The sequence below is a fragment of the Lactuca saligna genome, chromosome 9 (genome assembly GCF_052625555.1).
Source record: "Lactuca saligna cultivar CGN05327 chromosome 9, ASM5262555v1, whole genome shotgun sequence".
Classification (NCBI taxonomy): domain Eukaryota; kingdom Viridiplantae; phylum Streptophyta; class Magnoliopsida; order Asterales; family Asteraceae; genus Lactuca; species Lactuca saligna.
This window is the reverse complement of record NC_136425.1, coordinates 21,498,438-21,570,526: the sequence shown is the minus strand read 5'-3', so window position 1 is coordinate 21,570,526 and position 72,089 is coordinate 21,498,438. Positions and strand designations below refer to the sequence as shown.

The 72,089-nt window shown below is 36.0% G+C and overlaps 1 protein-coding gene, 1 long non-coding RNA gene and 3 pseudogenes across 2 annotated transcripts; 2 read left to right on the top strand and 3 right to left on the bottom strand.

Moving 5' to 3' along the window:
* Positions 1 to 10,107: 10,107 nt before the first annotated feature.
* On the bottom strand, positions 10,108 to 11,742 carry LOC145014196 (alkane hydroxylase MAH1 pseudogene; annotated as a pseudogene).
* Positions 11,743 to 44,583: 32,841 nt separating this feature from the next.
* On the top strand, positions 44,584 to 44,701 carry LOC145018965 (5S ribosomal RNA; annotated as a pseudogene).
* Positions 44,702 to 44,889: 188 nt separating this feature from the next.
* On the top strand, positions 44,890 to 45,008 carry LOC145018939 (5S ribosomal RNA; annotated as a pseudogene).
* An 8,338-nt stretch (positions 45,009 to 53,346) lies between these two features.
* Positions 53,347 to 53,962, bottom strand: LOC145017848 (11 kDa late embryogenesis abundant protein-like). Its single transcript, XM_078975804.1, has 2 exons — positions 53,817 to 53,962; positions 53,347 to 53,719 (listed from the first exon to the last, which is right to left on the bottom strand). Exons 1-2 carry the CDS (start codon positions 53,922 to 53,924, stop codon positions 53,534 to 53,536), a joined length of 294 nt encoding a protein of 97 aa, XP_078831930.1. The 5' UTR covers positions 53,925 to 53,962; the 3' UTR covers positions 53,347 to 53,533.
* Positions 53,963 to 61,551: 7,589 nt separating this feature from the next.
* Positions 61,552 to 63,908, bottom strand: LOC145018088 (uncharacterized). The gene is made up of 4 exons (XR_013666823.1): positions 63,711 to 63,908; positions 62,984 to 63,172; positions 61,995 to 62,914; positions 61,552 to 61,920 (listed from the first exon to the last, which is right to left on the bottom strand). It is a non-coding gene; the product is annotated as an uncharacterized LOC145018088 (long non-coding RNA).
* Between the last annotated feature and the right edge of the window lie 8,181 nt (positions 63,909 to 72,089).

Genomic DNA, 72,089 nt, shown 5'->3' with positions numbered 1-72,089 from the left:
AATCGTGGTGGCCCCACAACTCGTGCCAGGTGGAACTCGTCGAGTTGAGGGAATGCTCGACGTGTCAAGGGAGGATTCCAGGGAAATTGGTGTACACGCCCAGACTCGCCGAGTCGCCTTGGAACTCGCCGAGTCTGGTCAAAGTTGACCGTTGACCAGCGTTGACCTAGATTGACTTGTTATAGTGTGGTCAACCCTAGTTGGGAAAGTGTTAATTAGAGGTGTATTGTGCTATAGGGGGGGACGACAGCTCGACAGGTCGAGTGATTAGCGATTTCAGGTTTACGATTTACCGAGACACGCGAGGTGAGTCTTCTCACTATACCTTACCTTGAGTAGGTAACCAGAGTTATGTGATAGAGTATTTGTATGCTATGTATGTTATGTGTTGTACTGCATTACTTCTATGTGTTTGATGCTGTGCATGTTTACAGAGTTAGAACCGGAAGGTTCACAGAGTTAGAACCTGAGGGTTCACAGAGTTTGGGTGCACGGACCCACAGAGTTATAGCCTCGAGTGGCTAATATGTGTTATATGTAGTATTTTGGGGAACTCACTAAGCCTTGTGCTTACAGTGTTGATGTTATTGTTTCAGGTACTAGTGACGACCGCGGGAAGGCGCCGGCTTGATCCGTACACACACACATCCGGAGCTTGATATCATGATCTTGGGATTTTGTATTGTCTTGTTTGGATAATTAAAATGGTTGTTTAATGAATATCAATGGAATTATGTTTTATAAAAATTGAAAATTTTGTTTTGAAATTTTCGGTGTTACAAATTGGTATCAGAGCCAGGGCATGGGTCGATGTGTTCGATAGGGACGTCGAACCCTATAATGGGGGGTGAAGGTGGGTTGCACCTAATCCTACACCGGCTTGGAAGGAGAACAAAACATCTCCTTATAAGGGGTGTGGATACCTTCTTTGTCACAACACGTTTTAAAGCCGTGAGGGCAGCAGATCCCATAAGAACTCTGCAGTTAAGTGTGCTCGGATGGGAGTAGTACCGGGATGGGTGACCCCCTGGGAAGTCCTCGTGCCGAGTGGCCCAAAGCGGACAATATTGTGATACGTGCCAGAGGGGGGGGGTATTACAAATTGGTATCAGAGCCTTGGTTTGAGGGATTCGGGTACACCTTCGGGGGTATTTGAACTCAAACTGAGGAATTGAAGAGATATTTCAAAATAAAACCAAAGTTTTCTAAGAGTAAAAGATTTTCCAGGAAGAAACGTGTGTACGATCAGCCAGCGCCCGAACGGTGAATTCCCAAAATACCTTTATATTATGTGATAATTATTATTAATGTGATGTATTTGCATGCTAGAGTAGGCTAGGTATTGCTAATAGGACTAGAGTGGCCTGTTTTGTGATGCCTTAGCCTAGGGAGGGGTGAGCTGCTATGAGATGCTGAGAGTAACTAGGTAGCAGCTAGGACCTTGTGTGAGGCCTGTTACAGAGTGATTTAAGTATAATAGAGTACTTGGGGATTGGGATCCGAAGAGGAAGATTTGGGGTGTGTACTGAGACGGTGCGGACAGTAGTATTGGGCCCGTACTACTGAAAGCACCGGTACGGTACACAGTCCAAATAAGAATCTTGGGATACCGAGAATCAAGGAGGGGTGGATTGTCGAATGTAAGAGTGTTCGAGTAAATTCTAATTATCGCATGTTGTATTTCAGAGGTTGATCATGGTGAGGACACGTCACATGCCGGAGGATGCCGGAACTAGCGATGAGGAGATTCGACAGATCATTCATGAGGAGGTGGCTGCGGTCATCAGAGCTGAGTTACCAGAGATGTTCGGGTCCATTAAGACCGCGTTGATTGAGACATTTGACGAGCGCTATGCCGCTCTTTCTGAGGCTGCGGTTGCAGCAGCTACCGCAGCGATTGCTGCGGCAAGACCCCAGGGAGGTGATGCGACATTGTTTAGGGAGTTCAGCAACACCAAGCCACCAGAGTTTGATGGTACGCAGGATCCGGTGGCAGCTATGAGGTGGATATCTGATATGGAGGGATGCTTCTTCACTTGCTCATCCCATGAGCATTTGAAGGTTCGGTTCGCGCTGAACCAGCTTCGCTTGGGAGCGAAGGACTGGTGGAAGTTTGTGACGGCACACTTCACACCGACTGAGCTTTCGGCAGTGACCTGGGAGAGGTTCACTACCATGTTCCGAGATGAGTACGTTCCTCAGGTGGAGAGGGAACGTCTGACACAGGAGTTTCTGACCCTCAAGCAGGGTACCGAGTCAGTCACAGCTATTACGAGGATGTTTCATGAGAGGGCGATGTTCTGCCCTGAGCACGTGTCCACCGAGCAGGCACGTATGAGCCGTTACCTGAGCATTCTGAGACGGGATATTCGGGAGTTCGCTGCGAACTCCTCGTATCGGACATTTGCCGAGCTCCATGCAAATGCTCGGAAGAGGGAGATTGAGCTTGAGACTCAGGCCAGGGAGGAGGCGGAGTCTCTGGGGAGGGATCGGCGGCCGGCACAGTCCCAGCCGGCAGCCAAGCGGGCCAAGCCCGCTGATCCCCGACCCGGGAGCCAGAAGGGCCGCACTTGTGGAAAGTGCGGCAAGGGTCACGATGGAGTCTGTCGAGCGGGGTCTTGCTACAAATGTGGCAAGGAGGGGCATATGGCCAAGGACTGCCCCAAGGGGTTTACAGTGTGCTTCCACTGTAACCAGACCGGACACCAGAAGGCAGAGTGTCCGCTGCTGCGCGGAGCATCTCAGGGGTCTGCTCCCGCCGCCATCAGAGCTACTGCTACAGAGAGTCGGCCCGTGAAGGCCGAGGCACCAAGGGCTCGGGGGAGAGCCTTTCAGCTGACTGCGGAAGAGGTCCGCGCTGCACCCGACGTTGTGGCTGGTACGCTTTCTTTTATTTATTTATTTATGGTGTCGAGATATTATGCTTATATTATGCTATGCATAGGTACCTTCCTTGTGAATTCTGTACCTGCTTTAGTGTTATTTGACTCGGGTGCGAGTCGATCTTTTGTATCTTTGACATTTAGTCAGCATATCAGTGTTAGCCGTGGGGCACTGAGTCGGCCCCTGCGGGTTTCCATAGCCGCCGACAGAGTGATTTGTGCCACGGAGGTCCTCCGGGGATGTGTATTGGAGATTTTTGGGGTTGAGTTCCCGATCGACCTGATTCCTATTGCGATGGGTGATGTCTGTGTTATAGTGGGCATGGACTGGTTGAGCCGATTCGGCGCGGTTATCGATTGCGAGCGTCAGCTGGTGACTATACGAGATCCTAGTGGGGGAGTTCTTTCGGTTTACGGCGAGGGTACACGTTCTGGATCAGCCTTTTGTTCGGCTGCTAGGGCGAGGCAGTGTTTACAGCAGGGCTGTAAGGGTTTTGTGGCGTATGTGATGGATACGCGAGTGATCTCCGAGAGACCGAGTTCGGTGGATGAAGTTCCGGTGGTGCGTGAGTTTCCAGATGTCTTTCCCGAAGAATTACCAGGTGTGCCTCCCGTGAGGCAAGTGGAGTTTGGTATCGATTTGGTTCCAGGAGCCGCGCCTATCGCTAAGGTGCCGTATCGCCTCGCGCCTCCAGAAATGCAAGAGTTATCCTCGCAACTTCAGGAGTTGCTGGGGAAGGGGTTTATTCGGCCGAGTAGCTCGCCGTGGGGAGCACCCATCCTGTTTGTGAAGAAGAAAGATGGCTCGCATCGCATATGTATTGATTATCGGGAACTGAATAAGTTGACGGTCAAGAACCGTTACCCGTTGCCGAGGATCAACGATTTATTCGATCAGTTACAGGGAGCATCTTCGTTCTCCAAGATTGATTTGAGGTCGGGCTATCATCAGGTGAGGGTACGGGACGAGGACGTCCAGAAGACAGCATTCAGGACGCGTTATGGGCATTATGAGTTTGTGGTGATGCCTTTTGGGCTCACCAATGCCCCGGCTGTGTTCATGGACCTCATGAACAGGGTATGTCGGCCGATGTTGGATCGGTCGGTGATTGTGTTCATTGATGATATTCTGGTATATTCGAGATCTAGAGAGCAGCACGAGGAGCATTTGAGGGAGGTTCTTGGAGTTTTGAGATCGGAGAAACTTTATGCAAAGTTTTCCAAGTGCGATTTTTGGTTGCGGGAGGTCCAGTTTCTGGGACATCTCGTTAACCAGAAGGGGATATTGGTCGATCCGGCCAAGGTTGACGCAGTGATGAGGTGGGAAGTGCCAAGGTCACCTTCTGAGATCCGGAGTTTCCTTGGGTTGGTAGGGTATTATCGGAGGTTTATTAAGGATTTCTCCAAGATTGCGGTTCCACTCACCAGATTGACCCGGAAGGGTGTTACATTTCTATGGGGTCCCGAGCAGTAGACCTCCTTTGAGACGCTTCGCCAGAGGTTGTGTGAAGCTCCGGTATTAGCTCTTCCGGAAGGGATGGAGGGTTTTGTGGTATTCTGTGATGCATCGATTTTAGGACTGGGAGCGGTACTGATGCAGAAGGGACATGTGATAGCATATGCATCGAGGCAGTTGAAGCCTCACGAGACGAGGTACCCCACACATGATCTGGAGTTGGGGGCAGTGGTGTTCGCCCTCAAGATTTGGCGGCACTACTTGTATGGGGTTCGTTGTACGATTTACACGGACCATAAGAGCTTGAAGTACCTGATGGATCAGCCTAACCTAAACATGCGGCAAAGAAGGTGGTTAGATGTGGTCAAGGATTATGATTGCGAGATTTTGTACCACCCGGGCAAGGCTAATGTGGTAGCCGACGCATTGAGTCGCAGGGCGGAGAGTGCTCCACTTCGAAATGTATGTTTGCGACTGACTGTGATAGCTCCAGTTCTGGACGCCATTCGTGGGGCTCAGGCCGAGGCTGTGCGTCCGGAGATGCAGAAGAGAGAGCGGGTCGTTGGGTTGGTTTCGGAGTTCGTATCGGATAGTCGAGGCCTTATGACTTATCAGGGCTGGATCTGGGTACCGTTTGTAGGCGGTACACATACTACATTGATGGAGGAGGCTCATAGATCGAAATTTTCGATCCATCCCGGGCCTGCAAAGATGTATTTGGACCTAAGGAAGGAGTATTGGTGGCCTTGTATGAAGAGGGATGTCGCATGGTTTGTCGAGAGGTGTTTGACCTGTCGAAGGGTAAAGGCCGAACACCAGAGACCGCATGGCAAGTTGCAGCCATTGGAGGTTCCCGAATGGAAGTGGGAACAGATCACTATGGATTTCATCACCAAATTGCCGAGGACTGCCAGAGGAGTCGATGAAATTTGGGTGATTGTGGATAGGTTGACGAAGAGCGCTCACTTTCTTGCCATCAGTGAGAGTTCTTCGGCGGAGAAGTTGGCAGAGATTTATGTGAGGGAGGTTGTATCTCGGCATGGGGTGCCGATCTCGATCGTTTCAGACCGCGATGTGCGTTTCACTTCCCGCTTCTGGAAGAAATTTCATGAGGAGTTGGGTACTAAGCTGCATTTTAGTACCGCATACCACCCCCAGACCGACGGCCAGAGTGAGCGAACGATTCAGACACTTGAGGACATGCTTCGGGCATGTGTATTGGACTTTGGGGGTAGTTGGGATACGTATTTGCCTTTGGCGGAATTTTCCTACAATAACAGCCATCATTCGAGCATCGGTATGCCGCCCTTTGAGCTGTTGTATGGTAGGAGGTGTCGGACTCCCATATGTTGGGGAGAGGTTGGGCAAAGGGTAATGGGCAGTACAGAGATCGTGAATCAGACGACAGAGCAGATACAGTTGGTCAGACAGAGGTTATTGACCGCTCAGAGCCGACAAAAGAGTTACGCGGATAGACGCCGGTCCGAGCTGGAATTTCAGGTCGGCGACTTTGTTCTCCTGAAGGTTTCTCCTTGGAAAGGAGTGATCCGGTTCAGGAAGAGGGGCAAATTGGGGCCCCGGTTTATAGGTCCGTTTCGTGTGATCGAAAGGGTAGGCTGGGTAGCCTATCGGCTGGAGTTACCAGCAGAGTTGGGGCAGATTCACAACACTTTTCATGTATCGCAGTTGAGGAAATGTATAGCCGACGAGTCGGCAGTGGTTCCATTAGAGGATATTCAGGTAGATGCAAGCCTGAATTATGCTGAGAGACCAGTGGCTATTAGGGATCGGAAGATCAAGATTTTGAGGAACAAGGAGGTACCTCTGGTATTGGTACAGTGGCAACATCGGAAGGGATCAGAAATGACCTGGGAGCCGGAGGGTATGATGCGGGAGCAGCATCTGGAGCTATTTTAGAGCGAGACTTCGAGGGCGAAGTCTAGTTCTAGTGGGGGAGACTTGTAACATCCGGATTTTACCAGGTATCTTGTAAATCTAATTTTGTCATTTTGTGAGAGGGACTCGGCGAGTTGGAGCTCAGACTCGCCGAGTAGAGACGCGGAATTGAACATTGGTGCGCGCCTGGACTCGGCGAGTCCAGGATATGGACTCGGCGAGTCTGCGCTGTGTAATGAAACCCTAAATCTCCGGGTTTGAGGCCTATTTAAAGTGCCTTATGGCCGTCATTTGTGCTCACCCAACCCTCAGTGAGTGACCCTTGTGTTCTTGAGCTATTTGTGAAGAGAAAGGAGCCATTCTTGATCTTGTGTGTGTTATTTAGCAAGAAGAAGGAGACCCTAGGCAAGAGGAAGCAAAGGAGGTTGCTATTTCGTGGATTTGGAGCTTAGATCATCACTCTAGAGGTATTATCTCGGACCATTTTCTGTTTAGTGAAGCATGATGCAATTTAGGGCTTGTGGTGGTCATTTATGGGATGATTTGATGCCCATTGGTTCCCTCTTTGAGTTGAGGCCATGGATCTGGATCCATAGAGGTCCAGAGAGCCTCACTCATCAAGCTTTATGAGTGACAATAGAGTCTTTGACCTTGTGTTGTAGTATTTGAGTCATAAACATCATATATGGTCATATAGAGGTTGTATGTGCATCAAGATTGTAACTTTACGTGCTAAATGAGCTTGGAGGGACTGGATCTATGGATTAATGAACTGGATCTGACCTTTAGAGCAAGATTGAGTCAGTGCATGGCATGGACTCGCCGAGTCCGAAGAACAGACTCGGCGAGTAGCATGAATGTTGCTCGACCACACTGTGAGTGGCCTCGCCGAGTTGGGAAAGGTTGACTCGGTGAGTCAAGGGGGAGTTAGAATGGACAGGTGGACTGAGTCTAACTGGACTCGCCGAGTTGTTCTTGAGACTCGGCGAGTTGAGTCGTGGTGGCCCCACAACTCGTGCCAGGTGGAACTCGTCGAGTTGAGGGAATGCTCGACGTGTCAAGGGAGGATTTCAGGGAAATTGGTGTACACGCCCAGACTCGCCGAGTCGCCTGGGTACTCGCTGAGTCCGGTCAAAGTTGACCGTTGACCGTTGACCTAGATTGACTTGTTATAGTGTGGTCAACCCTAGTTGGGAAAGTGTTAATTAGAGGTGTATTGTGCTATAGGGGGGGGGGGACGACAGCTCGACAGGTCGAGTGATTAGCGATTTCAGGTTTACGATTTACCGAGACACGCTAGGTGAGTCTTCTCACTATACCTTACCTTGAGTAGGTAACCAGAGTTATGTGATAGAGTATTTGTATGCTATGTATGTTATGTGTTGTACTGCATTACTTCTATGTGTTTGATGCTGTGCATGTTTACAGAGTTAGAATCGGAAGGTTCACAGAGTTAGAACCTGAGGGTTCATAGAGTTTGGGTGCACGGACCCACAGAGTTATAGCCTCGAGTGGCTAATATGTGTTATATGTAGTATTTTGGGGAACTCACTAAGCCTTGTGCTTACAGTGTTGATGTTATTGTTTCAGGTACTAGTGACGACCGCGGGAAGGCGCCGGCTTGATCCGTACACACACACATCCGGAGCTTGATATCATGATCTTGGGATTTTGTATTGTCTTGTTTGGATAATTAAAATGGTTGTTTAATGAATATCAATGGAATTATGTTTTATAAAAATTGAAAAATTTGTTTTGAAATTTTCGGTGTTACAATGATGCTATAATGGAAAAAGGATAATGACTTTAATTTTTAAAGTACTATGCTATAATGGAAAATATGAAAAAAATAGGATGCTACAATGCTTAATTTGTAAAACAGAATGCTATAATGAAAAAAAAAAAAAAAAACAAAGTTGGATGCTATAATTCACAAAAAAAACTATATAATATGAATATATATATATATATATATATATATATATATATATATATATATATATATATATATATATATAACTAAAAAAATATATGCAAAAATACAATGTTCAAATAGAAAAATAATATAATATTTAAAGTATTATAGAAAACTTAAAATAAAATCAAATGTTAATTTAGTTATAGTTTAATATGTAATTTTTAGTTTGGTATTTGTTTTTATGGTTATATGTTGGTAATTAATGGTTTGATAATTATTATAATTTTATATGTTGGTAGTGTATTTTTTTTACTTTTCTTATATTTTGGTAAGTTGGTTTAACTTATAAGATTATATTGTTTTTTTGTAGTTGGATGTACTTCAAAAAATGCTAACATATGTTGCATTATGTTTGGATTAATATTTTGGACCAGATTATTAAATTTTTATATTTTGAACTATTTTCTGCAATTAATATTTAGTAATAGTTTATATATTTTTATAATGTTTGTTTTATATATGGAAGAAACGGTTTAAAAAATCTAAAAAAAAAAACTATAATTTGTAGCGATGGATAGTATCAGTGGCGACGCAGAGCATTAGCAACGACGATAAGAATTAGCGGTGCATTAGCGATAAGCCAATCACGGCGACCATTTAACAACGACGTATCGCCACTAAAAATAATGTAAAGCGACATTCGTGACTTTTAGCTGCCACGCCCGTCGCCACCAACCGTGGATTAATAAATCTATGACCATGTAAAATCGGGAAAGATATAGAAAAGTCCTAAATTTTTTTAAAAAGTTTCATTAAGTCCTAAACAAAAATTTTGAATAGAAAGTCCCAATTATTTAACATTTTATCTAAATTAACGAAAAAACTTTTTTTAATAGCAAATGATAGATTTGTATGATTCTCTCAAAAAATAAGATTTTTTTTTAAAAATTAAGATTTTTTTGATATTTCAATATAAAATCCCCATCCAACATCTGGATAGTAGATGTTCACACCAATAAGATAATAAGATAGAATAAACCCATGGACAATTTCTTTGGTATTACACATATCTCCCAATTTTTTTTACAATTTTCCACGTTTTTTTCTTTTTGCTTCTTTTTCCATACAAATTTATCGACCAGCGGGCTGTGCGCAATCCCCTAGGGGCAACGACCATAAATTTTCAAGTGACTGCCACCCACAATGGAAATTGTATGGAGGTTTAATAGAAAAATTATGAATATAATATAAGACGTGAAAAAGTGTTGGTTAAATGGCCCTTTCAATAGAATTGTAATTCTCTTTTTTTACTTAAATTTCACACAATCCTTCATGAGTTTAATCTATTGAAGATGGCTAAAGTTCTATAGTTAATCCGTCATAAATTTTGTTAGCCCTGTATTTATTATTAGGCGATATTGCGTTGTATTGTATTTTTTTGTATATTGAATGAAAAGGGTGATGCCACGTTAGAGGGAAAATATTTGTTTGTAACAATTTTTTTATTTAATAAATTACAGTTTTTTGTATTTGTGGGAAATCTTTGGAATTCTTTATAGCGGATTAAGTCCATAGGAATTCTTTATCTCAAAAACCGTAATAAAATTCAGAAGTGAAGAGCCGTCCAAAATTATTTTACTAGTAGAATATCACAATTTGTTATACACGTACGACCTTTGAAAATCTAACGGCACACATACATGAGTTATACATAATATTAATTGGATCGCAGGAAGGCACAACAAGTGAAATAATCCGTGCAACATATATAAAAGACTTCTTTATAGATTTGAAGCTACTACTCTAGAGATCAAGATGAATTTCCCAACTGATCGATATGCATCGATCATTTAAGCACCATATATATATATATATATATATATATATATATATATATATATATATATATATATATATATATATATATATATATATATATATATATATATATATATATATATAGCATATTAGCATGTAGCTAATAAAGGTTTCACTTCATTTCTTTTAGTTACTTTGACCATCAAACCGTACTTCATTTGGAGAACTACCGATGCATTTTGCGTAAATGATTGTCCTTCCACCACCTTGACATGGTAATTATATATAATTGTAGCAGCCACAGTTTTCATATGAATTAATGACATTTTCTTACCTAGGCAAGTTCTTGGTCCTGCATGGAATGCTGTAAACTTGTACGATGGTACCTGTTTAATCCCTCCTTGCTCCGAGAGCCATCTCTCTGGCTTGAAATCCAAAACATCTTGTCCCCATATTGTCTCCATTCGTCCCATTGCATATGAGTGTAGTATTATTATGCTGTTTTTACGGACATGGTGACTGCTTGGCAGTGTGTCGGCTTCCTGTGAAACTTTGTGGTTGACAGGAACAGGAGGGAATAACCTTAGTGCTTCGCATAATGATGCATGTAAATACGCCAACTTTCCCAACTCTTTTGCACCAAAACTTCTCCATTTCTGACCCTCTTTCAACCCTAACTGTGCATGAAGTTCTCTGTAGATCTTAGCTTCTGCTGTTGGATTTTTTGCAAGGAGATAAAAAAACCAGGTGAGAACTGTGCTTGTGGTATCTCTCCCGGCAATCAGAAGATTGAGCAAGGTGTCTTTGATAATTTTGTCATGGTTGTTACCAAAGCTACCAATCTTGTCCTCGTATTCCCTCATAAATCCTGTTAGCAACGTATAATCTTGTACTTGCTCACTCTTTACGACGTCACAGATGTTACTTCTTCTTTTGTGTCGTTTTTCATTTATAAACTTGTAAAATAATTCGTCGCTTAGCTTGGAAGCTTCAGTCATATGTTTCTCACTGCCTATTTGAAGTCGCTTTTGCAACTTCCAATAGTATTTTGGGAGAAGATGTCGACTGAAGATTGCCTCTTCTGTCTTGGTGATGGCTCTCTCGAGTTGATTGTAAGGAAGATCAACAGACAAGGTCTTGGGATCATAATCCATAAGTAGATTGCAAATACCATCAAAAGTGAGCCTCTGGAAGATGTCTTGCAAATCCCACGTGGATCCTTGTTCTGACATGAATTCAAGAACCGGTATAAGTTCTTCCTCCACGTTCTTCCAAATCGTTTTCTCCAACAGCATCAAGAATCCCGCATCATTGAAGAGCGACATGGTTGTTTTATGTTGTAATTCCCATAACTTGGAATCACAGTTGAAAATGCCATCTCCAAGGATATCGAAAATCTCTCTAAAATCTGGACCTTTAGGGTAATTATGAAAGTTGGTGGACGATATATAATGAAAGTTGGCTGGATCACTGGTGAAGATCATGTCCATGTTGGTAAACCAAGGGCCTTTGTACATGATTGTACCACCGTTATTTCTCAAAACATCGGTCATGTAATCATGAACATGGTTGAAGTTCCACAAAAGGCTAGGGGTCATACCTAATAAAGGCCAGTTGATGGGCATCGAGGATTTCGGTGTTCTAAGTTTATAAAAAATACAAATGGAAATGAAGCAGGCAAGGAAAAAAATTATATCTAGGGTTTCCAGGATTAGTTCCATGGTGATCGATCGATCGATGTGCAGATTGTGTTTGATTAACGCGCGGTGTACGTACTAATTTATAGCCAACCTTCATGCACAATTATTATGTTTGGTAAAGAGCTGATTTATACAGCTTTAATGCAAAATAACCTTTGCTGCCGCCCAAAATGTACATCATACGTCCCGTCAACTTCTAGGCTGGCGTTGCCGTCCATAGTGAGGTTAAATTCCGGTGAAGGCGAGGGTACGTATAGTAGAAAACCAGATAAAACCCTAAAAGCACGTCATTGTTGAAGTTTATTTACACGTACCCGGAAAAAATTCCACTATCCGACATACTTGACAGCAGCATGTGCCAAGAAAAATCCGATATCCGGACATGCATGTTCAAATGCAAATAGATCAAAGCGGCCCAAGTGTGGTATTTGATATATAACAGGCATTCAGCATATGCTAAGTACATAAAATTATACCTATATTTAGGGCTGTTACTCGGGTTAACCCGATCGGGTTTCGGGTAAAACGGGTCGGGTTAATCGGGTTTTTTTTGAAAAAATATTCACCCGAAACCCGACCTTAATAAGGTACGGGTTAGTCGGGTTCGGGTTTGTAGGGTCAGATTAATCGGGTTAGTCGGGTTGAAATTGAAATGTAAGATGAATTTGATATATAACAGGCATTCAGCATATGCTAAGTACATAAAATTATACCTATATTTAGGGCTGTTACTCGGGTTAACCCGATCGGGTTTCGGGTAAAACGGGTCGGGTTAATCGGGTTTTTTTTGAAAAAATATTCACCCGAAACCCGACCTTAATAAGGTACGGGTTAGTCGGGTTCGGGTTTGTAGGGTCAGATTAATCGGGTTAGTCGGGTTGAAATTGAAATGTAAGATGAATTTATGTTGTGTTATTTTAATACATAATCCACATGTATAGGGACTTAAAATGTAAAGTTGGTATACGATATGATTTTTTGGAGTTTCTTTTACCATATTAGTAATGTAGACAGTAAATAAAATTCGTAAAACTGTTACAACACAACCTTACTGCACTAAGAAGAGAAGAAAGTTATATCATTTTATACATCTCTATACATAGTAATTTTACAATCTGGTTTGTTTAAATAAGAAATATGTATTAGTTGTAAAATCTCATTGGATCTTGAATTCATATCATTCAAGGCAGTAAAAAAAGTTTTGGTAATAATTTCTTAATCGGGTTATTCGGGTTGACCCGAAACCCGAATTTTTTTGAAAAAATCAATCCTAAACCCGACCCTAATAATAATTCGGGTTAGTCGGGTTAACCCGAATAACCCGATTAAGAGTTCTGATCCTATTAAACTCGAACCTAATTACCTTATTCGGGTTCGGGTCGGATCGAGTTAATCGGGTTTAAGTTTTTTTGACACCCCTACCTATATTGCTCAACATCTTTGACTCTCTACGCATGATCAATTTTAACAAACCACGTCAAATATATATTTAAGCTAATGATAAGGTAAATTTCCCCATATATGCCGCAGTCACCAATGGTTTAAAACTAGCGCCGGCTCAATCAAACTTGAATAAAAAATTCACGGTTTTTAACACTTAGTATACTTGATGTTATAAACCGGGTTTGAGACACATAATAATAAACTAAAAAATTTAGAAATGACGGAGTTAAAGTTTTTTATTTTTTTATGTATATGTTTTTTGTGAATATATTTATGACATAAAGTTAATTTTTTTAGTATTTTTATATACAAATTCTTTAATGAAATTTTTATAATCAAATTCTTTTAATTATTAAATGTTTTTCAATTGACAAAAGCTAATCCATTTAATTTTTTGTGTGCATTGTAGATCTTAAATAATTTTTTAATAGTTTTAATTTAGAAAAACTTTTTTCTACAGAGGCAACAGTTACATGAATAATTAACATAATCCTATATACAATATATGCATTTGGAAAAGAATTAAACTTTTTAACGTAATTAAATATATTAATAATTGTATCATGTTCTAAATGTATAATATTTCTTAAAAGTTTTAATTCATGAAATAAATCTAGACCATTAATATCTAAGCTATCATCATCCTTTAAAGATTTTTCAAGATTTAAGCAATGTTCTTTTAATGTATTTTCATCAAATGATTTTAATTTTTCTATACTAAATAGAAAACCAAAAATATTTTTGAACTCGTTAAATTGCTCAAATCTATTTTTAAGTGAAGTAATGACTTTCTCTACTATATATAAAAATAATCGGGTTTAAATAATTAAATAGGAGTTTTAATAGTTTCATTAGCAACATTTTCATGATATCATCTATTTCTTTGAATGATATGTTTTTCACGAAATACAAGTTTTATGTTCATTTCTAAAGCCAGTTCTTTTGCATAATCTAAAGCATTTTCAAATTCTTTTTCTCTATATTCTTCAAAGAAACACAAAAGTCCTTTTAGTTGATGTATAGCATCATCAATACACATATCATTTGATTTCAAACTTTTACTAACAGTGTTAGTAGCAAACAAAATATCATACCAAATAATCATTCTTAATAAAAATTCATAGTTTTCAAGTTCATATGTAGCTAAACATTCAACCTCATTTTTAATTTTTGGATCTCTATAATTTTTGGATAATTGCAAAAGTGTTTTTCTTAATTATTGTACTTGAAATCTAATTGTTTTTACACTTTCTACCCTACTTTCCCAATGAGTTTGCGATAATGATTTAAGTGTTAGGTTTGATATATTATCTTGTAATATTTTCCACATTTAAGTTGATGAAGCAAATATCGAATATATACGTTGTATAACTCCAAAAAATTCATTAGCTTTATCAGACGAATTAGCCATATCACAAATTACTAAACTAAACTATGACAACTACAAGGAGTGAAGAATGATCCAGGGTTAATACCTAACATTCGTTTCTGTACACATTAATGTTTTCCTTTCATATTTGATCCATTGTCAAAACTTTGACCCCTAACATCATTTATATCTAGTCTTATATTTTAAATTTTATCAACTATAACAACATATAGGCCTTTACATGTTGTATTATCTACAATAAAAATCCTAGAAAGTACTGTTTAACTTCAATTGGAGTTGTTGGAAGATCTGAACATCGTAAGATAATTAACGTTTGTTCCTTATAACTTGTATCTAGAGTACAATCAAGTATTATTGAAAAACATTTAGTCTCTTTTACTTTTTTAATAATTTTATTTTTAACTTCTTTTCCTAGTAAACTAATAAGATCATTTTGCATATTATATCCCAGATAATGATTATGAATTTCTTTGTCACTAATTTTCCTAATATGTTCTTGCGTAGTAAGATCAAATTCCACAATCATTTCAATTACAGTTAAAAAATTATCATTATTTTCTTCATAAATCTTTTCATTTGTTCCACAAAAGGCTAAATTATTTTTTACTATAACAATGATTCTTATCATGGGCGGAGGCAGTAGGGGGCTGTCGGATGCTCTGCCCCCCTCAATCTCCTTTAAAACTTCAAACTATAAACTATAGTATTCATAAATAATGAGGGTACGACAAATTTGAAGCCCACATTTGTTTTTTTATTTATGTTAAGCCCTTCCCAGCGCCCTTCCAAATCTTTATTGAAATTTCAATTGTTAGATATAGATGTAATGAGGTCATGACTATCACTAAAATTAGGGCCCACAGCTAAAATCTTATTGACACCAACCATATTATTCTAATTACGATTTATCTTCATTTTAATATTATAATTCATCACACTGATGGGTCTTTTAACTGCCGATAACCGATATTGTAAGTAGTTCTTTTACTTTCATTCACAATTGTGGTTTCGGTTAACCAATAAAATATATAACTGCCATTTATACAAAAAAAATTGCTATCATCCAAGATCTTTGTCGGGCACAATATAAGCACCCCTTATCCTCAAATCTTGGCTCCGCCCCTGATTCTTATTAACATATTTTTCCAATGTTCTTTTTCTTTATTTATTTGTTCTTGGATTTGGTTGTTAATTGTTTTGTTATTTGCTAATCTAGTTTCTAAATCAATCCATGACCTCATATTAAGAATGTGTTCGTTACTTGCTTCGTGTCTTTTTAGTAAATACTAGAAATATTGTTCCAATCATTATTACTTTTATGTGCCAATGAACGTGTAGATGTATTTATATTAAATAATTTACAAAAAAAAAAAAAAAAAAAAAAACTCTATCTACATCTGTGAAATAAACCAACCATGTTCGTTTGTATTTTTCTCAATTTGGTATTTTTTGCATATAAAGAGATGTACTAAAGCTTCTTAAATGTTGATCTTTTGGAAATTTAAAATCATAAATCTTAATAGGACATTTTTTTATGATTAAATCTCTTAAATTAGTATTAATATTATTTCATCTACTTTGATCATATATGTTTAAATGCATGTTATCATTTTCACTATTAGTTTGTTCGTTATCAATTTCAATATTAGTTTATTCATTATCAGTTTCACTACTAGTTTGTTCGTTATCAATTTAAATATCAGTTTGTTCGTTATCATTTTCATTATTAGTTTTTTCGTTATCAATTCCAATATTAGTTTGTTCATTATCATTTTCAATATTAGTTAGTTCATTATCATTTTCCATATTAGCTTGTACTTGTTCATTATCATTTTCACTATTAGTTTATTCGTTATCATTTTCAATATTTGTTGGTTTATGATCATTATTATCAACATTAGGTTGTACTTGTTCATTATCAACATTAGCTTGTTGTTCATTATCAACATTTTTATTTGTTGTTAAATATTTTAAAAGCGACCCTTTTTGTTTATCTATAAAAGCGTCTTCTTGAATTTTTCGTTTTCTTTTTGAAGCACCGGATTCGTGTTTTCTTTTTGACATGATTATTAATTATTGATTAATAATAACTATAAGTATAGAAGATATGGATTATAATTATACCGCCCATAAGATAATGGAAAACTCAAAAACAATGGAGTCTGCCAATTTGGAATCAAAGAACAACAGAATTAGCCAATCTGGAATCAATGAACAATGGAATCCGCCAATTTGGAATAAAAAATCAGAAAATTAAAAAGATTAACAACTCTTATCATCCATGCCATTTGGATAAAGCCAAAAATAATTAAAATACAAAAAAAATCATTTATTAGATTGCAAAAGATTCATAAGAATTTTGTGGCTTAATGAGTTGTTAAAATAATCTAGTTACTCATGTTCATTGTCAAAAGATTAACCCTAATTAATTGGCTATTAACCACAACAAGGGGAGCTCTCATATTCCAATTCTACATCCGCTATAAAAATGATTATAAAGAGTTTGTTTTTTTCCTAAAAGACTAAAACATACAATCTTTGGAATCAACTAATCAAATGAGTCATACCAATCTAATTACCTTTGGCCACTTTTCTTAACCGACAAAGATCCTATATCAAGATTACCACAAACAGTTTATAGCTTTGATTATTCTTATGCAAAAAATTGCCTATTGGCATATGTTAAAAAAACAAAGAAACTAAAGAACATTTAAATAAACCATAATAATATCCAAGGATATTCCAGATTAGTTTAACCTAAATTGCATTTATTCATTAAAGAACCTACATCACCACTTTTTTTTTTGGGAAAAGTGACAATACAAACACATTATCCGTTACCGTTTCAATGACTGAATGACAGCAGAATAGTAGTAGATTATCAAATGAATGGATAATGAACAATGATTTTTGAACAATAGAGAAACCGAGAATGAATAAATAAGAAGAACTGAAGTCTAAAGAGTGAAGAACAACAACGATTCAGCGATTCAACATAAGAGTGGAAGAATCGATTGTAGAAGGCCTAGAATCGAGTCCGGTAATGGAGAAAAAGAGCATAAGTTTAATCGCCGTAGTTGTCGCTTGAAGAATCGATCAACATGCGTGATTTTTTTTAAAACTTAGGAGCTGTACTTGAAATTAAATGGAGCCCCTTACAATTGGGGGCCCTACATTTGCTCACTAAAACATAAGGTCGAACCTAGTTTATCCACTGTAAGTCTACATACTACACTAATGATGAGGCCTGTAGAGACGTTCCCCATCGTCGACATTATGTTACCTAAGCGACAACGACTTCTTATCATTGCAACATGTTAGTTTGTATATTTGTCATCAATACATCTTGGCGAGAGGAGGAAATTAACCCATGTTTCTGAAAATGTATCTGGACGTCAATATATATATATATATATATATATATATATATATATATATATATATACACACACACACACACACACACTTAGGTTATTTTGTTTCTACTAACTATTGTGTGCCACAATGCACATATCTAGACCATCGGATGGAATTGAATCAAAAATCATAATCAGAGAGTCTATGATACTACAATAGGGTAACATGTACCATATAATCACACAAATTTCAGCATAAGGGCATTTCAGTCAATTGAGACAAATTTAAAAAAGGAAAAATCGAGATTTATGGGATAATTAATTATTTTGATTTAAAAAATCTTATTTTGTTAAAAATTAATTCAATTTCAAACGTAATTTGTAAACATAAATTTATTTTATTCTATCCAAATGTTATTTTGTTAGAATATTATTTTGTAATTCTGTCAGAATGGTATACAATTATGAACATAATGTTATAAACACATATTATCAAGACCAATAATTTTTAATGAATACAAATTTTATATAAGATGAAGTTTAATAATTTAGAATAAGTAATTACATTCATTCTTAAAGAATACAACTATGAACATACACTATATTCATTCTTGAAATCTCTTGAAAAAAAAATATCAGCATTCTTGAAAAAATCTTCATTCACTTTCTTGTTTCGTTTCTAGATGTCTTTTGTATGTTTGACCTCTATGCCACTTCAAAATATGCTAGCATTCTATGATATTGACATTTGTGAGATTGGCATTCTATCATAATTGTATTGCATGAGAATGATTTTATCCAAAGAGCCTTTCCCATCAGGTCTTCAAGCCATTTCTATCACAAATTCGTTGCCAAATATTTTGTAGCGATACACTTGTAACAACTGCACATTAAACATATAAATAATTAACTACAATTATATCAGAATACAACAATAATATTCTTACAGAATAAACTATTCTTGCAGAATGGTTTTGAATATTCTTAAAGAATTTGTATTATCAAGAATGAACAAAAGAAACCATTATTGGTGCATACTTTACATAAGGTTGTATTGGAATCAAAATGTTGTGCATTCTGCAAAAAAGAAACCAAAAATAGTAGATTTAAGAAAAATCTTATTTAGAAAAAAGGATTAAGAAAAGGTTGAATGATGGATGTACCCTTTTGCGCTTCCATCTAACCTTGATCTCACTTATATTGGATTTTCCAACATTGAAACCCATTGAAGTGACTCCTCCTTCATCCTTAAAGGCCACATGACCAGAAGCTAATCCAATAACACATAACCTTTATTCAAAAAACAAGAAAGGGAAACTATCAATGTTATAAAGTATAAACAACTTTCAGTTGGTTGGAGTTTCTAGATCAATAATTCAAATCTTATCATCTATTTTGAAGATTCATACCCATTTGCATGGTGATATATATATATATATATATATATATATATATATATATATATATATATATATATATATATATATATATATATTGATCATGCTCCAGCTTCATAAAATCTATCAAAACACAAGAATGTAACCAAAACAATGTTAGAAAAAGGATAATACTAATAGTAACTTGATGTACCATCTCAAATTTCGAGTACAAAAATTTTGTTTTTCAATTAAATAAAAGATAAAATATTTTAATGAAAACATTGTCGATATCAAAATAAGTCCATAAACCATCATACATGTCTCATATCATAATTATCAATAAAATCATAGTACAATCCCACCGATCTCAGATGCGGAATCCTAGGTAAGTGTGATGTGCAACTACCGCGTCGACTCCTTCCCTTTTGCTAAAGAGGTACCTGAAACAAAACTGAAAACTGTAAGCACGAAACTTAGTGAGTTCCCCCATCATATCACATACCATACAATCACATAGAATACATGCTGCCGGACAATTCTGGGGTGCCTAACCTACCCAGTTCGGCCATTCTAGGGTGCCGACGTACCCGTGTCAAGCCATTCTATGGTGCTGACCTACCCGTGTCAAGCCATTCTGGGGTGCTGACCTACCCTTCGGTCCTAACAACCGAAGCTATTCCTCCCCTACTACTACTATCATATATATCATTATATAAGCATATTGTCTGACATATCTGGGGTATCCGACCTACCATTCGGTCCTAACAACCGAACTTGGGGACTATTCCCCTCCTACTACCACTATCACAAATAACATATCATGCCAGCATATAAACATATCAGGTGGTGGGCCGGCATGATGGTTGTAGACCCACCGCTACTAGAAGGTAACTCACCTCGTACAAGTGACTGTTGATAAACTGGGTATGGGATCTCTGTCTGCTGTTGCTCCGGCGACTCTCCGGCTATAATTTCCATAAAGACACTTAATCAAAAGTTGATAACTAATCTTAGGGTAAAATGACCATCTTACCCCTCTAACCCAACTGGACATACCGAAGTCCCAATCCTCACTTATTAAGCCTAAATCTCGTGTGGCCTTGTAAGGATTCCCTAAGGGCCCACTAACTAACCATTTACCGAATTGGGCTTTATTCCCTAAATGGGCCCAAAATATCCAAGTCCATTATAGTAATTCTCAAGGGCCCAACTTGGCCCAAGAGGGCCCAATACTCGAGTCCTAAGTCCTTAAGTCTGAAATCATGTTTCACAGTGGGTCATGAGGCCCAAAAGTCCAGGCCCATGTCCTTTAAGCCCAAAATCCCATTAATTTTCATACTAAAGGCGTACGCGCGACGTAACAAGCATGTACACCCATCGTACACCGTCTTGACCCGAGATCAAGGTTTTGACCCAATACGCAGTGCGTAACGGGGAGTACACCCAACGTACTGGCCAGTTCCCTAAAGGCTTAATTTTTGACTTAAACCAGTAAGTCCTTTCATCCAAACTGTAGATCCAGGTCCTTTAAGACATCCTGACCCATAAAGTCACGAACTTTATGTGCTTGCATGCAAGGTTGGGGTCAAAACATGACTTTGGTCCATCTAATTAGCCCCAAAACTCACTAACCCTTGCATGGTTGTTGCTTAGCCATAGAGATCTGATTTTTATGACCCCTAGTGCCTCTAGGAGTCTAAAAGGACAGGTATTATATTATGAGGTTGTCAAGATGCAAGAACTCTCAACAGTGGAGTCCAAAAGTAACTTTAAACACTCCCAACAATAAATCTAAGGAGATAATGGTCAAGGTTGGAACTTGATACCTCAAATAAGTCAGAAATGGTACTACTCTTCTGGATCTACAAGCTCTTGGTGGATCCTTGCTCCTTCTTCAAGCTCCTTTCTCTTCCAATGCCCCAAAACTATACCAAATGCTCTCCAATGGCTAAGAACACACAAAAGTAGGCTAGGGTTTTTGATATGACTGCTTAAGGGTGTTAGGGAGGCTGGTCCAAGGTCATAACATCCTTTATATAAGGATAAGTCCCCCAAAATTAGGTTTTAAGACAATGCCCGTACCCTTTGGTACGTTGGGCGTACGTGGTTAAGCCCACGTCTTGGATACTTGACTACGTTGGGCGTACATGAGGGTTACGCGCTGCGTTCGTCCGAAATTAGTCTTTTCGTGAAGGCCCAAAGGCCCAAGTCCGAAATTATAAAATCATTTCCCTTAAATAAATACAATTTCAATGCATCATAAATCCTGTGCGCTACAAATCACCCCCACTTGAATTAGACTTCATCCTCGAAGTCTATTGTTGTTGTTGGAAATAACTCGAGGTAGTGCTCCCTCATCTCGTCTTCTAGATCCCACGTCCATTCTGAACCCTTGCGGTGCTGCCACTGCACCTTCACTAGTACTACTTCCATGTTCCTCAGAGACTTGGTCTTCCTATATAGAATGGCTATCGGTCGCTCGATGTAGTTCAGGCTGTCATCCACCTGAATATCCTCGAGAGGCACCACTGTAGAGTCGTCTACCAGACACTTCCACAGCTGGGAGACATGGAAAGTGCTATGGATCTGGCTGAGTTTCGCTAACAGATACTCGAGTCCTTCCAGAACTCGATGAGTCGCGGAGATCCTAGTTGACTCGCCGAGTTCCTAGGAAACTTATCAAGTCCATGCGTTTCTAAGAGTCGGGAAAACCTTAACTGACTCGTTGAGTCATCTTGTTGACTCGCCATGTCCATGCGGAAACCCATAACGGCTAATCTTCATCGGACTCGTCGATTTGACCATGCAACTCGTTGAGTACCTTCAATTAATTTCCCATTCGGACGTTTTTAAGCTAACCCAAAGTTCCAAATCGTAGATCCAACTTCCTAAGGCATAGATTCCACGTAAAGTTACAAACTTTACGTGCATGTAAGGTATTAAAGGCTTAGAACACTAAAACCCAAGCCTAGAATGAGGTTTAGGGCATGGTGAGAGGTTCATACAAGATACAGTTGATAACTTTCTGAGTTTGAGACCTGGAGGGGTCCAGATCTGAAGTTGCAACTCCAGATCATGGCTAATACCCAAAATAGCTCACACCTATATGATAAAAATGACCCTAAACCCAAACATGAAGAGATCTAACAAAAGATAAGCCAAGGTAACGACTTGTTACCTTAAAAATGATGCCAAGATGAAGTAGAGTAAGATCCAGAAGCTCCTCTTTGCTCCATGCTTCTTATACTTCTCACCTTCTTCACAAAATGCACCAAAATTACTCTTTAAGCCTCACAAACACTAAAGAACAAGGTTAATAGCAATTAGGGTTTCTTCTGGCCGTCAAGAGGTGGTAAGGGACTGGAGGTAAGGACTTAAGGTCCTTTAAATAGGCTGCAAACCCTAAAAATTAGGGTTTCATCTTCCAGCTCCCACTCATTGAGTCGGGGTCCTCAGACTCATCGAGTAGATCCATTAATCCACGCGGGCCAACCCGCCTCTACACAACGAGTTGGGACAACCAACTCGTCGATTAGGTCTATAAACATGTACAAAATGCTTTTAAACTTATACCTGAGAGTCGGGGTGTTACAATCGAATTTTTGGTTAAAATGTTTCCCACGATTTATGATGGTGCAAAACACTTCCACATACGGTGTATTGCTAACATTCAAAAACTTATCATGAAGGTTGGGTTAAAATACCATAACTATTATGTGGAATGTGTAGAAAAGGCGGTGAAGTATACTAGAGGTTCAACACAATGGATTAAGAAGTTTAAAAAAGCCATCAAAGATGTGGGGTTGGAAACAAAGAATTTTTTTTTTGTGGCGACTCTCCAACCCGATGAAACTTGACGTTTGAGTTGTTGAAGATCGCCTACGAGTTATGGGAAGCGTTTGTTAAATTTGTCATCAAAGGTATTACTTTTTTTTGCAGCATGTTTTTTATTGTGTCTTGATTTTTAAAATAGCATAATAACTTACTCATATGAAGTTGGAATCACTTGATTTTTTTTCAACATATAGCTTAGTGTTTATGCTTCAGTTTAGACTTTTAAAAATCATATTTTGGTTAAATATTGACTTAGATATAAGCCTAGAAAGACAACATATGAATACAACATTTTTTCTTTTTCAACACATTTTATTATTGTGTCCTAGTTTTTAGAATAGCATAACTCACTCATATGAAATCGGAATCACTTGATTTTATTGCAACATATAACTTAGTGTTTGTTAGGTGCAACTTGTGCACATTTTTGCACACCTTTTAGTCCCATTTCATGGATCTATTTAGCATAATTTTCCTTCATTTGTCTTGAATTTAATCACATTTTATGTTAGTCTCTAGAACAACCTTATTTGCACATTTTCATGTCTTTTTCAGGTAAACCGGAGGTTGGAACGCGCTTTGAGAAGTATCGGGAAGCATTGGTGAAGATTTCGGGATGATCGGGCGAAGAACGAAAAAGTTGGAAAAATCAAGTTTGGAATTGGAGTCAGAGAGGTACACAGGGCGTGTTGATTTTACACTGAAAAGTGGGCACGGGGCGCGTTTGACCAAAATGGGAGCTGTTGACCATGCTGAACACGAGGCGTGTCAGTTTAGTGCAAATCAACACGGGGCGTGTTGTCGAACACGACCCGTGTCAGTTTAGTGCAAATCAACACGGGGCGTGTTGCTGAACACGATCCATGTCAGTTTAGCCTATTTTAACACGAGCCCTGTTCGACCCAAAAACCAACTTTTGGCAGTTTTTCCTATCTTTCATATTACGGGTTAAGAGCCATTTACTACATAGACACAACATATCAGAGCACCATTGGAGAGGAGAATTCAAAGGTTTTTGCAAGGGTTTGTCCATTAATGATTTGGAAACATTAATTCTCGTTTTTGTAAGTTGTAATTACACTTAATTTCATCTTTTAGACTTGTGATCTTGTTCTAACCATGTGTGGCTAGAACCCTAGTTTCTCCAATTTCATGTTTTGACTTCTTGGTAGTGACTTCAATCATATGACATGATGTTTGTTCTTAATTTCTATCTAATGAATTTGATTTTGCTTCAATCGAATGTTTGATTCTAATTATGATTCTTATTGGCCATTTGAATTAGGGTTAGGTTATTCAAGTTATCTCTTTCACAAAATTCGTAATTGTTTTGTGAAATTGAACAAGTAACAAGCATTAAATTGATCTCTATTTAATGAATTTAGTGTAAATCTTATTCATACACTTTTACACTCCCAAGCTTATGAGGAGTATTGGGTGTTGTTGGGAACATTCACATAAAGCTTCATGCAATCTTATAATCTAAATCTAAGAGCTTGTTTAGATTAGGTTAATAAGGTTAGGGTTAATCAAAGAGCTTGTTTTGGTTAATTAATATGGTGAATGGGAAGTGTTAGATCTTATTAGCACTTTCAAGTACCAACTTAGATAGAGTTGAACGAATATTGTGTCTTCTTTGAGTCACATTGCTAAATTGTCATACATGGAGTTGGAGTCCTTACAAATTCTGAATTTAATTCACGCATTTAGTTGATTGCTTATGTTTTTAATTGTTTGTTTAATCATTACATTCTAAACCCCCTTCTCTTTACTATTGGTGACCATAGTACCTTGCGCAAAGAGGTATAGACTAATTATCCCGTGTCTCTGTGGATCAACCCTGCTTGCCTTGTACTACCTTTTAGTGCAATATAGTGGGATTATTTTGGAGTATATCGTAGCCCTTTATTTGTTGGGTTTGACACGCCTAACAGTGTTTATACTTTAGTTTAGACTTTTAATATTATATTTTGGTTAAATATTTACTTAGATACAAGTCTGGAAAGACAACATATCAATGCAACATTTTTTTTGTTTCAACACATTTTATTATTGTGTCTTAGTTTTTAAAATAGCATAACTCACTCATATGAAGTCGGAATTGTGAGATTTTTTTTTCAACTTGTAGCTTAGTGCTTATACTTCACTTTAGATTTTTAAAAACCATATTTTTGTTAAATATTAAATTAGATACAGGCCTGGAAAGATAGAATATCAATGCAACATTTTTTTCATTTTTTTATATATGAAAGTTTAATGGGTTTTTACTTTTGAATTTTGATAGAAAAATCATATGAGAAGGATCTACAAAGTGTACCGGATCGTTTGGACTTCGAGGCAATAAAAGAGATGGTGGATGTTCTTGAAAAGTTTAAGACAAAAACGGAGAACATTTCGGCATCAACAAAACCTTTAGTCCATCGATTAATCCGAGAAATCTTAGATATGAACCTACATCTAAAAAAATGGTCAACCAAAGTCAAATTTGTTGATTTGATACCCGACATGAAGGAAAAATACGACAAATATTGAGGTGACTACGCAAAGATGAGTGATTATGTTTACTTTTCGATTTTGTTAGATCCTACAATGACGTCTCAATTATTGGTGTATACTTTTAAAGAAATGATTGGTTCCAAGGATGAAATGTTGTCAAAATCGTAGATATAATTGAAAGCATAGGAAATGATTTATGAGGTCGAGAGGAAGATTGAAAAAAAAAAGTAAGACCTACTTGTAAAAAAACAACATTCTCGGAAAGTCGTTGATTGTGATGATGATAACGATTTTTTTGGCAACTTCCTTAATAGTGGAGGTGACAACTCTAATGCGATGAAAAATAAATTAATTATATATTTGATAGAGCCCTGAATTACATACAACAAATTTTTTAATATCCTAAGTTGGTGAAAACTTAACGGGTTGAGATTCTCGATAGTTGCTCGAATGGCCAAAGATATTGACTTTTTTTAATATTTCATATTTCTTTTAATAACTAATGATGTTATATTTAACAATAATTTATTTTTTAATAGATATTTTGGGGATACAAATCTCAATTGTAGCATCAGCTTCTGCAAAAGTCGTAGAGTTTTAACCGACTATCGTGCTAACTTGTCAAACGTGATAGTTGAAGCTTTGTTGTGTACCAAAGATTGGGTTAGAAATAGTAAAAAACCTATAATAGATAACGTGGACGACATTTTTAATGACGATGATGTAACTATTGGTATTTTGTACTTTCAATTCTTGTTATATTTTTATACGACCTTTATATTTTAGTAAATGCTAACAACATTTTTGTTTTGTGTTTTATATAGAGATTGATGAAGCTTTACACAATGACAGTGTAATGGGAAAGAAATAAACGGACAAGTAGATGATAGTTAGAAATAAATGTTTTGGTTGAAACTTGATCGGTTGAATTGTATTAAATTTGATATGTGGGGATGAGTTTGTTTTTTGAACACTACTTTGTTTTTTTGAAACTTGATTATTGAATATTATGTTTTTTTGAAACTTGAATATTGAATATCAATGTTCTAAAAGGTGCGCCATGGCGCGCTAAGGCGTGTCATGGTGTGAGGCATGGTTTCGCCGTTAAGAAAAGCTTCATAACGTTGCTGTTAGGCGTGACGCATGGCAAGACGTGATATGGCGTGTCATGGCGCGTTATGGTGTGTTATGGTGCGTGTTTTTTCATTTGAGATACGTTTTTTTGCTATTTGTTTTGTCTTTTCTAATCGGAGATACAAGTATTGTGTTTTTTTGTTAACTTTTTATTATTAGTTACTGATATAACATTTCTAAAAAGCAGTTATATTTAATATAAATTTATATATATGTGGTAATATAATTATAAATTAATACAAAATTGCCGCCTTATATCATGTCTTGAAAAACGTCGTGACTCGTCATGGCTCGTTACGTTTGAGGCTTGGCCTTGCCGCCACGCCACGCCTCACATCATTTAGAACTTTGTTGAATATAATGTTTTTTTTGGAAGCCAACTTAACATGTAATTATTATGAGTTGCATTGTCATTAGTTTCATCTAATGTATAACCGGTTCTTGTTTGGAATAGTAACCAAAAAACTCCTTAGTTTCACCTAATTTATAACCGGTTCTTTTTTTGGAAAAATAACCGAAAAAACGGGACTGAAACCAGTATTGGAACCCGCGCCCCGGTTACTGGTTCTTATAATTTTGTAATACCCGTTCTGGTTTCGAAATGGTCCGTTTCCAACGCTCATCGCTACACATACATACACAAAATATAAATTCTACATACAAATATTAAGATAAACATATATAGAACCTATGGAGGTGTGTAATCCAATGGAGAAAAGTGGTGGTGGAGAAGAGTGGTGGTGGACTGGTGGCGAAATTCCAATAAATATTCAACAATTCTAGTAAGGGACTAAAGCAATTTGACACTAACAACGAGTATGTCATAGGGTAGATGAGAAAGAAAAATAAAAACAAAAAAGAAGGAACTACTTGGTCGTGGTCGACGTCGTCACGGACAAAACTATCGATGTCGTCGGTGATGAGCTACTCGTCGCTGGTGTCATGGATGTCGATAGTGGGGTTTGTCTGTGAAAATATAAGAAAGTCGACGAGTTTTTTCGGAGTGGTGATAGAGAGAATAGAGTTCACATAAAAGGGAAGAATGAGGTGAAGGGAGCTATATCTACGAAGGGTATTAGCGGGGACAATTAGAGTATTAGCGGGGACAGATAGAGTATTAGCGATGACACCTTTGGGGGGAAACTTTGGCGATCATTGTTTTTTAGTATTAGCGGTGACATCATCGCCACTATTGGTATGTATGATATCAATTTTCAATTGTTGGATTAGGAACAAAATTGGCGCATAATCATATTTCAACGCAGATCGAGGTGGATTGACATTAGTGCGATGCCTTTAGCGAAAGTTATGTGTGGCCGCTAAAGGTAGTTGTCACCACTAATGCATATTATTCTTGTAGATGGATTGATTATCCATTCTTCCATACTGCATCAAGTCATCGATCGATATGGAATTCATATAAATTTGTAAAGGATTGCGGTTGGCAGATTAGAACGAGTGATTGATGTATTTGTAAGATGATATTATATAGAAGTTGGATGACTATAATAATATAACATTGCTATATTGATATTAACATGCTCATAAATATCGTGTTACAAAAGAAAATGAATTTTTTAAATATCATTTTCATGCTTTTAAATACATTGATATTGCCAACATAAAAAATCTAACAATGTTTTTTGAAATCCAAAGAAATTGATTAAATAATGACACACAAAATTTGTGTTAAAATTGAGTTGACATGTTGATTTTTTTGGAAACGACGAATAATTATATAGATAAAGAACCAAAACAGCAGTAAGTAGGTGAGCAAGGGAGCATCAAAATAAACCAGAGCGGAATAAACAAAAAATACTAGAACATTTTGCTAACATTTTAAACAAAAAAAATGGAAAATAGAGAGCAACTCCATTCCGTCCAGCTTTCCATTCCATTCCTCCTGTAGCTGTTCCATTCAAAAGTTTGAGCTATAATGGAATATGCAGTCTTGGTAGGATTTACTCCCATCTTTTTATAAATTCTATCATTCCTGGTCAGTCATATGTTTCAAATGGTAGAGTATACTATCACGTTCGACAAATGCATTTTCTTCGGATAATTCCCCCATGTTGCAGCAAAATGAATAGTGAGATCTCTTACATTCCCAAATTGCCTATGTTGAATCACACCACCAAAAAATCCAATAGCAAAGTGTTTTTGAGACTTTACAGCCAATCAATAAGTGGTTAGTGGATTCATCACAAGTACCACACATTGGACAAATCCTATTTCAAACTATTATACCACTCTGAACTAGCGAATCAGGTAATGGTATTCTTCCAATTGCAGCCCTCCATATAAAACATTTGACTTTTAAAGGTATGCTTTTTTACTAGCAAATCGAAGGTCCTTTATACTGGCTGATTTTCGAGTCCACCACCCGCCTTAGACTGTTCACCGTGTAAATACCTTCTGAATTGGGTTTGAAACAGAAGCCATCATTGAGTGATTGACTAAAATTAACTGATCCAACCAACTTGTGAAGCTCATGTAACCCCAAAAGAGAGTAAGCATGAAAACAAGTGGTTCTCAATTTCCATGCAAACCTGAATCAACACAGTCTATCCATCAGGATGCATCTCTTAACTCACTACAGATTGTAGAGCAATGGAAATCTGGCCTGTAGGGGGATATCTCCGCACCAGATATCCTTTCAGAAGAGTATTTTGATATCAAACCTGACACAGTGATGTAGCATACAAAATAATGATATGACATACCAACACTCACACACACATACACGCACACACACACAAACATATATATATATATATATATATATATATATATATATATATATATATATGTATATAGCACAATTCCCTATACTAATATTGAATTGTGCATATCATACACCATATATGTATATAGCACAAGAAATAATTGAATAAAAAATCAAAAATGTTTTAAAAGAAACACAAATCATGACACATAGTTTAGTTTCTTTTTCTTTGAACAACAACAACAATATATATATATATATATATATATATATATATATATATATATATATATATATATATATATATATATATATATATATATATATATATATATATATAAAGAAAACCAAGTGAGGAGCTAGCAACGACCACAATCAGTACGTAGAAGAAATAATCCAACTATCGCGATTCAGAGAAACAAACTCCTTTTACTCTGGATTTCAGGTACAGATAACCAACTGGCTTATCCATGACAATGTCATTTATATTCCAATTTTATCTGTAAAAAGCAACTTGGTTTTTCATTCTCCAAATAACACATACATGAGCCTTGACAATGACCCTGAAAGCAATATCTTTCCTGATGTTACCCCTACCACTATGAATGCCAATGATCCATATTGTTACTTGATTTGTCCTGTCTGGAAACTACCTCCATCATGCGCACAACTTCTCTCTAACCTTTTTATTCATGGAACATTTAATAAAAATATGAAAGATAGTTTCGTCTTTTGAGTTGCAAATGGGACACAAAGTCGATTGCAATGGGAAACCCCTCTTCAAGAGATTTATGCGGGTGGGAATCCTATCCAAAGACATTGTCCAATGAAAAATGTTAACTTTTATAGGATACTCTATCTGAGGTAGTTAGGACCATAGTTACCAGAAACGTCGAAGTAGTGGCGTACCACGTACCCAAATGCCCTGTACCCAAATGATTAAAAACCAGTCCGATACGTGATATGTGAACGTACCTCGAAATTGATACAGTCGACCCCAATCACGACCCAAATCGAACCTAATAGCGATCCCAATCGAACCAATTAACATTCTTGGAATGTAAATCGATCGTACTCGGAGTCAAAATCGAACGTCCCTGAAGTCAAAATAGAGCGTACGTGAAGTCGATTTGTTGCTGCCGATTGGGTTTTATGCATTGACTGAATCGCGATTTGGGCGGGAGTTTAGCCGCGTTTCACCGAGGCTATTCGATTTCTCCTATCATTGACTCAGCTAGATACTATGGATCGATCATTGATGCCTAGCCTTCTCAATTTTAATTTCACACTGTAAAAGTGTTAATTGAAAATCTTTGAGATTAGTATAAATAGACCTTGTAATCTTGTATTGGACATTCTAACTCAATTTCCATTTCAGCTTTCTGTCTTCAATTTCGATTTTAGTTATATCTAATTTTCTAGTTTCCACTTTCCACTATAAATTGTGCATCCCATTGTGAAGAATGGCATTTGGAAGAAAAAAAATTTCAGAGTCTCAACCAACTCATTCCGAAAGTGAAACAGAAGGGACTCATATTAGTGAGACCCAAGATCAAACAACAATCCATGTTGATGATGAGGTTCAACAAACAGCCCCAAAAAACAGTGTTGAGAAAGATCCAAGAAAACCACTCCATGAAGAAGTTACATATCAAGAAGTTACAGGAAACAACAAGAATAGTGGAGGTTCTAAATGTTGGACCTGTAACTACTCTAAAGGCAAATATACCGGCTCTTATACTAGAATCCATGTTGATTTTTTTGGACCTCCTGCAGGGAAAACAGCTGAGATCAAAATGTGTCTGGTTCTTGTTAAAAGTAACTCCAATTATGACGTTCTATATAATAGGGTGAAAGAAGCGGAAAAGAATGATGTTGCTGACAAATCATTGAAGAATTCGTTGCTCTAAAAAAACTTAGCTCCAAAAAGAAGGATTGAAGATGCATTTAAGATGCTCGAGAGAGAGGAGGTTAACATGAAGATACTTCGAGGCTTGTGTGCTAATGGGATTCCCTTTAATGTGTTACGGAACCCACAATTCATTGAAATGATTCAAGCTATTAAGAAAGCACCGGAAGGTTACAAGCCACCTTCATATGAAAAATCTAGAACTTCGTTGCTTGATCAATGTGTGAGAGATGTGGGCAAAGAACTTGATCCGGTCAAAGACACATGGTTAACGCAAGGAGTATCCGTTATCTCGGATGGTTGGTCTAATGTAAAAAATGAACCGCTTATAAATTTTATTGCACAAAATTCACGTGGTGCAACTTTTATGTACGTGGAGACCTTTTCGGGGATTGAGAAGATGGGTGTGGAGATTGCTAAGTTTCTTCAACAAGCTATTGAGGAGATTGGTTCAAGTAGTGTTATTCAAGTTGTAACCGATAACGCGGTGAATTGCAAGGCGGCTGGATGAGAAATACAGAAGGTATATAAACATATTTTCTGGTCCCCTTGTTGTGTACATTCTTTAAATTTGATTTTTAAAGACATGGCGAAGTAATTTGACTGGCTGGCCGATACATATAACAGAGGGAAGGGTATTGTCACATTTTTTAAACCACACACACGCCTTAGCTTTCTTTAGAGACAACTCAAAATTGCAATTGTTGAAGGTTGCATAAACACGATTTGCATCACATTACATATTGTTGAAAAGACTAACCGAGTGTAGGGAAGCACTTGCTACTACTATTGTCGTAAACTCGTGGCGGGAATGGGTCAACAAGGCGAATGTGCACACTCGACTACTTGCTAATAAAGTGGCGGATACAATTAAAGATGAAGATTTTTGGGATGATATTGTTCACATTTTGGCTGTCACAAAACCTATCTTTTACATGGTAAAGTTTTATGATGGTGAAGGTCCGAAAATGGTAGAAATATATGAACGAATGGACAATATGATGGGTCAAATCAAATAGGCTATGACTATGAGGGACAATAAATTCTCAATGTATTACAATAAAGTTGAAGAAATTGTACTCGAAAGGTGGGACAAGATGACTATCCCCCTCCATTGTTTAGGATTTGCTTTAAATCCTAAATATTATGACAAGCATTACCTTGAAAAGTTGGCACCAGGAGGCATGAAAAGAAATCCTCCCAACGAAGACAGAGAAGTAATTGTTGGTGTTTTGAAAGCATTTGAAAAAAATTCGGAGAGTGAAGAAGAAGAGAAACAATTGTGAGAGCAATTTGCAACCTTTCACATGAAGAAAGGAATTTATTCATTGGCCAGGACACAAGCCGATGTGGTGACTATGGATGCGATTGACTGGTGGGCAACATATGGAGCGGAGACTCCGGATTTGGCGGACGTGGCAAAACGAATCCTCTCACAACCGATTAGTAGCTTTTCAGCTGAGAGGAATTAGAGTACATACTCTCATATACATAGCATCAAAAGGAATCGTTTAAATGGCCTAAGAGCGGATAAACTTGTGTATATTCACTCTAATATTAGACTTTTGTCCCAGTTTTCAGAATCTTACAAAGTCGGACCCAACAAAAAATGGGACATCAATCCGGAAAGTGATCACATTGAATGTTCTAGTGCTCGTCTAGAAGAAATGGTGTGGGAGAACCTTGATGATGAAGGCGTGGAGAATGAAAGAGGAAAAAGGCAGCGGATAAACTAGTTTATGACTTTATGGTATTTTAATATTTTTGTTATTAAGTATTATGATGAAGTAATTGTGGTATTTCTTTTGTTCCTGTTTTGATAATTAGTACTTTTGTTATTAAGTATTTGTAAGTCCCCAAAATTGCTTGACTATCAATAAGATCCAATTGATGGTGCGGAATCCCAATCAATTGGATGATGCTAGATCAAATAGAAGAGAAGGAGAAGAAGAATTAAGATGAATCTATGATGTATTAATGAAATTGAGTGATGCTCCTTACAATAGATTCTCTCACACACACACTTCTTCTCTCTAACTTTCTCTCTCTTCTAGCCTTACACTCACATGCACTCCTCACCCTATATATATGATACATGGGCCACCAGCAGCACACGAGTGTATAGCTGCACACGCGTGTGCGGCCGTACACAGGGTGTGCGGCCGCACACACATGTGCAGCCTTACACAGCCACAATATTACATATTATATTATAGAAAAAATATATTTTCCTAGAAAAGCAAAGTATAAACCAATAATTATGACCCAACAATCTCCCCCTTGGTTTATAGCTTTCTTTTCTAAATGATCCAACAAGCTCCCCCTAAAAAATAGTTGGCTTTTCTTGTCAATCTTCAATGGGAGCTTTAGCTTCATCATTAATCTTCAAATTCTTCACAGCATCAAGATGAACATATGAATCTTCAATAAATGAATTCATCTCGAGCGGTTGGGCTTTTCTTCAAGATTTGACTCTAGAAAGCACATTGGGTGAGGAGGCTTGATGAAAAGATTCTTGAAAGATAGCACTTTTAGCTTGAGAATCTTCAGAGAGAACAACAGAGAGAAATAATCTTCTGGATCACTTCAGTAGGTTCATAGATAGCAGCAAATTGATTGAGGATGCTTCAATGCAATCTGTCACATAATCATCAAGTATAGCTTCACCATGCTACTGGGGTTGACAGATTGAATGTCGAAAGAATAATCTTCATTTCTTGCTCCTTCGAATGTGAATTCTTCGATGCTCACGAATGAAGGCTTGGCTCAAAAGATCTTCAATACAGTCTCCACGAGTCTCATCTACACCTGAAATCACTTTTCAAGACAAAACAAAACTAAAAGAAAAATTAGCACACAAAAAAAATATTTTTGGATTTTTTTTATATTTTCTGGAAAAATAAAGACAGAAACAAAAATATTTTTGGATTTTCAGATTTTTCTGAACAAGAAATAACACTATTTTTGGATTTTAAATTTCTGATTTTTAAAAAATTTTGAATTATTTTTAATTCTCCCCCTAAAATTTGTGCATAGAGGAAAACTATGAACAAATTTAACAAAAATAAAATGATATCTAACTTTAAGAATGATTTGGGATCAAAGTTTTTAGATAGCCTTTATCCGCTTGTCGGTACCTTCCATCTTCACGTCTTTGTTTGGTTGATCGCCGATATTGTTGTCCACTTAAACACGAAAAATTGTGACAAAATTAGGATATACTATAAGTGACAAGACAATGTGATCCTAAGTTCCTGGATAATATATCTGATCCTAAGTTTCTAGATACTATATCTTAAGGACCATTCAGCTGACGACGACCAAGGATATTGTTGTCCACCTAAATTGAGCAGCGAAATCTATAGACAATCTTTGAGTGTTCAATTTTAATTGTACTGGAACATGTTTCCCGCTTCCAGATATTCCCCGCTAATCAAGGATTTCCAGAGTACTCCTTACATCGGATGAGCATACCATCATTAGGGAAGAAGATAGATTCAGAGTATTATCACTTATAGTTTTAGAGGGATTGAGAAGTAGAAGGTTGCATATGTTGTGTACCAGGTCGGATTGTTAATCACGCAAAGGAGACAACATATGGCTAACAGATAAGAAGAATTTCATAGATATAATATACAAAGAAATAGATTTGCATATGTTGCAGTCCAGGTCGGATCTCTTCCAATCACGCATAGGAGACAACATATGACTAACAGTAAGAAAGAAAGAAAATGATTTTCTACAGACCTAATTCATCGGAATTTACCAGTCGCCCCATCATTACCGGAATTAAGGACAGAATCCGCACATCGAGGAAAAGTTTAAACCACGGTTCTAGATACGGGTTCATTTAATGTGACAAGTAGATTCCCATATATATCTCCCTGCTCAACCTATCCAAGCGTCGTATTATCAGGCTGAACGGAACTAACTAGGTCAAGATTTATCAAGTCTCTAGATTCCTTAAGTTCATCTACACCTAGTCAAGTCTATTAAATTCTTCGTGCCTACCGACACATCAAACCAGAGCATAGACCCTTCAACTTTAGGTATGTTACGCAGAATCAGATTGGCCATTATCACTCACTTCCCAAAACATCTACCTCAAGCACATTCCATAACCAACATATTATTTTTTAGTTTTTTTATTTATTTTTATTTTTTTTTAATTTTAAAATTTTTGTTTTGTTTTTATTTCTCCCCCTAAATTTGTGCATAGGAGAAAAACGAAAGTAAATGTGCAACTTTAAACTATCCTAAAACAAAAATTTGTCTTTAAAGCGAATCAGCTTAAGAAAAACTCAGGAGTATAGAGAAGAAAACTCCAACCGTAAGTCACTGATTGAATTTGCATCCAGAAGGTCTGAGAACAGCACGCGTAATCTCAGAACAGATCCAAAAATTCTTCATGTCATTAAGCACAAACCATGTGAGTGATCACTTCCTTTATTCCCTTCCCGCAAAGGACACATACTCTCAAACAAATGTCTGAATGTTGTACAGTTGAGAGATGTCCCCTATCAAGTGCTAGGAACAGCCACTACCAACAAACCGAAGTCTGATGATATGCCTCCATAGCTGCTCCAGCACAGAGCGGGATCAGTTGGTCTTTGGAACCCAGTCCATTTTTAAACTGGGTAAACGTTTGTCATCCTTGCATGGTACTCTCTCCCACGACATGTCCTTCTTATCACAAACAGAAGATGTAGAAATATTAGAATCATTAGTAGATTTGGGAGAGTGAGCCTTTGGAACCCATTTGTAGTTGGTTTTAACCCATTTCTTTTTCGATCTGATGGGTGGCTCAGTACTTGCTTTTGAACTCGAAGCTGGCCGTTGAGATGACTTTGATTTTGGCTTCACGGGAGCATCTCTTGGATTTGACTTCTTGGCCAGCATTCCCTTCTTGCCCTTGGGATTTTGATTCTTGGCCTTGGGAGTTGAACTCTTGCACTTTGTGGCATTCCAGTCACCATTGTCTGAACGTAACCTTGAGGGGTTTCTTTTAGTAAGGAACGTATGCGCGATTTGGACAATTTCTGGCAATGTGTCCAGGTGTTCCAAAGTGAAAACATGTCTTTTTCTTCACTGTGGAGTTGTTTCTTCCTGCCCCTGGTGGCGTGTCCTTGCCTTGTTTCTGGTTGTTCCTACAAGCATAATTGCAATAGGCTGTCGGCTTCGCTTGTTTTAGAGGCTTGTATTTCTCAACAGTAGGTTGATAAAAAACAACCGAGTTCGAAGCAACAGATTCAAAGTTCAAGGAGTCATTGGATTGTTCAATAGTTTTCTCGTTGTTCTCATTTTCTGCTACTTTACTTGCACATGAAGTAGAAGCATTAGTATCGTTCAACTCAACACTCTCAGTTGGCCCTGATTGTTCAGTCTTAACTGAAGCTGAAGCAGGGGTTTGGCCATACTGAGCAGACATTTCTTCCTCATTGGTCTCAAAGGGTAAGTTATAGTTGTGATTGAAAGGTGAAGGAACACAATCGTACCCTAAACCCTTGTTTTGATTATCTTTGAATTTTAATTGGTTTTCAAATAATGACTCGACTGTCTTACTTAACGCAGTGTAATTTTTGAAACTAATATATGTTTTTCCACACTTAATGTTCAAAGGATCAAGTTCTTCAGTTACAGCAGCAAGTTTGCGTTTAATGTAATCGTAATTTTCACACTTGTTGTTGTACTCTTCCTGAAGCTTCCTAAAGTCTTTGGTTTTTGCTTCTAGTTGTGCTTTTAACGGTTTCTGACATTTCCTTAGAGTATAGCCTTCATATTTAAGGTCCTCATTTTCCTTTTTTAGCAAATCAATTTGTTCGCGAAGAAATTTAATTATAGCTTTACAAGATAGAGTACATGAAACTTCTTTTAACAGAATTGATGTGGAACTCATTTTTATTTATTTATTTATTTATTTTTAATTTTTATTTATTATTATTTTTTTAATTGCCCTTTGACTTAAAAACTGGGAAAATCAATCCTTAAAAGTCAAATTTAAAAAGTCAAACTTAAAAGTCAAACTGAAAAGCTAAATTTGAAAAATTAAAAGTCAAACGATAAAGTCAAAGTTTAAAGTCAAAAGTCAAAGTTTAAAGTCAAAAGCCAAACTTGAAAGTCAAAGTCAAAATTTTAAAGTCAAAAGTCAAAAATTTAAAAACTAAAATTTTTGGGTTGAAAAAGGATTTTAAAAATAAAGTTTTTAATTTTTGGGGGTTGAAAATGTAAATTTGCAAAATTATATGCGAAAATGATTAGTTATATTCTAAATTTCGGATAAATGAAACAAAGAGCCTCCTAAAACTAAAACGAGTTGGTTAAGGTGCTGGTTGTGTAGGTGGAAGACCCGTGTTAGAATCCTGGAAGCTTTAATTTCTGTTTCTATTTTTTTTTTAAAACGAGGCTGCTGTGCGAGGACTAGAGCTGCAAAGCGAGGAGAGCCAAATGCGAGCCGAACACGATGCTGAGCCGTGAACCAGAGGCGAGACCGAGCCGTATACCAAGGCCGCACACCGAGTCGCACACACCAAGAGGTATACTCCGAGCCGCACACCTTCAACAGATTCGCGAAAAAAAACGACATTTTTCACCCTTTTTTACTCCAAAACTCGATCAAAAACTCGTTTTTATGAAAAAATGCAAAGAAGAAACCCCCCTTATTTTTACGAGATCTATCCAAAAATGTTATTCTCTTTTCAAAATAAGATCAAATAAACTCTAGATCTGACAAAATTGATTGATACAACCTTGCTCTGATACCAATTGTAAGTCCCCAAAATTGCTTGACTATCAATCAGATCCAATTGATGGTGCGGAATCCCAATCAATTGGATGATGCCAGATCAAATAGAAGAGAAGGAGAAGAAGAATTAAGATGAATCTATGATGTATTAATGAAATTGAGTGATGCTCCTTACAATAGATTCTCTCACACACACTTCTTCTCTCTAACTTTCTCTCTCTTCTAGCCTTACACTCACATGCACTCCTCACCATATATATATGATACATGGGCCACCAGCAGCACACGAGTGTACAGCTGCACACGCGTGTGCGGCCGTACACAGGGTGTGCGGCCGCACACACATGTGAAGCCGTACACAGCCACAATATTACATATTATATTATAGAAATAATATATTTTCCTAGAAAAGTAATGTATAAACCAATAATTATGACCCAACAGTATTTCATGTTATAACTTTGAAGTGTTAAATTGTTAAGTAATAGAATACATAATTACATATATTTTATGAAATGTCACAGAACTAGGCACACTGTACCGGACTATACAATACACTGTACTGACACAGTGATGTACCATACAAAATAATGATATGACATACCAACACTCACACATACATACACACAAACATATATATATATATATATATATATATATATATATATATATATATATATATATATATATATATATTATATATATATAGACACACGGCACAATTCCTTTTACTCATATTGAATTGTGCATATCATACACCATTTATGTATATAGCACAAGAAATAATTGAATAAAAAATCAAAAATGTTTTAAACTAAACACAAATCATGACACATAGTTTAATTTCTTTTTCTTTGAACAACAACAAAATATATATATATATATATATATATATATATATATATATATATATATATATATATATATATATATATATATATATATAGCGAAAAATGAATATACCCTTAAAGGTATATAAGCTTAGATACCCAAACACACCATAATACGTCGTTTTGTTTGATATATTCATTATAATATTGTTAAACTACAACCCTAACTTGATTTTCTTTCAAGATATTGGACATTTCACTATTATCATTCTCTTACATCACATCTTTTTGCCGAGGCTATATATATTGTAGTTGAAAATGGAAATTATGTAAGAGGAAGATAAATGTGTAAATTATAAAAATTTTGGAAGTAAATCAAGTTAGAAATTAAATTATAAGAACATTGAATAATTAGAACGTATTATATGATACAAAATGACATAGCATTGTGAGTTTGGGTACCTAAGCTTATATACCCTTAAGGGTATATTCACTTTTCCCATATATATATATATATATATATATATATATATATATATATATATATATATATATATATATATATATATATATATATAAAGAAAACCAAGTGAGGAGCTAGCAACGACCACAATCAGTACGTAGAAGAAACAATCCAACTATCGCGATTCAAAGAAACAAACTCCTTTAACTCTGTATTTCAGGTACTTATAAGCAATTGGCTTATCCATGACAATGGCATTTATATTACAATTTCATCTGTAAAAAGCAACTTGGTTTTTCATTCTCCAAATAACACATATATGAGCCTTGACAATGACCCTGCAAGCTATATCTTTCCTGCTGTTACCCCTCCCACTATGAATGCCAATGATCCATATTGTTTCTTGATTTGTCCTGTCTGGAAACTACCTCCATCATGCGCACAACTTCTCTCTAACCTCTTTATTCATGGAACATTTAATAAAAATATGAAAGACAGTTTCGTCTTTTGAGTTGCAAATGAGACACAAAGTCGATTGCAATGGGAAACCCATCTTCAAGAGATTTATGCGGGTGTGAATCCTATCCAAAAACATCCTCCAATGAAAAATGTTAACTTTTTATAAGGATACTCTATCTGAAGTAGTTAGGACACATATAGTTTCATAAATAAGTAAATTAAATAATTGATCCAATAACAATAAAATATCACCTCAAAAAAATAATAAGTTAAAACTATTTGATATAAAATGACTAATAAGATATCATTTTTTTGTATAAATGCAGTAACAATTCTTTTTTTTTTTTAATATGTCATGTTTATGAAGTTTAATACGTTACAACAAAAGATATTTAAAAAATTAAGTTAAAAATAATGTGAAAATCTATAAATTCTATGAACTTCAATTAGGTTATGGATGCCTTAATAATCATTTTTTATAAATATATATTCCTAATTATTAGGATGGTGTTAAAAAAACCTTTTTGGGGTTTTATTGCATTGTTTTCCAAACTTAACAAACCTAATTAATATATCTAATAAATAATATAATAAAGTATTTTTTTATTATTATTTATAATATCAAAATTTTTGTAATGTATAAAGTGTAAACGTGTGATTTTTTATATTTAAAATAAATGTTTATTAAAGTATCACATTTCTTATCCTATCTAATAAACAAATGCTTTTTTTTTTTACTTTGTCAGACTTTCATTTAATTTATCAAAAGTATTTATATGGTATTTTAAATTAATTATGGCGTTTTCTATAAGCACCATTCCTTCTTTTCTAATCCCACCCTTCCTAATTTGATATTTTTTTATTTTTTTTTGTAGTTTTTAATACTTTTTTAATTTTTATTATTATTATTATTATTATTATTATTATTATTATTATTATTATTATTATTATTATTATTATTATAAATCCCGTACAAAATTTTAAAATTGATTTTTAAATATTTTTTATATTTTAATATTAATATTATTATTGTTATTATTATTATAAATTTCGAACAACATTTTATAAATCGAATATTATAAATTCGAACGACTACATAAAATCGGAAAAAAAAAAAACAAAGTTTGTCTTTATTAATTACGGAAATTAATTTGTACAGTATTACAAATGTGTGGTGCGTTATGCGGATTGAAAACATTTAGTCGAGCTGTAACAACGTAATTTTCAAAACAATTTTTTTCATTTTTCAACAACCAAATTTATATAAAAATATTCTCAAAAGTATTCAACCATAGTTATCAAAACCTAACATATCCCAAGATCGCAAAATCAAATCCCTTCTCTAGTGTGTACGGGTCATGTCGGCGCCTTTCCACGGTCCTCGCTAGTACCTGAAACACATAACACAAAAACTGTAAGCATACATGCTTAGTGAGTTCCCCAAAATACCGCATACAATACATACGCCACTCGAAGATATAGCATTACCCTTCGGTCGATGTATCTCAGCGGGACCTTCCAGTCCCGTAGCCCGTTGGACCCTCTGGTCCGGTCATAGCTCGTTGGACCCTCCGGTCCGGTCTGTATCGTTGGGCCCTCTGACCCAGTCTATAAAATCATACAACATACATATATCACATAGCACATAATCTCATATATAACACATAAGACCCTCTGGTCAACACATAATACCACTCAAGGTAACGTATAGTGAGAAGACTCACCTCGTGTAGCTCGGTAACTTGTAAATCTCAAAAATCTCGGACTCCGTGGGATAAGATCTAGCCTCCGCCTAATCCTATGAAATAAAACTCAACATCAACACATTTCCCTAGGCTAGACCATTCCCTCTAATCACTCTCAGGAAGGTAAAAGACCATTTTACCCCTTACATGGCTCAATTACACTAAAGTTGACCAAACCCTAAAAGTCAACAAAAGTCAACCCTCCGGGTTACGCTGCGCTTACCAAACGTGTACGTTGGGCGTACCCGGAGCCTTCACAGAATCGGGGTATGCAGCCTCTTACGCCGCGTGTACTGGGATTACGCCAAGCGTAATGCCCAGTTTCCTTATCCATCTCATTCAGGTCTTAATCAGTTAAGACTTGCATCCAAACTTCAGATCTGACTCCTCTAATGTGACTTAATCCGTAAAGTTGAAACCTTTAAGCCTTTGCATGGCTGTAAAGGTCACTTTGTGCTCAAAACACCTTTCCTCTTTCCATAATAAGACTATAACTCATGCATGACACAAGATCCACGTCTAAGACTGGATTTTTATGAATCCTCAACACAATATACACTAGAAAAGGTCAGATCTAAGCTCATGGAGACTCTTTGCACACAAAGTCTCCAACTTTGAACCAAAAACCCTAAAAATGGTCTAAAAAGCAAAACTTATGAAGAACAAGGAAAGCTTTGAGCTTTTTACCTCAGAAAGGATCTCCAACCACTATAGAACTCGGACTACACTTGTTCTTCAACTTCTAGCTCCAACAATGGCCCCTTCTTCTCCTTCTTCACCTTGAAAAGATAACTTCAAGCTCAAAACACACACACAAGGTAAAGCACGGATCTCATCTCTTTAAGGACTCACTCAAAGGGATATGGTGGCTAGGGCAAAGGTCTACATGTTCCTTTTATAGTGAAAAAGCCAGAATCCTAAACACATAAGGTTTCCAGATCCGGTCGGCAATATCGTAGTTAAACGCTTAGAATCCTAAACACATAAGGTTTCCAGATCCGGTCGGCAATAGACCATAGATCCGAACAAATCATATCATGCGCAAAGCATTTAGCACATAAAAGCAATTTAGGCATTATTCCTAAAATAAGGTAGTGCTTGTGTCTATTCAGGTGCATTACCTAAATCTATTTGACACACTCCTCACAATCATCACTTAGCATTTAGTATTGTTATTATAAATTTATAATAAATATTTGAGCTATTATTATGACTTATATAAGTGTCGTTATAATATATTTTTAACTACTCGCGGTACGGGGAATCTGGTTTAAAGGGCCGCATAGGGTTGTTGGATTTCAGAAGTGCTATATGCCAAAATGGTCCTGCCCTCCGGTGTTTTATGTCTGGCCCCTGTCTGTACATAGTAGTTGGAAAGTATTGTTTAAACGCTTATATAATAATAATAATAAGACTAATAAATAGTGACGGTAATATTAGATTAAAATCTAGTGGTGATAATATTAGGTTTCGAAGCGCTGTCCGAGTACCGAGTCACCACCTTCTCAGGTGAGTGCATAGTCCCTTTCATCTTACACATAGATATGAAGTATTTTATATAAACTACGTGCTATGTGTGCATATTATCTGAATACTTGCTGTCTATGCTTGATGAACGTTTTATACATGTTTTAAAGAATTTAAGCTGTATACGTATTTTATATATACGAATATGTTGGGTATGAGATGGGTATATGAATGATGAGAGATAGAAGATGATACATTGGCAGCTATAGACTTAGTGCCTATGGGACAAACACCGGTAGCTATGGACTTAGTACCTGTTAAACGTTGGTAGCTATGGATTTAGTACCTGTTGGAATTGGTAGCTATGGACTTAGTACCTGTTGAACATTGGTAGCTATGGACTTAGTACCTATTAGATAAAGACTGGTAGCTATGGATTTCGTACCTGATGAATAGACCATAGCAGCTATGGAATTAGTGCTTTATGAACGAACATTGGCAGCTATGGATTTAGTGTCAGTCCTATAACCCTGGAGGTAAGGGACTTCGGAATAAACGAATGCAGGATATATGACTCTTAGGTTAAATCCTTAAAGAGTAAAGAAGATAATGGGGATGGGTAATTGGGTTGATTGTTTGATTGAACATAGTAATTATATTATTGTGGGTTGAAAACCCTATGTACTCACCAGGTTTCCCAACCTGACCCACTCAGTTTATGTATATCACAGGTGACGAAGTGAAGTGACATTACACTGAGAGATTTAAAAGAGATGTAGATCACTAGTGTAAATCATTGTAAGTTCTGTTTATGCTTATGTTTCGGTATTAACGATGACATCCCAAACATTTTAAAATGAAATAAATACGTTTCTTCGAAAATGTTTTAATAACGTATTTACCATGTTTTTCTGGGAACAAATTCCGCAACCTTTTTATAAAATGAAGTACTCTGATTTTTATAAAGCATAAACAAAAATCGGTCTTTTCTGGCCGTGATTTTGGGGATGTCACAGTTGGTATCAAGATGGCAAGACCAGAAACGCCACCAAGGCCAAGGGCATTTCACATGATCATCGACGAAGCAGAGAACCATGCGAGGAATCAAGAATGAGGACTTCTTACCCGAGGATCGGATTATGCAGTAGTCATAGTTTCGTATGATGTAGCCTAGTAGAGGCATAGTCTAGGGTGAACTTGAACACCTATGTAATCGTTTCAAGAAATGATATAAAACCTTCGTTTTGTTATCTGATGTGTTGAATGATTGTATGAATTGCTGCATGGTGACTTGGGAAACTGCGAGACAATACTTGGGATGAGTATGAGTAGGTGTGAATGGTAGTAGAGGCCTATACTACCGGAAGCACAGGACTCACACTTGGATCGGGGAAAGTCACAAGGTCCCTCTGGCACGTATCACAATATTGTCCGCTTTGGGCCACTCAGCACGAGGACTTCCCAGGGGGTCACCCATCCCGGTACTACTCCCGCCCGAGCACAAGCATTCCTTATAAGGGGTGTGGATACCTTCCCTATCACAACGCGTTTTAAATCCGTGAGGGCAGCAGATCCCATAAGAACTCTGCAGTTAAGCGTGCTCGGGCGGGAGTAGTACCGGGATGGGTGACCCCCTGGGAAGTCCTCGTGCCGAGTGGCCCAAAGCGGACAATATTGTGATACGTGCCAGAGGGGGATGTTACAATTGGTATCAGAGCCAGGGCACGGGTCGATGTGTTCGACGGGGACGTTGAACCCTATAATGGGGGGTGAAAGTGGGTTAGATCTGATCCTACATCGGCTGGGAAGGAGAACTAAGCATTCCTTATAAGGGGTGTCGATACCTTCCCTATCACAACGCGGCCGTGAGGGCAGCAGATCCCATAAGAACTCTGCAGTTAAGCATGCTCGGGCGGGAGTAGTACCGGGATGGGTGACCCCCTGGGAAGTCCTCGTGCCGAGTGGCCCAAAGCGGACAATATTGTGATACGTGCCAGAGGGGGATGTTACACACCAATACTCCTTTTCAGGTCTAAATACATCTTAGTGGCCTCGGGGTGGATCGAGAACTTCGATCTATGTGCCTCCTCCATCAAGATGGTACGCATTCCACCCACAAACAGTACCCAAACCCGACCCTGGAAGGTCATAAGTCCTTGACTATCGGTAACAAACTCCGATACATGCCTGATCACTCGCTCTCTCTTACGGTTCTCCGGTCTCATGGCCTCCGCCTAGGCCCCTCGAATGGTGTCCCATACCGGAGTCATCACTGTCAATCTCATGCAAACATCTCGTATTGGGGCGCCCTCCGCCCTTCGGCTCAGGGCACCGGCTACAACATTAGCCTTGCCCGGGTGGTACAGGATCTCACTGTCGTAATCATTCACCATATCCAGCTATCTCCTCTAGCGCATGTTCAGATTGGGCTGATCCATCAAATACTTCAAGCTCTTGTGGTCCGTGTATATCATACACCGAACCCCATACAAATAGTGCCACCAGATCTTGAGGGCGAACACTACTGCCCCCAATTCCAGATTGTGAGTGGGATACCTCGACTCATGAGGCTTTAGCTGTCTCAATGCATATGCTATCACATGCCCCCTCTGCATAAGCACCGCTCCCAACCCTAATATCGATGCATCACATTACACCACGAAATCCTCCATCCCCTCCGGAAGGGCCAACACCGGGGCTTCGCATAATCTCTGGCGAAGTATCTCGAACGAGGTCTGCTGCTCCGGACCCCAAGAAAAAGTAACACCCTTCCAGGTTAACTTGGTGAGTGGCACAACGATCTTGGTGAAATCCCTGATAAATCTCTAATAATAGCCTGCTAACCCTAAGAAACTCCTGATCTCAGTAGGTGACCTCGGCGCCTCCCAACTCATCACAGCCTCAATCTTGGCCGGATCGACCAATATCCCCTGCTGGTTAACGAGATGCCCTAGGAACTGGACCTCCCATAACCAAAAATCACACTTGGAGAATTTGGCGTAAAGCCTCTCCGATCTTAGAACACCGAGGATTTCCCTCAAATGCTCCTCATGCTGCTCTCTGGATTTTGAATATACCAAGATATCATCGATGAAAACAATCACCGATCGATCCAACATCGGCCTGCTCACCCGGTTCATGAGATCCATGAATGCTGTTGGTGCATTGGTGAGCAAGAATGGCATCACCACAAACTCGTAATGCCCGTAACAAGTTCTGAACGCTGTCTTCTGGATGTCCTCATCCCGAACCCTCATCTAGTGATATCCCGACCGCAAGTCTATCTTGGAGAACCAAGATGCCCCCTGCAACTGATCGAACAGATCGTCGATCCTCGGTAACAGATAACGGTTCTTGACCGTCAACTTGTTCAACTCCCGATAATCGATGCACATCCGGTGTGAACTATCCTTCTTCTTGACAAAAAGGATCGACGCTCCCCAAGGTGTGCTACTCAGTCTGATAAAACCCTTTCCCAATAGCTCCTGAAGCTGCGAGGATAACTCCTGCATTTCGGACGGCACAAGGCGATATGGTGCCTTGGCAATAGGTGCCGCCCCTGGCACCAAATCGATACGAAACTCCACCTGCCTCTTGGGAGGCACACCAGACAACTCCCCGGGGAACACATCAGGGAACTCCCGCATAATTGCGACCTCATCAATCGATCTTGGCCTCCCAGTGGCCACTCGCGTGTCCATCACATAGGCCACAAATCCCCTACAGCCCTGCTGTAAACTCTGTCTCTCCCTAGCAGCTGAACAAAATGATGACTCAGGATGGGTACCCTCACCGTACACTGTAAGTACTCCCCCACTAGGGTCTCGAATCATCACCAGCTGATGCTTGCAGTCTATGGTAGCTCCAAATTGGCTCAACCAATCCATGCCCATTATGACACATATGTACCCCATCGCAATCAGGACTAGGTCAATCGGAAACCCCACACCAAAGATCTCAACTCTACATCCTCGAATCACCTCTGTGGCATACACTGCTCGTTTGTTAGCTATAGAAACTCGCAGAGGTCGACTCAGGGCCTCTCGACAAATACTGATATGACGACTAAAGGCTAACGACACAAAAGATCGACTCACTCCCGAGTCAAATAACACTAGGGTAGGCACTAAATTCACAAAAAAAGTACCTATGCATAACATAATATAAGCACAATATCTCAGACTCAAATAAATAAAGAGAAGAATACATACCGGCCAGAACGTCGGGTGCTGCACGCACCTCCTTCGCTGTCAACTGAAAGGCCCTCCCACGATCCTTTGGCGCCTTAGCCTTCACTGGCCGAACCCCGGTAGCCCTAGTCGCAGGCACAGGTCCCTGATGTAGCTGAGGGCACTCGACCTTCCGATGGCTGGTCTGGTTGCAACGGAAGCAAACCGAAAATCCCTTGGGGCAATCCCTCGCGATATGCCCCTCCTTCCCGCACTTGTATCATACTCCTGCCCGGCACGTCCCCTCGTGACTCTTTCTGAACTTCCCACAAGTGCGCACCTTCGCTCCCCCAGATCTCGAATCAGCGGGCTTAGCCCGCTTGGCTGCCGGCTGAGACTGAGCTGGCCGCCGATCCATCCTCTGTGACTCGGCCTCCTCCCTGGCCTGAGTCTCCAACTCGATCTCCCTCTTCCGGGAATTTTCCTGGAGCTCAGCAAATGTTCGGTAAGTCGAGTTCGCCACGAATTCTCGAATATCTCTCCTCAGAACATTCAGGTATCGGCTCATGCGAGCCTGCTCAGTAGACACCTGCTCAGTGCAAAACATCACCCTCTCGTGAAACTTCCTGGTAATGACTGTAACAGAATCAATACCCTGCTTGAGGGTCAAGAACTCCTGAATCAACCGTTCCCTCTCCACCGGGGGAACATACTCATCTCTGAACATGGCGGTGAACCTCTCCCAGGTCACCTTAGAAATCTTTTCCAGAGTGAAGCTCGCCGTCACGAACTTCCAACAATCCTTCGCTCCCAAGCGGAGCTGGTTCAGAGCGAACCGCACCCTCAAGTGTTCTGGACAAGAACACGTTTAGAAACATCCCTTGATGTCAGAGATCCATCTCATTGCAGCAATCGGTCGTGCATCCCATCGAACTCTGGTGGCTTCGTGTTGCTGAACTCCCGAAACAACAACGAGTCACCTCCCTGAGGTCTGGCAGCAGCAACAGCAGCAGTAGCTGAAGCAGCTGCAGCCTCAGTCACTGCTGCATACCGCTCGTCAAAGGTCTCAATCAGTGTGGTCTTGATGTCCCCAAACATCTCTGGAATCTCAGCCCGGATGGCAGCAGCCACCACCTCAAGAATCAATCGACGGATCTCCTCGTCACTGACCCCACTGCTCTCAGGTGTGTGTCGTGTCCCAACCATGATGCCTTTGAAATACAACATAAAAATATCAGAGACTCGATCGAGCATACTCGCACTTGATAACGCAACCCTACTCGTCCTCCAGTACCCAAAGGATTCTTAATTGGGCTGCTTACTGATCCGGTGTCTTCAGTAGTACAGGCCCTATACTACTGACCACATCGCATCATCCTTCAACCCAAGTCCTCCTCCTTGGATCTCGGATCGCAAGTACTCTACTCTCGCTATGCATTGGCTACCCTCCAATAGACCTCTCATGAGCTCCTAACTGCTACTTACTCGCTCTCAAGGCGTCTCATAGCAGTAGAAATCTCCTAGGTTAAGGCATCACAAATCAGGCCACTCTAGTCCTAATATGAATACCTAGCCTACTCTAGCATGCATAACATAACATAGCATATCTCATAACACATAATGTAAGGGTATTTTGGGGATTCACCGTTCGGGCGCCGGCTGACCGTACACACTGCTCTGCTCTGTTTGTTTCAAAACTCCTTGCTCTTTTAGCAAATTTATTTTTTTTATTGTTGAAAATTTCTCAAATCCTTGGTTTGAGTTCAGATACGCCCAAAGGTGCATTCAAGTCCCTCAAACCAAGGCTCTAATACCAACTTGTAACAACGTAATTTTCAAAACAAATTTTTTCATTTTTCAACAACCAAATTTATATAAAAATATTCTCAAAAGTATTCAACCATAGTTATCAAAACATAACATATCCCAAGATCCCAAAATCAAATCCCTCCTCTAGTGTGTACAGGTCATGCTGGCGCCTTTCCACGGTCCTCGCTAGTACCTAAAACACATAACACAGCAACTGTAAGCATAAATGCTTAGTGAGTTCCCCAAAATACTGCATACCACACATACGCCACTCGAGGATATAGCATGACCCTCCGGTCGATGTATCTCCGCGGGACCTTCCAGTCTCGTAGCTCGTTGGACCCTCTGGTCCGGTCATAGCTCGTTGGACCCTTCAGCCCGGTCTGTATCGTTGGGCCCTCCGACCCAGTCTATAAAATCATACAACATACATATATCACATAGCGCATAATCTCATACATAACACATAAGACCCTCTGGTCAACACATAATACCACTCTAGGTAACGTATAGTGAGAAGACTCACCTCGTGTAGCTCGGTAACTCGTAAATCTCAGAAATCTCGGACTTCGTGGGATAAAATCTAGCCTCCGCCTAATCATATGAAATAACACTCAACATCAACACATTTCCCTAGGCTAGACCATTCCCTCTAATCACTCTCAGGAAGGTAAAAGACCATTTTACCCCTTACTTGGCTCAATTACACTAAAGTTGACCAAACCCTAAAAGTCAACAAAAGTCAACCCTCCGGGTTACGCTGCGCTTACCAAACGTATACGCTGGGCGTACCCGGAGCCTTCACAGAATCGGGGTATGCAACCTCTTACGCCGCGTGTACTGGGATTACGCCAAGCGTAATGCCCAGTTTCCTTATCCATCTCATTCAGGTCTTAATCAGTTAAGACTTGCATCCAAACTTCAGATCTGACTCCTCTAATGTGACTTAATCCGTAAAGTTGAAACCTTTAAGCCTTTGGATGGCTGTAAAGGTCACTTTGTGCTCAAAACACCTTTTCTCTTTCCATAATGAGACTATAACTCATGCATGACACAAGATCCACGTCCAAGACTGGATTTTTATGAATCCTCAACACAATATTCACTAGAAAATGTCAGATCTAAGCTCATGGAGACTATTTGCACACAAAGTCTCCAACTTTGAACCAAAAACACTAAAAATGGTCCAAAAAGCAAAACTTATGAAGAACAAGGAAAGCTTTGAGCTTTTTACCTCAGAAAGGATCTCCAACTACTGTAGAACTCGGATCTACACTTGTTCTTCAACTTCTAGCTCCAACAATGGCTCCTTCTTCTCCTTCTTTACCTTGAAAAGATAACTTCAAACTCAAAACACACACACACAAGCTAAAGCACGAATCTCAGTTCTCTAAGGACTCACTCAAGGGGATATGGTGGCTAGGGCAAAGGACTACATGTTTCTTTTATAGTGCAAAAGCCAGAAATTAGGGTTTGCATTTGGGCTCGCTACGCCCAACGTAACCCCTAGGTACCCCCACCGTACCCGGGCGAGTCCGCGTTCAATTTAAGCGCGTGAGTACGCGCGATGTATACCTTAGTACGCCCAGCGTACTCACCAATCCACCATACAACTTCAAGTGACTAAATTGTCAACTCTCTCAAAATAGAAGGGCCATAAAGCTTACCTGGATTTTCGGGCTGTTACACGAGCACGATATTATATAGCCGTTTGAATTTATAATGTACGGTTTATAAAATGTTGTTCGAAATTTATAATAATACTAACAATAATAGTATTAATATTAAAATATAATAAAAATTTAAAAATCGGTTTTATATAGCCGTTCGAATTTATAATGTCGTCCGAATGTTAAAATTTTGTACGAAATTTATAACAACAATAATAATAACAATAATAATAATAATAAAATAATAATAATATAAATTAAAAAAGAATTAAAAAAACAAAAAAAAAAAACAAAATAGGAAAAAAAACAACAAAAGAAAAAAAAGAAAAAAAAATGATATCAAATAAAATGTCAAAATTTTGATTTGATTGACTCTAAGGGGGTTAAACGTGGTTTATAACATAACCCTTAATTTTTTCTACATGTCATTTTACGAATTTTTGTATTTAATTAATTCCACATAATATTTTAATTTCATAATTACAATAAATATAGTAATAAATAAATGTCTGTTTTATTAATGACCTTACATTTTAATTTCAAAATTCTCAAAATTAAAGTTGATTAGTTTATTTTATTTATTTATATTAGTATTTGTTTAAATTTAAAAGATAAAAACATTTTTAGTATAATAATTCAATATTTTTCTTATTTTCTTATAAATTGAAAGTTTTCAAATAATTTTTTTTAATTAACTCATGTAATACATGAGTCTTACAACTAGTATTTTTATTAAAACGTAAGTGTTTGATTATATCCACTTGTGCACCTCAAAAAATATTATTAATTATTAAATTATTAAAGATGTATAATTAACATTAGATGTTTTTGGATATTATTACCCCAAAAAATACATATTATTATAGAGAAATTAAATTGCTTCCTAATTTTATGCCTATAAATATTTCTATCTAATAAAATTAAGACAAGTATCATTTCATATTTTTTTAACTAACTCATTAAGACTATATTAGGAATATATCAAATAAAATTATATTGAATTAAATTGAATGATTTGTCATAATTTTAATGGGTAGAAATAATTATAAGCATAAAAGAATGTACTTTAATTTCTCATTATTATATAAAGAACTAGGTTATAACCCGTGGGAACCACAATTATAAAATAAATTAAATATTAATTGTAATAAATTAGGCAACAGATATTACAAATTAATTTTTTGCTGACATGTTTCATCTGTGTAAAAGGGAGGAGTGAATTGGTGGAAATTTAATTAATGAGAAAAAACCAAAGACTGACAAGTGACAAATAATTAATTTCAAGTACTAATTGATTGACACGTGGCAAATTTGCTACTCTTTTATTAGGTAGAAAGATTACACATTACTTTTGGTTTTATTTTTTGGTTTTATGTTTATTATAGATCGTAATGAATAAAATATCATTCAAACAATTCTTATATAAAGATTTTATTTATCATAGTGTGCGTAATGTTTTTTTTATGAATTATTAGCATCTTACATCAAATATTATATATTTATTCAACAAAATATACATTCAAAATCGGTTTTAGGCTATCAGAGTTGGGTTAAATTCAAATCGCTTTTATTAAATTAATATGGATTTATAGTGTAATTAAGCGTTTATGGATTCTGACAATCCGAACACGGATTTTGACAATCCGAACATTTATGGATTCAGATAATTCGGGCTTTTTGATACTTTGTGGAAAGTTATGTATTAGCTCCCTATACTAATAAAATAGTAGTTCTTTTGCCATGTGTCACTATATTACCTTTTAATTAATATATTCTTGTCATTTTTCTATTTTAAATTTATTATACCACCTCATTAATGTGATGTTATTTTGTATTTATCTCTATTTTAAATTTTAAATTTTATATTATTGTTTTCATTAATTCACACATAAAAAAAATCTAATATATATTAAAAATTATTTTTATATATTTATTTGAATCAACGATTATAATTTTATATAACTAATAAAAATAAATAAAAATATCTTTTAATTAGTAATTTATTTAAAATAATTTATTAATAATTTTGATTTTTTTATTGTTTAATTATTTTTATAACCATTTATTTTCCCTATTAATAATTTTGATTTTTTTATTGTTTAATTATGGTTCACATGTATCACTTTATATAAAACAATCCAATAAAAACCTATTAGATTTCAGTCGTAATTTATCATAAAAAATATTCTTATTTTTATTTGTTTTCTTGATATTGAGTTTTAAAAACCATTAGATTTCAGCGTAATTTATCATAAAAAAAGTATTTCTTATTTTTATTTTGATTCTTGATTTTGAGTTTTAAAAACATACCGCAGGTACCGTCATAAAGAAAGGTGGTATTCTAAGCTTTACCCTCTAAAATACTCACTCCAACTGAGTAAACAAATTAATCTAATTTATAGAAATACAAAAAAAAATAATAATAATAAATAAAAAGTAAAAAAAATAAAAAAAATAAATGGTGATCTTGGAATGATAGGACATAAAGTTGTTTGGGCATAGACACTTGGACAGCGATCGACATGAACTTCATCTCATTTAATGCCAATTTTTCATGGTCCAGTTTCACTAGTTCCATAATTAAAAACTCACCATATTCGATATATATAGCGGATGTATATTATATATATTGCAAGATAACCGACTCACTACGTACTAATTAAAAAACGAGGTATTATTAACGACGGGTACTTCCCGAGTACATCATATGCAAACTGTACAACGTTCACAAACCACAAAAAGAAACACAAAACAAAGCACGACTGATAAAAACGCCAAACAGAAACATATTATTAAGCATGCATCCATTCCATACTACAACCTCCTATATGCATGCAAACCCATCAAAGGTAGGTGCCGCCGGTGCCTGTGTGGTGGCCGGTAACACCGGTGGTTCCCCCGGCCTGTCTCTGTGCAGCGTTGTGCTCACGAGCCGCCTCCTTCTCATACTCAGCTTCGTGCTTCCTCTCCTCCTTCTTCTCCCTAGCCATCTCCTTCTGCATCGGGTCATGAGCAGTCATCTTCTCCCCCTATTATTCCCGAAAAAACAAAAACAAACTATGAGATGCTAAATGGTAATCATCAGAAATCATACGCGAAATTAACAGAAGAACCAATAATGGAAACCTTCTCTTGAAGGGTGGCTTTGGTCTTTTCCATTCCAGCTTTGGCGGAGGCGGCCATGTTCGACGCCGACTCCTTGACGGATGCTCCTGTATTCTTGCCTGTCTGCATTTTGTTTCACTTGAGAAAGTTTTTATGATCTTCTTTTAGTTGGATGGTAGATTGAACTGAAGAAGATTGGAATATGCCTTAAATAGATTTGCACAAATTGCGTCGGTTGATGACACGTAGAGATACAGTGCTATGTGGGTTTGGGATTTTGTGCCACTGCGTATAGTTCTGACACGTATCATAATAGGAACAGATGGTTGCTATCTAAAGTGATAAATCACCGAGTAATTATTAAACAATCCTTCTTAATAACTAAATAAAAATAAAAGTTTTTTTTTTTTTTTACTTTTTATTTTTGACACTTGTTAATTTTTTATGAATTTTAATACTTGTTATTTTGTGGTAATTTTGAAATAAATATTATCTATTTGTTAAGTTTTAGTTTGTTTTAATTTTTAATTAAAATCGTATATTTATATATGTAAAGTATTAAATACCATATATATGATATTAAATTGTAATAAATACGTTTTTTTTCTTTCTTATTTTAAAGTTGTACATTAAAAATATTTCATTTTTATACGTTAAGTATAATTATTTTTTAAATCAACCCGTATAATATACGAGTCTCACACATAGTATATGAATGATCATCTTGAAAAAGAAACCATGACAGCATAATATTCATTTTTTATAAAATAGATTTGTAAGATATATTTTTTTGTTGGCAAGAGAGTTCTAAAATGATTTTTATAAAACACAAATTAAAAAAAAAAATATGGTTTTCAAAAAAAAAAAATTAGCCAAAACTTTTTAGGTCATTAAAGTTGGTTCATGTGGTTTCAAAAAAATTTATGGTTGTTCTTTTTTGCTAACTCCATCATATTGAAGACGTTAACTCTCCTCACATCATGTGGCGGATGTGTGTGGTGCCTGGGGGGGTCCCAAGCCACTGCTCCGCTTCGGTCCGTTAGGGTAAAATATATATATTCTATTAGGTGCACCGGCTTCAAATTCGTTCGGGTGATACTATACTTTTGAGAATTCGAGGCCCAAAAAATAAAACTATAAAAAATGCTAGTCCAACAAATAACGAAAATTAGCCCAATACCTCAATTTAGAATTAGCCCAAATGCATTTTGAGTTTGTAGCCCAGCTGCCCAAGTTGCTTATTTAATTTTTTAACCAATAGAATTAGCCCAATACCCAATCTCTATTAGGTGTCCATCGGCTTTTGAAGAAAAGAAATTGGAGTGCTGGCCTTGTGAGCGAGATTACAGGAAAAAAAAAATTGGCACTGTGAACTGTGAAGTGAAGACTGTCGACGAAGAAAAAAAATCGGACATTGGGACTTGCTTCTTTCAATCGATTTCAACCATTCAAGTGTTCAACCATTCGATTTTGTTTGGCTTGGCTTGGAACTCCTTTCAATCCTACAAATACAATGAAACAAGTAAGTATTAATAATTTTAGGTTTATGAAATTAGTCAAATTAGTTGCTTTTTTTTTTTAAATTTCTTATTGTTTAGGTGAAATTAGTAGTTGTTAACCTTGAAATTACTTGTTTACTTGAAATTAGTAGTTGTTATTTGTTAACCTTTAAATTACTTGAAATTACATGGAATCTTGGATGGCTTATTTGTTTGATATTGAATTGTTAGGATAAAATTGGGTCTTTTTTTGGAAGAACAAGCATTAATAAATCAAGTGTTAGAGAATCTTTCAAAAGACCATGCTCCAATGATTTAAGTTTTGAAGCATCCTCTAAAAGACCATGCCCTTCTAATCAATCATTCCCTTCGTTTCTAATGTAAATTCACAACCTACAACTACTCCAATTACAAATGTTGAATTGAAAGATCTTCCAAAAGACCCGGGTGTAAGACCAAAGATTACAACTTACCATCCAAATCAAAGAGATGAAATAAGGAGGGCATATTTGCTTCAAGGACCTTGTCAACCAAGGGGTCATATATTCCCTTCAAAGAAAATAGGTTCAAAAGAAAGACGTTTTGTTGTTAAGTGGTTTGATGACTTTGATTGGTTAGAATATAGCATAAAAGAGAACAAAGCATTTTGTTTATTTTGCTATGTATGTGGAGACATGGTGGGAAAACAACATGGGAGAGATGCATTTGTTTCACAAGGTTTTGATAGTTGGAATAAAAGACAATCATTGAGAGATCATATGGGTGGTATTGATAGTTTTCATCACAAAGCAAAAGAAAATTGTGAATTTTATTGAAAGAAAAACAATCTATTAGTGCAGTCTTCAACAAGCAAACCAAGATTGAGGAGAGTAATTATAAACTTCATTTTGGTGCTTCAATTTGGTGTTATAAATTTTTATTGAAAAATGGTTTACCATTTCGGGGTCATGATAAGTCGAGTGACTCTCTTAATAGAGGGCTTTTCTTGGAGTTATTATCTTTCTTGAGAGACCATAATGAAGGCATTCGCAATGTTACCTTAGAAAATGCTCTTCAAAATAATCAAGTGACGTGCCCGAGGACTCAAAAGCAAATTGTTGAATGCTTTTCAACAGAGATAGTTTTAGATATTTGCAAAGAAATTGGTAAAGATAGGGATGTCAACGGGGGCAAACGGGGCGGGGAGTGCATCTCCCGCCTCTACCCCCGAAATTTCCCCGTCCCCCCGCCCCCACCCCCGCCCTCGGAATGTTCAATGTTCCTACCCCCGCCCCCGAATCCCCTTTATTATCCCCGCCCCCGCCCCCGTTCCCCCGCCCCAATTGATTTTGGGCTACTTTTTTTGGGCTAAAAGAAGTTGTTATTTAGACTAAAATAAGCTATTTTTTAGGTAACAAATAATTATTTATAACAAAATTTTATATGTTAAAAATAAAAAAATTATGGGATTTTAAAAAATTATACTAACAGCTTAAAAACATGTTTTTTGATGAATTTTGGAAGCTCAAAATCATGTTATAGTTTATTATATTTATATAATTAATATATGTAAATATATGTGTAATTTATTAACGAGGTCCCCATGGGGATTTCGGGACGGGATTGCCTACCCCCGCCCCCGCCCCCGAAATTAAAACGGGGGTTAACCTTGCCCCCGCCCCCGTCCCCGCCCCCCGATTTTTTTTAAAAAAAAGTCCCCAAACGGGACGGGGCCCCCACGGGAACGGGGTCTCACGGGACTTTTTGACATCCCTATGACGAGAAATCCCTCAGCCTTACAGCTCTGATACCATGATAAAATACGACAACCAAATCATTCCCAACATCTTCATTTCTTATATCGTTTGATGACAAAGAAACAGAAGGTTTTTCATGTACTTACAACCGAAAACCTCACTACAACAACCTATTCTACTCTCAACGATGAACACTCAATCTATTCTACTCTCAATGATGAACACTCAATCTATTATACTGATCATCTTACACTATTTGTATATTACAATCATATTACAATGAACAAAGATCAAGAACACGGTATGAACTAACGAGAGAGACAAGTTATCATAAAACCCTAATACTCTGATCTAAAGACTGGAAAAATGACTGAATTAATCGATCCAGAAGCATCTCTTCACTTTTATACTCTGGTTCAACCCGGATACAAGAAAGATCCGACAATAAAAGATCCGTGTGCATAACCTACACAAAAGTTTTTCACAACACCCTGCAAATTCCAACTTGTAACACAATAAACCCTCATTTATAAATATTTGATTGATATATTATTATTAATATTTCAACAGAGATAGCCATGAAGGCATCTTCATGGGTTACATGCAGTACCAATTATCATTAATCATTGGTTCACACATTTCTTCCTAGTTTTTTTTATTGAATATCATTTTACACACCGACTAAATACCAACTATCCAACCTAGTAATTGTTTAAGATTACACATAATATTACATAATATACTATTAAATCATTTTACGTTATTCTGATTCTGTACTTTGTAAAAAAGCATATTCTTGAAATTCTTTTTTGATTTTCAAGAAACCCTCAACAAATTTCCAATGTTTTTTTTCCCACCTTTTTAACAGTTTTATCGTTAATCTTTCGGTAATTTATATATACATATATTTTCTGAAGAAAAAAAAACCCTTATAATTAGCGGGAAATAAAGTTTGTACCAACGTTTTCGTTTGATGATTAAACTGCTCTTGTTTAGACCAACTTGACATGTTAGATTGTTTTATAATCAAACATAAACACATCTCTTAACTCCGATCTATATTTGAAAATCTAATGTCAAACTTATGTGAATTGATCCATTATATTCTAACTAGATTTATCTGAGATTTAATTTTTACATTAATAATCATATCGACAATCTATCATGGTTTTTGTTTAGAGTATGTAAAATAATTTACAAAATATGAATTACATTAGGAATTTGAAGTTTTAAATGGGGTATGACATATCATTAGTTCCTTTTATTTAACACAAATCCTCCCTAATAAATAAAGATCTTTTTACCACATGTCACATTCTCATTTATGTTGTCACACGTAATTTTGTGATTATTTTAAATTAATTTTTATTCCACATATATATATTTATGGTTTTTTCATTTTATTAAACTTCAAATAGTATTTAAATTTAAATGAAATAATAAATTCATATCAATTTCATGAACTTTCCTATTAATTTCAAAATTACTAAATTAAACATTAGTTAATTTTCTTTATTTATTTATCTAAGTTATTTGTTTAAATTTAAAAAAAAATATATTTAATTTTTATAATTCAATATTTTCTCACTTTTCTTATAAATTCAAACTTTTCAAATGTTTAGAATTTTGTATTTAGTTTTTCTTTTACATAAACTCATGTAATACATGGATCTCACACCTAGTATATTATATATATATATATATATATATATATATATATATATATATATATATATATATAACCTCAAACTTATTTGGGGTGGGCCAAGGTCCACCATTGCATCCATTCGGCTACGCCTCTGTCAACAATAACGTATTCCATGAATTCTATAGGCATTATTTATTTTCAAATTACCTAATAATTGAACGTATTCGGTGAGATATGATCATTTTTTTAATAAGGTTGGTCTAAGGGGTCGAATAAAGTAAAAAAATTGTGGTATTTGGTGGTAGTGAAATTGTTTGGGTGGAAACAGTGGCGAGTCTAGAACATAAAATCATATGGTTTACTATTTAAATAAAGTCGATATTATTATTATTATTATTATTATTATTATTATTATTATTATATATATATATATATATATATATATATATATATATATATATAAGTTACAAGTTTTGATCGGATCAAATTGTTTAATCAAAGAAATTAAATTATTTTTAAAGACATTCTTATTTTAATTTCTGATATAAACAACAATCAAATAATCAATTCACATTGAACTTTTAAAACAAAAAAAGGTAGTGTGAACTCATGGAACAATAAAAAAAATGAAAAATAAATTCACTAATTATTAGCAAACATTCGATAGTTTTGCCTTTGGCTTTGATGTTTATCCAATAAATATTAACAACCAATAATTAGAAAAAGAAAAGAAATGAAACCCCACATTGAATGCAATTAAACCTACAACTAAATTATGAATATTCAATTCACGAATTACAATAATGATCTTTGTCGACTTTTTGATGCTTATGGAATATTGGAATCGGAAATAAAACTTCCACATAGTTTAATTAGTTTTAACAAAGTAGAATATATTTATCGGCGGTTGCAAATTGAATCGACGATTATGAAAAATTGAAGATCAAAGGTTAACGTGCTGTGAAACGATTGATTTGTTATTCAATTTTTTTATTTTTTATTGTAAATTGTATTTGACTATGCAAATTGGATAATACATTAAAAGATATTGGGCTATTAAAATTTATGGACTTCAAAATCTAATTTATATTTTTTTTATTGCCAAAGATATTAAGGTGATTCATTTGTATTTTTTTAGATAGGTCACAATTTTTAGTTTTATATAACTTATTATACAAAAAAAAAAGGTGGATCAAGTGACCCACCATACTTAAACATAAACTAGCCACTGGGTGGGAGTGGGGTTGAAAATATATGACATCAATGTTGTGATCGGTAAATCGACGAATCCAAAGGAAAAACATTTGTTATCGGTGTTCTTCAACTACTTGCACACAATTTGTTTCGGCGGGATATTAGGGTGAAATTGGTGAGAAGGTTGTTTGGATTCATTTTCGTAGTAGAAATTGTAGTGTTTTAGTAGTAGAAAATTGTAGTAAAAAGTATATTGGTTGTATGAAATGAAAATAAATTGTATTCTATTAATAATGGTTAAAAAACACTAATTTAAAAATATAACTACTTGTGACCGTTGTAATGAAAGAAGCAGAGAAACATGCAAGAAGGGCTTTTCACACAAGGGTAGACACCGCACAATCAAAGTTCCACCTAAGCACCTCCCGGGGTGCTTACTCTTATTAGTCTAAGAACACAAATGAATAAAAATGTCAAAGAATATCTACCAATAACTAGGCATGGAAACTTCACCTGGCCTGATGAGGAACCCAATTGACCCGCCCCAATAGGGAACGGGTATTCCCCACAAAAACGGGTATCGGATATAGGGGCGGGGATCCTCGTTATGCTAAAATCGGAGATACCAATCCCCAACCCACCCCGCTTTGATGATGTTATATATATATATATATATATATATATATATATATATATATATATATATATATATTAGGTGTGAGACTCATGTATTACATGGGTTTAATTAAAAAAAATATGAAATTTTAACAATTTGAAAAGTTTGAATTTATAAGAAAAAATGAAATAAAAAATTGAATTGTTAAAATTAATGAAACTCTAATGTATTTGATACATTAGATATATAAACTCTTTCTAATAAATATTTTACATATATATTACCTTACACATTAAACATGAAATTTTAATTTAATAAAATGAAAAATACAATAAAATGACAAGTGAGAAATAGAAAATTTTAAAAATCTAGAAAATATCATGTATCCAAATGAATGAGAAGAAGACAAGTGGTAAAAAAAACTTTCATTTATTAATAAGGATATATATATATATATATATATATATATATATATATATATATATATATATATATATATATATATATAATTTATTAAATTTGAATTAAGCCCAGTAAGCATTAATTGATCTATATTAGACCACTAGAGACAGAGTGCATGTAGCAAATTATATTTCCAATTCCAAAAGTTCCTCAATTGTCACTTCGTTCAACAGTCGATGTACCAAATCGTCACATTTTTTTTAAATGTTTGTTAAACTTTATGACCGATGTAAACACAATCTGATTATGACCACTAATTTTGATCATGTATTAAACTAGACTTTTTTTTTTTTTTTTTCATAAGTTGATTTCATTATGTTGAGAGATCGAGGATGTCACGGATAGGTCGGTAATGGTCCGGAACAAAAAACCCAAAATCTAAAGGAGAGTGCATTTGGTTCCACGCATCCATCAGGGATGATGATGAGGACGAAATTAAACACTCGGGATGGGGATATGGAAGGTCAACCATGCCTCCATTTTCATCTGTATCAGTAATCAATTGTTAAAGGCTTAAAGTTGTGATTAAACACTTGTTCTAAATCATGCAAGGTTTTAAAAGGCTGGTCTATGTATAGGCAAATATTATGTCAGAAGCAAGTACACTAAAGAAAGGAGTACACTAAAGAAGTACCTTTCAGTGCTGAAGACCAAAGGGTACGATCAATCAGGAAACTTACCACTCCCTTTAGCCTAAGAGTATATATGTGAAACAGAAATAACATGCAAACTAATCCAACCCTCAAGAAAATACAATCTTGACATAGTGAGTAGAAACAAATATGTTTAACTTTGCTAAATTTTAAAACCAAAAATTTCCTTCATATATGGTTTAACACTATAATCACCATCAATTTGCTTTAAAGGCTTCATAATTTTGAACCTTTTCGTTCATGGTGAGCATTAAAGCCCCGTCATTTCCACTTTCTGGTGTCAACTGAAAACCCTCATTTTCAGCAAATTTAATTATCTGAAATGCAATTTAAAACACGAAATTAAATTAAAACGCTTCTCAAATCTTAGTGTAATAATATTAATACTTACAGCTTTTCTGATAGCAGGCTCTCCATGGGTTTCTCCGCCTTTTCCCGTAACAATCTTTAAGGTTTTCAAATCCTTTTAGCGTCTTTTTTTTTAGAGTGAGGCCAGGAATGTATTTTCAGTTTCGGTGCCATGATGACCCAATTCTAAAAGTGGGGGGATTGTATCCAAAGATTCTGTTGAAACTTTTGTAGCCAAACTCATAAATGTTGATGAAGATGTATGACAAATTAATTATATTTGTTATTATTTTTTTCATAAGTTTTTACTTTAACTTTTGTTTGAATAGGTGAAAAAATACTATGGTAAACTAGGCCATCTGAAGAGGTTGGTGGAAATAGAGGCGGACAGATTGTTTACTGAGCTATGTGAAAAGGATTCCTGCGAAATACTAAGGCATATGAATGTAATTGTTTTTTAAAAAAATCTAATATATTTTTTCTTAAATTGTATTTAATTTTTTCCATTTGTTTTTGTCATATATATATATATATATATATATATATATATATATATATATATATATATATATATATATATATATATATATATATATATAACTTACTTCCTAGTTTTCCTAAAAAAATTAGAATCATTTGGAGTAGGTATAGGCTGTTCTCAACGGTTTGTTAGTCCAAGTTAAGCATTAAATCTCGTCTTGATGGTAGCATTATGAGAAAAACAAATAGAAAACATTAAATACAATTTTAGAAAAAAATATATTAGATTTTTCAAAAACAATTACATACATATGCCTTAGTATTTCGCAGAAATCCTTTTCACATAGCTTAGTAAACAATCTGTCCACCTCTATTTCCGCCAACCTCTTCGAAATCCTTTTCACATAGCTCAGTAAACAATCTGTCCACCTCTATTTCCGCCAACCTCTTCAGATGGCCTAATTTACCACGGTATTTTTTCACCTATTCAAACAAAAGTTAAAGTAAAAAACTTAAGAAAAAATAATAACAAATATAATTAATTTGTCATACATGTTCATCAGCCTTTATAAGTTTGGCCACAAGAGTTTCAACAGAATCTATGGATACATTCCCCCCACTTTTAGAATTGGTGATAAAATGTCTAACATGAGTTTCAAATCCTTTTGGCATCTTTTCTTTGAGAATGAGGCCAGGAATGTATTTCGGTTTCGATGCCATGATGACCCAAACTTCTTCGTCCTGCATTTTGCACTTAAATTAGTCACAACACAAAACACACACACACACACACACACAGAGATAGAGACAGAGACAGGGTAGATGCAAACTTTGAAAACCACAAAACAAGTAGATGTAACATAACCAATAGCATCAGGAATTTTCGGTCAAAATGAAGTCAACGGAAAGTCAAGAATCAACTAATAAATAATGGTAAATCCAACAGATAAACACTCGTAGATCCATGACACTGTATGTTAAATATGGATGCATGAGCCAAAAGTTCCTTTTGTTAAAATTGATTGCCAGATGAACTGTATGTTAAATTAATGAAATAGCTTGTAGTGATATGCGTAACTGGATATGGCAATAACATCTCTTCTAAACTATCAAACATAAATCAAACTTTGAAAACAAAAAAACAAGTAGATGCAACATAATTAACAGCTGTGCTAATTAACATAGTTTTGTGTGTTTGAGCGAGAGAGATGAAAGGGGGAATGAAGCTAACCACACACTGCTGAATGTCAAAGGAAAATCGAAAAGACCACGTTCGAACCTTAAACTATGCTGAAATCAAATGGAGGGAATCGTCACGACATTGCGGAGTGACGGAGGCGACGACAATGGCGGACGGCGACACGGAACTGACGGACGACGAGGGTGACAGCAGGAGGTTGAGGGAGGAAGTCGTGGTTGAAGCTTTGAGCGAAAGCCGATGATATAAAACCCTAGCCAAAAGAGGCGTGAAAATGAAAAGGGCACCGATGATATATATATATATATATATATATATATATATATATATATATATATATATATATATATATATATATATATATATATATATATATATATATATATATATATATATCATTATTATATATAAAAACGTTGTTTTTCTCCTTCCTTTAAAATCAAATCTACAGGTTTTATTTCACGCCACGTAATCGTACATTCGTAAAGACGTAACGTACCACAACAATTGTGTTTTTAACCTCGCCATCCCCTTTAAGAACAACTCTGAATTCCTCCCCAAGAACACCGATGACATTATTCACACTAAAAACCCTAATTTTTCCAACATACAATTCCACAGTTCATCTCTTTCGCTTGATGATTGATGACTATCCCGATTTCCTGAACATAAAACGTCAACCACATAATCCACAAAACACCCAAATTCACATCCAAACATGTCTCCATTGATCTCTATCTACTGAGGATGTATTGATGTTTCATGATCCTTCAACGCAGGTTAGGCATAGCTTTTTTATTCTTTTACTTCAATTGTATGTTTTTCCCGTATGTTCACACTTAATTATTGTTACAGAATCATTAATATTCTCTGATGAAAATTATGTATTGGGTACTAACAATAGAACAAAATTACCCATTAAAGTATTTCCAATGATCGATGGTAATATAGAGGTATGTGGCCAAACGTTTATGGGTTTTACAAGATTTTGTTTCATATAATAGAATTAATTTGAGACTGGTATCATTAATCACACGACATCTGCATGTAACTACACGTTCCTATGTTGAGCATAAACGGTACCCCTCAATGTTAGATTATTTAGATGTTCAAGGATAAATTTACATACAATTCTTGAAGATTTGGGTTATGTTACCTTTTGATGAAATTTCAAAATTCACATCATGAATGCATTTTGCCCCTATTAATAATTTGGACAAAATCCTGAAAGATAAAATATAATATTGGGGTGTAAAAATTTTAGCAAAAACCTTTGTTAAATCTGTATAAAAAGCAGGGAAAGGAGTAATCATTCTAAAAATGCTTCCTTTGTGACCGCCTTATTCATGAGACTCTATTTCGTGCCCTTTAACAAAGCCCGTGTCTTATTTTTTTGCTTTTCTGAGGATTACATTCTTGGTCTTCTAGACTTTTATTAGTCCTTATAAGAGTTATACTTTTGAGGTTTAATTATTCTTCTTCTTCATTGATTTGAATTTGTTTAGATCTAGAATCTGGAAATTGATGCTCCTTTCTTTTTTGATTGAAAGTATTAGATTTTTGAAATCAAATGCATAATTGTTATAACATACTGAGATTGATGTACTTAGGGCTTTATCCAGGAATAAGGAGATTTATACTCATGAGTTTTTATATTCCTTGTTTTTATTGAGGAGATTTATACTCATGAGTTTTTATATTCCTTGTTTTTATTGAGGAGGTGTTACATGTTATTCTTAAAAGTTAGCATAGGTGTTCCCTTTCAAATCCTTTGTATCTTCATTCTATTGTTTTGCGTAACACTTTTGTCACATATGTTTGAAGAAAGAGTCCAATTTCACCATTTGAGAATCAAGTGGATTACTTTTAGCTTCAAAACCGACTTGTGGTGGAAATGGGTGGGAGTAAAATTGGAATAGGTGCTTGCATTCCAAATAATATGCTTACCAGTTCAGGAATGTTGTTTTCCATTCCTTGGGGATTACCTAAGAGAATGTTGTTTCACCATTTGAGAATCAAGTGGATTACTTTTAGCTTTCAAATCCTTTGTATCTTCATTATATTGTTCAGGAATGTTGTTTTTCTGGCATTAGGATTTTAGATATCGTGATGTTCTATATTTGACAAGTAAATTTATTAAATTATCCAATAAAAAGGTGAAAAAATCAAAGTGTTTATGAGATGGTTGGTGTATTCATCTCTAATGTAAATTTCTATATCTAATAAGATTTTTGTTGGTTTGTTGAAGGGGTTCATCATAAAATTTCATATCTTAAAAAAAACACCTACAATGAGCAATTTAGCAAAGAATCAAAAATAAAATATTTTTTGGTTATCATGTCATAAAGTAATGTGTGAAAAATAAAATATTAAATGTTTTTGTGGTAGAGATTTTGCAAAATCAAATTTACAAGATACGTTCTTACAAAAAAATTGATATACCGTCATCAAGATTCAACAAATATGAATCTTACATCAATCCTATAAAAACTCCTTGTCTACCTATCCTCCAAGTGAAGGTCAGTATCCATTATATGTCGTAATTTATTTTCATAGACTTTGAACTTCGTATATTTTATATCTTCCAATTTAATCTTTGCAGCTTAAGAGGTGGTTCACATAAAATGTGAGCCAAACAGCCTTTCTATACTACACAAGATGCATGTCAAGCTTTGGGACACTGTTAAAATGATAGTAGGACAGGGGCAAGGGCAAATTTGGCAAAATAACCAAGATGAAACGTGAAACGTGCTAAGCACAGCAACACTGTGGTAGTCAAAGAAAAATTAAATTGAAGATGAAACGTGAAGGAGGATGGTCAATCTAGGCACATAATCAATGTTTAATTTCCTGTCCTCTATAAATACAAAAGCTAAACGTAAATAAAGTTATATTACTAAAACTAGAGGTGGCAAAATTACCGAGTTGAGTTTTACTAAAACATGATGTTAAATTGACCAAGATATATTTATCATTGATCTACCATATGTTAGAACTACTTGAAGTCGCAAATCGTGAGCCCTTAATTGAGCAGCTCTAATATTAAGAACGACATTCATATTTTTTTCTTTTACGGTATTGTACTTTCAATTCGTTTCCTTGTACGGTAATTAGTATACTCTAAAAAATAGACCAAATTATGTCATTGTAAATTGTCTTGTATTTGAATGTCATTGCTGTAATTACATAGATTTTTTTAAGTGCAACACTGATGTGAGAAGAAACAAAAGTAAGATGCTATACTAAACAAATCCATGAAAGTGCATTGCTATTTTGTGCAAATAATGCAATTCTTTACAAACCACAACTTTGATATATATATATATATATATATATATATATATATATATATATATATATATATATATATTATATATATAATGATTGGTATGATGTTATTCAGAAAACAATATGGAGTTTTTAGAGTTATATTTTCTCAATAAAATTGGAGATTATTTCCATATTATTTGTTTTTTGATCTTGAAATGGTATCAGAGCCAAGAACAGAAGACTTTGAGATCGATTTACTTACTTGTTAAAGAAGCTGGTCGACATGGCAGGAGATGAAGGGACATCAGGCAGTGCTCCAGGAAGGGAGAAGGTGACTAGAGCGACTTCAGTATAATGTCCATGCTCAACTCAACCAATTACACCATATGGGTACTACGAATGAAGGTGGTGTTACGGATTCACAAGGCATGGACAGAAATAGATCCAGGAACAGAGAAGAATTTCAATGGGTTTGATTTATCAGGAAATTCCAGAATCTCTAATTATTAAAATTGGAGACGTTGAGTCCTAAAAGGCACTCTGGGATGCGATTAAAGCTCGTCACGTTGGGGCTGAACGGGTCAAGGAAGCAAGGCTGGAAACCCAAACCACCGAATTCGATCGAGTCAGGATTTCGGAGTCGGAGTCGGAGTCAATTGATGCATATGTCAGAAAGTTGTCAACGATTGCCTCAAAATCAGCAGCTTTAGGAGAAGTAATTGACGAAACAAAGTTAGTAAAGAAGTTTTTGAAAACTCTACCCCGATCGAAATTCATCCAAATAGTAGCATCATTAGAACATGTCTTGGACCTAAAATTTGTTGGCTTTGAAGATGTTGTGGGATGACTCAAGGCGTATGAAGAAAGGATAAAAGAAGAGGAGGTCGATAGAGGGGGTTAAATGAGAGTGATGCTCACAAAGTCGGCGTTGTCTGGCGGTGGTGGATCATCAGGGCATCAACGAGAGGGGAGAAGAATAGGGTACTGGAAGAGGAATGATGGGTCGATTGGATTTAACAAGGGAACCAGGTCGAATGATGGGTCAACTGGATCAGACCCAAATGGGTTTAAGACAAAACAGGCCCAGGATGGAAGTCCTAATAACACACTCGGTCCAATAATAACTAGTATCTTTACTATATTATTAAGCATATTGCTTCTTTCTTGAAAATTAAGAGGTACAATAACTATTACCTCATGTACAACAAAATTAAGCTTAATCACATCGTTAACGTATTACACGGTATTATCTTATATCCAATGTTACCCTAATCCCCTCTACAGATAACAGCCGCTATCAAACTACTCACTGCGACCACATAGCCACAACCTCCTAAAGACATCGCCTTCATTTGGAATCGATGAGAGCTGTTGCTTCTTTGGGTTTAGGTCTTCCAAGATTTTTGTACAATTTCCCTAAATTATGTTAATCTCTCCTCCGATTGAGCCCCGTCGTACATAATATACACCGACTGAAAGTCGACCATGGGCCCGGGTATAACGAGCGGCGACCGCGTCGCCAATGGAGATGCGGGTGGAGAAAGTATTTGCACTAAGAACTAAATGCATATCTCAACCCGCCACCATAACTCCTCTTCGTGGTGTTGATGTGTGTATATGCATCTAGATCTGCTCACCAACATCATGGTTTTTTCTGCTTTGTATACAATCTACGTCGCCGTTTGCTACTCCGCCTCAACCACCATCGTTTTTCACCACTGCATACATACACAATCATCCGCTTGATTATCTCTCTATACCCCAACCATTGGTTTGTTGCCTGCTCCGCTCAATCAAGATTTTGTAGGTCAAAATCCACCTTCAAAATCACACAGAATCAATCAGTAGATTACGACTTCTATGGGAGTTAAAAGGCGATTCATTTATTATTATTATTATTTTAAATCAAAACTAATCATATCGTGATTTAGGGAGAAACGTAGAAACAATCATCTGCTTGGACCGCTTCACTAACTAGGCAACTCGCTCCCAAGAAGGTATACATCATCTCTTCAATTTGATTCTTGAATCTGAACCTTCGTGATTTAAGGATAGACGTTTTTTTTAAATTTCTTTATCTTCTTATATTTATCCCACTGTGTTTCTATTTCGTTAAAAAAATTAGCATCAATTGGAAGATGCTTGGCATTGAAATTTCTCAACGCCATCGTGAATTGACGCCTAATCGAAGTCGCTACCACCACCTTCAACGCCAGTTAACGCAACCACCACCACCACTACTCTCATCCTTCTCTCTTTTCTATTTTCTCACTCGATACCGGTCTGAAGGTAAGCAATGATTCTATATTTCTTTCACTCTCAATTCCGATTTTAAGGCAAGCAATTGTTCTCATCTTTCTAGTATTGATTTTTTTTCCTGGAGCATAACGTTCAGAAAGATTTGTCAACACCACAAATCTTGTAGGTTTCTCATCTTATTGATTCATAAGAAAAACTTATGCCATGTATCTGATGAAAATGTGTATGTATTTCTATTCATTTCGTACATAAAATTTTTATTTGGTTGATTTGGGTGTTAGGGTTTCCTATTTATATAATAGGATGTAACTTCATCTCTTTTTCTCTATAAATATGTGTGTGTTGATTTCTTGTGTGTTAACCGATTTTGTCAGCTAAATTATGTAGGAAGACAAAAAAATCAGAAAGGAAGAAGCCAAAACGTGAGTTTATTCAAGCTTCATATCTCTAGGTTTGTGTAACTGATGAAAGAAATGGATTTATGTTTAATTATTTTTACAATGACTAACATTTTTCTGATTTCTTTACCCACCTGGATTTAAAATGGTTTTATCAGAGTACTTAATTTTTTGTGTATTATTTAATAAAGGCCAATATGTTTTCTGGTGTTTCAATGGATTAAAATTTGTGTACGCATTACACCGTTAAGATTTGGTACTACCTGAAAAATGCCCACCATTTGTGAAAATAGTTGATGATATGCCTATTTTACACTCTTTTTTCTTGGGTATGATAGCAAAAAACATAAAAATCATGAGGGTATTATGGTCTTTTATGATAATTTAGGGGATATGATTGTAAGGATGATGTTGGTTTATAAATCCTTAGAGTTGGCCTAAAAAGGTGGTGACATGTTGTTGGTTCCATGGTCATGGCTAGAATATAATTCTTATTTTCAGCTGATGGTTATCTCAATAGTAATTTCAAATTAGAAAGTTTAGAACCGTGTTTATGGTTTGTATTGATTATTCTACCCTTTTAAGCAGAAAATTATCTAACAAAAACATGTCTGGAAGTATCCTTTCTACGGTTGGCTGTGTTGAGTAGCGTAGAAGAGTTGTAAGTTTCATTTAATTATGTATTGTGGTAGGTGAGGGGTATATTGGTCATAAATTATAAATCAAAATTCAGTGGAGTGTGAGCCATCCAACATAAACACAAATGAAAAATAAAAATTGTATGCTATGAGTGGTAGGTAAATACAACCTAAGAGATAGAGATAAAGAATTATGTAAAGCAAAGATTTACCGAAGTAATTTTAACCTCTTCCAATCCAATTTCCCATGTGGATTAACCTCCATGTTCATTAGAATTTATGCCTTTGATCCAAATAATGTTGATTTTTTTTAATTATTTTGGTTAGAACATGTAAACAGTGAAGAGTCATTAGAGTTGTATTTGTTTTTAAACTTGTGTTTACCTTCTTTTTATTGATTTGGTTATGTTTCTGAGTTACAAGACCATTCAGTTGATTGATAGCAAATTTTTTTTTGAAAATATGCTTATAAACATTACTTATGCTTGAAGTTGATAATTGATCTATCTATTTGGAAACCTTTAGTATATACCCCTTCAAGATGTTATGAGGATATTAGGCTTAAGAAATCCAAGCATATTATTCTAAATTTAATGTATTCACCATAGTTCTACCATTTTCACATCAAAAAATAGCGTATAACTAGACCTTTTTTTTATAACTAAATTAACAACAAAAAATTACCATTTTTACAACAAAAAGGACATTTTTGACAGCAAAAAATGATCCTTTTAATAGCCAAACTAAACATTTAACCAGAATATCTTTTTCTAATCTAACTACAAAAAACTTACTATTTATTGGACCACAAGAGCCAAAATTGTCAATATTGGACCACTTTTAAGTCAAAAAATTGTCCATTTCAATAAAAGTACATTAATATGACAAACCAAATTTAACTCAAACTAAAGTAGGTTGCTATAATAAGCAACTTAAATTATCTTACGTATTTTTATTGTTTTTTCACCGAAAGTGAAGGGACTAATTAAGATTAACCAAAATCTATTTTATTTTCTGATATTCTAATCTATTTTTTAACAATGAAAATTTAATACGGCGTTATGTAGGATAGTCCCTATATTTATTTTGAATCAAAATATTCAACGAACCTTAATAATTGATAATTTGATTCACTGTATCTTAACTATATCCACTCTTCATGATAAAACAAATTTTGAAAACAATAAGTTAGAAAAAGGATAATTACTATCTAAAAGGATAAACGATAATTGAAAATGATACATGTTAAATAGAATATGTAATTTATAATAAATAATAGCATAGAAAATATTTGGTTTTATAATAAATAACAGTTTATAATAAGTAATAATTCAAATGGAATAGGTAATCTATAATAAATAATATTTGAACAAATATTTCAGTTTTCAGTTAACTGACGAATCGGAGTTTGAAGAGGGGGACGACCGGCAACAGATAGAGGAGGATTTATTCAATCACATAGTTTGGGCTCCAAGAATATGGCGCCCTTGGGGCTTTCTATTTGATTGTATCGAAAGGCCCAATGAATTGGGATTTCCCTATTGGTCCAGGTCATTTTGGGGCAAGCGGATCGTTTATGATGAAGAGGATGAGCTTCAAGAGAATGATTCGGAGTTCTTGCAGAGTGGAACCATGCAGGTTTTCAGTTAACTATGTTTAAGGAAAAAAATGTGACTTATAGCCTAATTAAACAACCGAAGAGTTTAGGTTGATGACTATGGGCCGGAAACAGATTTGAGGAGAGACGAAGCAAGGCAATACATAAGAAAACCAATTGGAACGGTCGAATATGAAAATTGAATAACAAATATCTCAACCCATAAACAACATACCATTATCAATCCGAAACATGTTTGAGTGAACATTTGATCAATTTTTCAATCTGGTTCGACTTT

What these genes read in the sequence shown, in the direction of transcription:
- LOC145017848 (XM_078975804.1), bottom strand. Translation starts at nt 53,924, where the DNA reads ATGCAGACAGGCAAGAATACAGGAGCATCCGTCAAGGAGTCGGCGTCG. An exon ending in AAGCCACCCTTCAAGAGAAG is followed by an intron (nt 53,720 to 53,816) that starts GTTTCCATTATT and finishes CGGGAATAATAG; the next exon opens with GGGGAGAAGATGACTGCTCA.